At 32.9% G+C, this 64,175-nt stretch overlaps 4 protein-coding genes across 6 annotated transcripts; 2 read left to right on the top strand and 2 right to left on the bottom strand.

The window, feature by feature from the left end:
• Positions 1-2,748: 2,748 nt before the first annotated feature.
• Positions 2,749-12,571, top strand: LOC105780473 (agamous-like MADS-box protein MADS1). 2 transcript variants are annotated; one of them, XM_012604833.2, is made up of 9 exons: positions 2,760-2,998; positions 3,075-3,310; positions 10,745-10,826; positions 10,987-11,048; positions 11,151-11,250; positions 11,371-11,412; positions 11,688-11,729; positions 11,821-12,000; positions 12,346-12,571. In XM_012604833.2, the coding sequence occupies exons 2-8, from the start codon at positions 3,084-3,086 to the stop codon at positions 11,968-11,970; spliced, it is 705 nt and encodes a 234-aa protein (XP_012460287.1). In that variant the 5' UTR covers positions 2,760-2,998; positions 3,075-3,083; the 3' UTR covers positions 11,971-12,000; positions 12,346-12,571. The 2 variants fall into 2 exon arrangements, with proteins under 2 accessions (XP_012460288.1, XP_012460287.1); XM_012604834.2 differs by lacking the exon at positions 11,688-11,729 and having other exon boundaries at positions 2,749-2,998.
• A 2,896-nt stretch (positions 12,572-15,467) lies between these two features.
• On the bottom strand, positions 15,468-23,358 carry LOC105778879 (probable galacturonosyltransferase 15). 2 transcript variants are annotated; one of them, XM_052629715.1, is made up of 6 exons: positions 23,157-23,358; positions 22,774-22,817; positions 20,758-20,911; positions 16,527-17,108; positions 16,134-16,436; positions 15,468-16,031 (listed from the first exon to the last, which is right to left on the bottom strand). In XM_052629715.1, exons 3-6 carry the CDS (start codon positions 20,809-20,811, stop codon positions 15,747-15,749), a joined length of 1,224 nt encoding a protein of 407 aa, XP_052485675.1. In that variant the 5' UTR covers positions 20,812-20,911; positions 22,774-22,817; positions 23,157-23,358; the 3' UTR covers positions 15,468-15,746. The 2 variants fall into 2 exon arrangements, with proteins under 2 accessions (XP_052485675.1, XP_052485674.1); XM_052629714.1 differs by lacking the exons at positions 20,758-20,911; positions 22,774-22,817; positions 23,157-23,358 and adding an exon at positions 17,703-19,097.
• Positions 23,359-47,553: 24,195 nt separating this feature from the next.
• LOC105779695 (trifunctional UDP-glucose 4,6-dehydratase/UDP-4-keto-6-deoxy-D-glucose 3,5-epimerase/UDP-4-keto-L-rhamnose-reductase RHM1) lies at positions 47,554-50,099 on the bottom strand. Its single transcript, XM_012603574.2, has 3 exons — positions 50,006-50,099; positions 48,249-49,829; positions 47,554-48,173 (listed from the first exon to the last, which is right to left on the bottom strand). Exons 2-3 carry the CDS (start codon positions 49,827-49,829, stop codon positions 47,709-47,711), a joined length of 2,046 nt encoding a protein of 681 aa, XP_012459028.1. The 5' UTR covers positions 50,006-50,099; the 3' UTR covers positions 47,554-47,708.
• Positions 50,100-58,813: 8,714 nt separating this feature from the next.
• Positions 58,814-59,248, top strand: LOC128040505 (uncharacterized mitochondrial protein AtMg00860-like). The gene has a single exon (XM_052629277.1). It carries the CDS (start codon positions 58,814-58,816, stop codon positions 59,246-59,248), a length of 435 nt encoding a protein of 144 aa, XP_052485237.1.
• Positions 59,249-64,175: the final 4,927 nt, after the last annotated feature.

The following is a 64,175-nucleotide window of genomic DNA, read 5'->3' on the forward strand; positions in this document are numbered from 1 at the left end:
GTTTGATCAATAAAATCTCAGCATTGATATATTAGCTCTTCCGTAGCTTTCAACTAATTTTGTACTACCAAATATTTCAATAATATTGGTCGTCTTAGTAGCAAATAAGATAAATACTGAGTTCTAATTTTGATCAATAATGTTAGCAATTAATGCAGGAGAATATGAGTTCGAGTGCGTTGAAGTGTGTTTATCCTGTTATAGGCATTGTATAAAAAAAATCATATTTTTAATATTTTATAACTGCGTTGATGTTGGATTAATTCGTAAAATCATATATTCCAACATGAAACCAATGTCATTTTCTAATTTAAAAATGTTTAGAGTTTTAATGGGGTTAACTGCATTAATGTCCCCCAAACTATGACTTAGATTTTAAATTGATTATCAAATTTCAAAATATTTTAGTTGAATTCTCAAAGTATCAATACTGTATATATGTATCAATCATGTCATTCTCTTAGTCTAATTATCAGTTTAGGCATTAAATGCTACTTCAAGGACAGCAACCCAACCCTTGACGTGTATGAATATTTCTAGTTTAAAATTTGATGTAGTGCTTTAAACATGCTTCTTGTTAGATCCAAGCTCGTATTTAATGTCCAAGGTGATAGTAGGTTGATGATGAAATTTAATTGATATGATATTAATAATATTTAAATAGAATGAAATTAATTTAAGGTATATACGAAGATGTTAGATAGAATTGAATTGAAAACTAGGGTTGGATTCAGTTTATATTTCATGGTTTTTGTTGGGAGGTGTGATTCTCTGCAATGATATATAATAATATATTGAATTTTTAACTATTAACCCCAAGAATTGAATTTTAACTCAAATGAATTGGGTCCGGAAGTTTGAATTCGGATAATTCATAAATTATTAGGAGTTAAATTGTATTTCTTTCTCTATTTAAAAATATACAAATTAATTCCAACACGCTAGTTCAAAGAGCATATTGGTCATTTCTGTTAAAATTTTTATTAATTTGTACTGTTAAAAACTAGCGTAACTAATGAAATAACTAGACAGTGATATGTGGCATATCACATGTATACATGTTGATGTATAGAGACCAATTTTTAATAGTGGAAACGGATTGAATTTTAACAGAATGACTAATTTGCTCTTTGATTTAACATACAAGGATTAATTTATCTATTTTTTAAATAAATAGGATAAAGACTTTCATGATACTTTTACCGCTAAATAACTCATTAGGAGATATAATTAAGGTTGGTTGGGGTGTGTGTTTTTTGCCCCAAAAGTTAAGGTTGTAATGGAGTTTGTTTGAGACAGTTTTTTTCTTTTAACACTAAAAAAAATTAAAATAGATATAAGTTGTAAATGTAATTGCTTGGAATGGTGGCAACATACCACATTAAATTGGGATTTGCAGCATGCACTACATGCAGAAGAGCATAATCCAGTTTATAGCATAGAAAAGGAATGATTATTGGAGGGCATGCCTCCTTCAGGACCATCACTATGCTTCCTCTCTTTTCTTAGCCTTTTTAACCTAATGCTGGAGGCTCTCTCCACGTGCCCTAACCTCCTTGTGTTATGCTTTTGATTTTTTTCTTTTCTAATTTAGACCTGCAATTTTTTTTTCATAAACTAATAACACCACTATTATTTGATGTACTCTACTGTAGCAATAATTATTTTGTTCTAAAATGTCTTCAATCAAATCTAAAACACCAAATTAAAGTTGATGGAATTGGTGAAAATTTATGTAAGTAAACCCTTAACTGCAATCAATATAATACAACTAAAAAACACATGGGAAAGTGCAGTTTAAGCTATTGTTTAAGATAATTTTATCTGTGTCCATTGAAGGAAGAGGATCAAAGTATGCAGGCAAATTACAGTGCTACAAACATTTCCCACATGCACTAGATGGTTAGAATCTAGATTTTCTTTTTAACTAGAAGATTTGATTAACAGTGCATACAAAGAAAGAAAGAAAAACCAAGGGTAGTGGGTACTGGCAAGTTGGGGCCGTGAGAGTGGAGGAACCCACAGTGACAGTGAGTGGTACATATTTTCCCTTAAACCAAAGAGGAGGAAATAGAGTGCACCAAAATTATGAAATCACCTCTTCTTTTATTTACCATAAATGAATCACAAAGAATAGAAGGTGAGCAGGGTTCACATGGCAGTCACCTTCACTCACGTCACCACCTGCACATATTCTAATAATGTAAGAGAGAGAGAGATAGTGTCAAGCTTTTCCCATCAATAGGGTTTGAGGGTCACCAAAAACCAAACTATAATGAGAGGTCCCCAAAACCCCAGAATTTCACAAGGCTAATTATACCATGGGAGCCTATCTAGTTTTGTTTTTCTTATATATTTGGTGTAAGATGTTTTGGTATTCGATACTGGTATTGGGTGTGGACTAAATCTAAAGTTGAGGTGGATTGAATACTCAATCAGAGATTTAATTCAACTTATGTTAGTGTTATTGATGGAGTAGATTGAATGATATGCCAAAGTATGGGGGTGTGATTGAAGAGAATGGTGGTAGTGAGTTTCCAAAATACCCTTTACCATCATCATCCATCACCTATCTCTTTTTTCCTATACAAGAAGGAAATGGACGGTTAATGGAATCTCAAAGTGAACATCAACCATCCTTCTTTAGCATCATCCCTTTCTCTTTCTCTTTCTCTCTCTCTCTCTTTCTACTTTTCCAATACAAATTCACCTAAGAAAATTATGTACTTTCATAAATACGTATATAGCTTGCTTTAGAGAGAGAGAGAGAGAGGGATTTCTACTAAAGCAAAAGCAAATAAAAAAAATGAAAAAACCTTGTGTTGGGTGATTGTTAAAGGGTCAATTTTGTGTCTATAAATGTCTATCTGGTAAAGCAGAAAACTGCCTTTTTTTTGCAACACAAAACTGTAGCTCTACTTAACCTATATTCATCAAAAGAAGGAGAAGAGTTGGAATTCAAGAGCTTAGCCTTTCTCATAGTTCAATTCCTTGCCAGGTTAGAGCCCCTTGTGGTGTGTTTTTGTTTTGTTTTTGGTGTTGTTCGTCACTTCCTTTTTTGCTTGTTTTTTCAGCTTTGAACCATGGAGTTCCCTAATCTAGACCCAGAAAGCTCTTCCCAGAAAAAAATGGGAAGAGGCAAAATCGAGATTAAGCGGATCGAGAACACCACTAATCGACAAGTTACCTTCTGCAAGCGCCGCAATGGACTGCTCAAAAAGGCCTATGAATTATCTGTTCTTTGTGATGCTGAGGTGGCTCTCATAGTCTTCTCCAGCCGTGGCCGTCTCTATGAATATGCTAACAACAGGTTTCACTTTCTTCTTCTTCTATGTTCTGCAAATTTGTTTGATCTTTTTCATTCCATTAAAGATAACCTTTTTTATGAACTTTTTGTTCTGCAATAAAGCATAAAACATTGAAGACTTCCAACATTTACTTCTATAAGCCTTTGATTATGGGTTGTTCTTCCTTTTCTTGTATGTTCTCTCTAATTTGTTTGGTAGACATGCAGATGATTTCAAGTAATGGGTGTAAATATAGCCCTAGTTTAAACTTTAGGGTTGTAAAGATATATATATTTATATATATATAGCAGTGATTGGTGAAGCTGAAAGCAGACTCTCTTTCCTTAATTCCTACCCTTCTCTTTTCCTCTCTCTCTCTCTCTCACCACATGTCATCTATCATCTATCACACCTTGCAGAAAAGTCTGCTAAAACAAAACTGTGTCATGCTCTCATTAGCTCACTCTTTTAGATTATGGAATATAAAACAGATGTTCAAAACCCCAGTTTTGTTTTGTATGGATTAGTAATTTTTTGTCCCTTTTGTTTCACACTTTCAATCCGATGATGACAGAGTTTCAAGGTAATAGGTCTAATGGATGTGTGACAAAAACTCCAGTCAAAATCAGATATTAGATTAGGGTTTTTTCCCCTAAATGGGTTGTTTCACTCAACAAACCTAAAGTTGGCCTGTCATAGACTAATTGGATACCTGGAAATTTTGTCTCTTTCTCTAACCATTAATCTTCTTATCAGCTTTCTTTAGATTTGAAGAGATTAGGGTTTTCTAAAAAAAAACTCAGATGGGAATCTAAAACAAATTTCTTTGACACAAATTGAAAAGGAATCCTAGCATAAGTCAAGGGTTTCCTTTTCTTTATCTAAAGCTTAGCTGTGTTTCCCATAAGAATCTTTTTTGATTTTCTTTCCTTCTTATATCATTGTTTGCTGTTCCTTTTCTCTTTAATCTTTTAATCTCAAACTTTTCTAGTTAATTTCATTCCTTCCCTTCCATCCCTCACTTTTTCTGTTAAAAGAGAAGAGTTTCAATTGATTGATACATATCAAAATGATCATCTAAATTGCAACATTTAGACTACACAACCAACAAATCCTATAGAATACCAGCAAAAACTGAAGTATATTTGTTCTATTATATAATATGTAAGGTAAAATAGTAAAGAAAGGAGAAAATTCTAATAGCTAGCCTAGCAATACGTGAGAAAAGACGGATAGAAGCAAAGGGTACGAACCAATGGGATTCTCTGCATGCACTTTCTTGGAGCCTGTAGCATTGGCCATGGCCTGCACCTGCAACTGCAACTGCAACTGCAGCTGCTTAAATTTTCACTCAACATTTCATAGTTTTCATGCCTTATTTAATAGTAACCCCAGAGTTAATAATATTATTAATAAAGGGGGTTGTTTTCTTGCTGGGGTTAAAATTTCTGGGTATTTCAAGAGATAGAGGTCATTACATGTTGTGGAATGGGGTAAAAAGCAACTCACATTTTTCATAAATGATAAAAACGCATAAAAAGTAAAAGTAAAAGGATCACAACCAATCATATCCAGGGATCTTGTACCAGAGTGGCAGAGGTAACCAATGAAAGGCTCGACAAATTTAAGGAAACAGCTAGCTGCCTCCCTTCTCAATCACATACAACACTTCTGCTTTACTTTTTAGAGCGCAGTATTTTTACCTACTGCTGCTTCACCTTGCCTAATGCATTTTTTTAATTAAACAAATAGTTTTAGGGAATGTTATGATTCTTTATTTGCATTATTTAAAAGGAAAGGAAAGAAAGTTTTTAATTTATAAAATGTTTATTTCGTTGTTAATTATGAATGCTTATAAATGATTTCGTTATTATATCTTATTTTGCAAGCAACCAAATATCAAAAACAAATCCTTTCCTTTCCTGTTTATCTAATGTTGAAATGTATGTTTGAATCTGTTAATTGCAATATCAAGCATTCTTTTAAGTAGAAAAGTGAAGAGGAAATATAGTTCTTCTTTTTCTTTATTAGGTTTGGGGTTTTGGCTAATTTAGCATTGTTTTTAAAAGTTACAATAGGAAAAACTGCAATCAAAAAGCATGTCTTTGGTATTGCTCTCAAAATTACCCTTGAAAGTTAAAATGTCTATTTTAAACATAATACTGGAAAGCAAAACTAATCCATTTTATAATAATAAATATTAATTTCATCCATGAATACAATTTAAAATTTTTAAAAGAAATATAATTACTATTAAATTGATTAATTTAAATGATATTTAAGTAATTTAATTTAAGAATATAAATAATTACTACTAAATTCATGCATCTATGCAATTTATATTTTACCAAAATAGCACATCATAATGTATCAAAGTTAAAAGTGAACTCATTAAACTACAAGCAATAACATCCCTTGTAGCTTCCATTTCACAACCAGTGAAAATACGTTCATAATTGTCACAACATGTAAAAAAGAGATAATAAACATTCATCATTGTGCGAAAATAAATAAAGCAAGCAAACATACATAAACTGTCAAATGTCATCAAACATAGGTGACGTCCAATGCAAACTAATATTCAAACATAACAAGTGAAAATAAAAGAAACTTAGCGAAATTTGATAATGCATATCTTATGACCTAAGAAGGCTAGCAAATTTAGAACTCTCCCCCGTTTCACTCTTAAGCCACCAAACTCTAATATCATGAGATATGGATAAAAACACAATTGTTTATCCTTATTGACCAATAACTTCAGCAAAAAAAAGTACAGTGGATTTGGGCAAAACTTTTTTGGGGGGTTCGAAATTATATTGTATATTTTTATGATAGTAAAAATATAATTTTACCATTTTAATGGCCTATATCTTTATAATTTTTAAAGAATTAAATCAATTTTTTATCATTTTGAGGGGCCAAAGTACAATTTTACCATTATTATTTTAAATTTTATAAATTATAAAAGGGCCTAAATAAAAAAAAATTTATTTTAGGGGGCCGGGGCCGGGGCCCTTGCCAACCCCCCATTCGGCTTCCCCACTGAGTGGACTAGCTTTTGGAACTTCCTCCAACAAGCTATCAAACACTTTGATAACTTATGGTATGCCAATGGATCATTCATGGGAGTTAGGCTCGATGTAGCTTGACTCATATTGTTAGCAACATTGCATAGTATATTAATTTGGCTATATAACTTTACAACCCCTCTTGCATTTGAGGATTTTTTACAAGCCTTAATATGGGAAGATCCCACCTCGATGGATTTTTTTTTGACATATATCTAGAACATGTTGTTCAGCTCAAGTGGTCTATCATTAATTTTCTTCTTCATTTTTTTAGGTGCCTCATTGTATTCATTCTCAAATAAATCGCTAGGTGTCCATTATTTGTAATCGATTGCAATTATTCTCATGAAATGTGGTCTAAATTTCCTTCTAATCCAGGATCAGTGCTTGCAACTCTAAATTTTAGAGCTTTAAGGACAACTTATATATAAAATAATGGTTTAGTACAAATGAGAAAACCTTATAAATAAGAGAAATAATAATTATACAAAAAAAGTAATGTACCTTTAGCTTACTCTTTCACTAATCTTCTAAGCATCAACTGTTCTTTTTATAGGATTCCACTCTAAACTAATATATTTCTCTTTAAACTTTTTCCATTCTTTTTTCAATAAGTCCCACCTATTTTTTAATTGTTTTTGTGTACAAGTCTTACTCGTTTCATTCTCAAAATTGGCAATAATTCTTAGCTACCTTTCTCTTTTGAAATGAGTATTGAGTTTATTGCCATTACTTATCTCCTTAATACAAAGATCACAAAATATTATTGTCAACCTCGTATCCCATATTGCTTTTGCCTTTTCACCTTTTGATAATTTACTTGCTTCAACAAGCATAACACTTTTCATCTATCACAATAAAATGACTTCAAATTTCACTTCGTGATAAATATCAACAAGAATAGATAAGGTCCATAGAGACCCATCGTTGATGAATGGTATATACAAGAATAATGTTCTTTTTTCTAGAAATATACATTATTTTATCTACTCTCTTTCATTTGGCTTCTTAATTTATTTTCTTTCAGTTTGTCTATTTTATTATTAAAAAATTATTGAATAAATATATATATTTATAATTAAATTTTAATAAAAATGATTATAAATTCAAATTTATAAGAAGAAAAAACCTTGAAACTACAATTGAAGTGCACTTAATTAACCCTCATGTAAATACGGTTTATAGTTAACATCAAAATATATTATGCTTTAATTTTTCATTAATTCATTATATATATATAAGTAGCCTTCCAAGTTGAGCATGTTGCTCAATCTTGGGCTTCCGAGGCACCCCACATATATATATAAAACTAAAACACAATAGATTGCTAAAAAAACAAAAAGAAGTAAAAAAAAGCAATGATATTTGGCTAAGTACTGCATGCACAAAGCGAAGCCAAAAAATGTAGGTAGGTTAAGCCTGACATTGATTTTCCCATATTATTGTTTTTACAGTAATAGAGCTTCATTGATACCAAACTACACAGTCCATCTGCTAAACCCTTACATATTCAACAAACAAATAAAGAAAAAATTGAAGGATGAGCAAAGCATACCAAACAGCTCTGCAATCTTGGTTTAACAAACCAAGAAATAGCAACAAATTTAACTCATACTGACCTTGAACAACTGCTCTGCAATTTTGATATAGCAAAAGGGTCTGAAAGTTTCAAAATGGCAGCAGCAGCTGGAAGCATGATATAACCTTCCATTATTTCATTTGTACTTGGGTAGATAAAAATGATTTAATAAGGTGATATCACCCCAAAACCAAAACCCAAATGCACCCAGCACTTCTTGAAAGTGCTTTTGGTTGCAAAAGCAATTTGTTTGGGATTGCTTTTACAGTGCAGAAGTGCTGTTAGCACCTCAACTCAATCTCAAATGAGTTCCAACAAATATTAAATTATTTAAATATCATTTATCATCATATTTAAATTTTTGTAATATTTTATATCATTAATTTTACAAATAATTTATATTAATTACTTAAAAGTATTAAAATTTTATATATAATGTATTATTATATTAAATTGTTTAATTTTTTTTGGCTTTCCAATATTATATTTAAAATAGACATTTTAACTTTTTACCATAATTTTTTACAACAATGCAAAACATTTGAAATTAATAAATCACACTTTTCAATCGCATTTTTCAGTAAAACCCTTTTTTCAATTATGACAGGAATGAAGAATTAGCTCTAAATTAAGTTCATTTGGTAGGAAAGAAAACATAAAAAAATTATTTTCCATTCTAATACATAAAAATAAATTATTTCAAATTGAAATGATAAAGAAAAAGAAATGAGAGGTAAGTGTGCATGTTCAAAATTATGTATTTTATAAAGATTTTATTTTTTTCCTCTTACTTTTAACTCTACCAAACAATAAATAAATTCTTTTTCAAAATTTCCATCCTTCCTACTAAACTAATGAAAAGAAATTTTAATAATTCTTTTGACTTTTCTACTTTCAAAATTTTTACTCTATCAATGTATTTAATTCATTTTCATTTAATCCATTTATGTTTATAAAAATTATAAAGTTTTTGGCTTTCAACTTGCTACATTTTATAAAATAAATATCAACTATTTTTTGTTGTTATATTGATGGTGTATTTTAAGTAGTGTTCATACGTCAGGTCGGATCGAATCTAAGTATGATAATAATTTTATGTTTGTCCAAGTCCGGTTTGGCTTGAAATATGAACCTAAAATTTTGTCTAAGATCGCCTATATTTACAAAAAAATAACTCGAGCCCATTTTAAGCTCGCCCATATTAGTTTTAATTTTTTTAAATATTTATATTATTTCAATTAATATTTAATAATTATATATATTTTTATTTGTTAAATTTTTTATATAGTCATCTTAGCATTATTTTAATGTTTACATTAGAGTAGTATTATATATTTAGTATAGATTTATTTTTTGTGTTATAAATTACGTAATATTAAAAATAACATAATATAATTTATTATAAACTTAAAATGGGCCGGTTGGGCTTTGAATATTCAAGTCCGAGCCTGACCCATATTTCGGATCTAATATTTTTACTTAAATCCTTTCAAATTTCAGGTAGACCTTTGAACTTAGATGGATAACCTTACTCGTGAATAAATTTAATAGTATTTTTTTTGTTACTATATTAAATATTTGCCACCTAATTAATATGGCAGCCGGCGGAAAAGTGTGTTAATATTTCATTGTATAATTTTTTTTTCCGAAGATGGTTTCTCATTTTTTAAAAGAAAATTTTAGGGATAATGCCACATTTGGTACTTGTTTATTTATAAAATGTTTAATGTAGTAATTGTACTATGAAAATATCTAATGTGATATTTGAACTATCAATATATGTTTTATTAGGGCATTTACATTTTCGTAAAATGTCCAATGTGGTACATGTATTTTGAAAATGTCCAATCGACACCTAAATTATCAATATATATTTTATTATGATACATGGTATTAACACTATTATTGAATTGCTAAACTAGCCAATGAAAATTTAACACGTAGAATTTTTTTTCAAATCATCAAATCCACGTGGATAAATGTTATATGTAAAAACTAAATAAAACAAAATAAATTAAGTTAAAAATTACTAAACATATGGTTAATAAAAAATACACTTTCATGGATAATAATTTTTTATTAAAAGTATATTTTCAAATGGAAAACTCTTTATTTAGTTTTTTATCAATTATTTATTTATTTTTGTTTTATTTAGTTTTTCAATAATGTTATATTATCCATGAAATAATTTAGAAAAGAAAATTCTACGTGTCAAAATTTTCATGGGCTGGTTTAGCAAGTCAATAACGGTTAACATTAAGTACCATAATAAAACACATATTGATAATTCATATATCACATTTGACATTTTATAAAAGAAGAGGTATTATAATAAAACACATTGACACTTCAAGTAAAGTATTACATTGGACATTTTCAAAGAAGAAGGATTATATTAGACATTTTATGCAAGTACACAGGTTTTAATTATTTTGATATTTTAAACCTATAAGATTTTTTATTTAAAAAAATTATATTGTGTGAATGATCTAATTATACAAACTATTATGATGTTTTGTGTAACATTGAAGCTTATAAAAAGCTCATTCTGAAGTGCTTTTCCATCTGACCTCTCCCAAATGATGTGTTATAACATTTAAGAAAACACCCTAATTTTAATATTGCATTGTTAACTTATGGCTTTGTCTTCACATTTTCCTAAGATAGGGTAGTTGAAGTTATGTAGACTGTTGTGTGCTGCTATTATGTAGTATAAGAAACCTCGGTTTAAAAGTAGTTTCCACTTGTAAAAATGGCATTTTCAATTGACTACTACTTGGCATTCAAACAACTGGAACTATTGCTTGCAGTGTGAGAGCAACAATTGAGAGATACAAGAAAGCATGCTCAGATGCAACAACTCCAGGGTCTGTGGCTGAAGCCAACATTCAGGCAAGTCCATATTACCTGATTTACTAAATCATTGGCTATCACTTGGTAGGGCATGAGAGGTTCCTATTCCACTTGGTTTTTGCGTCGTTTTCTCATTCTCTTAACTCACTCTTCTTTCTCTTTATATTATATGATACTAATGTTATAAAAATGACCTCAGTTCTACCAGCAAGAAGCCACCAAACTCCGACGACAAATTCGTGATGTTCAGAACATGAACAGGTCTCCTAGCAATTTCTCTTCTTCTTCCTACACTCTATATCTATATCTATATCTATATCTATATCTATATCTATATCTATATACGAGTGATGTTTGTTGCAGGCATATCCTTGGAGAGGCTCTGAGCTCATTGACCTTTAAGGAACTCAAGAACCTTGAAGGCAGGCTGGAGAAAGGCATTTGTAGAATCAGATCCAAAAAGGTTTTTGTTTTGGTGTATATTAAGATCTTTCATCCTTTCCTTCTATCTTAATCTCTTTGTTTGTTTATTATATGGAATAAAATATGGTTATTCACTCACCACATTCTCCAACTCTACCAGAACGAATTACTGTTTGCAGAAATTGGATTCATGCAAAAGAGGGTAAACTTTCATCCCTACTTGGTCTATTTATTTATAGGCTAGTTAACTCAAAACCCGGTATATAGCTGGTTTAGAAGCAATCTTGAGTATGTTGATTCATACATCATTAGCTTGAAAAAGAAAAAAGAGGATTGTATACATTGATATCCTCAAACCCCATTGTAGTTTCATCTTCAGAATCTTTAGTTTGTTAGACACTATACAAGATATGAGTGATAGCATAAAGGTCGTCGTCTTAATTATTAACAGCTGTAAAATGGGTATATAATTTCTAGGAAGTTGAACTGCAGAACGATAACATGTACCTGCGAGCAAAAGTAAGCCTCTCTGCCTAATGAATTTCAACTATAGATGGAGATGTTGGGTGTTGATCATGATTAAAATAGATGCATGGATGTATGGATGCAGATAGCTGAAAATGAAAGAGCGCAACAACAATCAAACCAGCTGATGCAAGCAGCCTCCTCCTACAATCGCAACTTTCTGCCAGTAAACCTGCTGGAACCCAGTAATAATGATTACTCCAACCAAGACCAAACTCCTCTTCAACTTGTATAAGCTTCTCTCTTCCACCTCCATCTATTCAAGGTTAGAACCCATTTTAATTATTTGCTTAAAATTAAGCACTTTGGAAGAGGATGGTATATGGAACAACTACTTGAAAAGCTCCCTATAAACATATAAAGTTATCTATTTACACAAAAGGTGTGAGTTTTGTTATTAGTATTAGCAAGTGCATGTATGTAGTTACAATGCTGAATATTTGCACCAAACAGTCCCTGCCAATTAATGCATATAAATTAAGTTGAAAAGGCTATAAATTTTGAAGAATTAAACAGTCGCTCATTTTCCATATTCATAATTAATATTCTCACATTATTGTGCATATATATTTCTTTCTCTGCTTATTATTTATTTTACTTTTTGGTGCAGCTGACATGCAAGCAGCAGCCTCTAATGTTCTACCAACTTTATCTCTGGTTAAGCATATATATATATATCTTATAAGCCTTGCAAGTATAGACATATATATATTTATATATGGTTTATAAACAGTTGAAAGCCTAGTTGTTGATTATGATGAATGTAAGGAACTTAGGTTTCGGCACTGGACTCCTTTTTAACTGTTTTATTGCAGGAAAGGTTTATTTTTGTATTATATATGTTTCTTAAAACTCTACATATAGTTTTCATCCCTTCTCTCATCTACTTTGGATATATTTGTTCAATTCAATAACTAGATAGATGGAATAGCTGCCTTTTGATTTGAGCTTTTATTTTTTAAACACTTATCAAATTTTTAAAATTATATATCACATCAGGGGCTGGCAGGGGCCTCGACCTCCTTAAAATGAAAAACTTGTTATTTAACCCTTTAAAATTTTTAAAATTTTAAATTAATAAAGATAAGATTATACTTTAGCCCCCTAAAAATAATAAAATTTTGATTTAACCCTTTAAAAATTATATTTTTACTATCATAAAAATTACAATTTAATTTTTGCCCCTTACAAAAATTTTCTGGCTTTACCCTTGATCATATCTGGGTAGCCTAATTAATAAGTCAAGTTCACAAATTTTATTGACAAAAAAAATTCACAAATTTTGACAAAATGCTAACAATGTTAATAATTAGACTGAGATTTTTAAATTAAAAAATTGGAAGGACTTAGGGTGGGTTTGGATGGGCGATTGGGTGCGGTGTAGTGCGTTTAGCTTACTTTTTGTCTCACGTTACAGTATCGCTACAATATCTAATCTTACCGCCACCGTTGTTTTTACACTAATCGCAAGTAAACGCATTGCCCCATCCAAACTCACCCTTAATTTTTAACTTTTTAATTACTTGAACTCAATCTTAAATAAATCATATCGAAATAACTATAACTAAAAGGATCAAATTAACACGAAGATTGGAATATATTTAGATACTTTTTCAAATATATATATCTTTGGATAAAGTTACACATGATAAAGTTTAAAGTCAAAAAATTTTTAAAGCAAAAGCCACTCCTGATATTTAAATATGATGGGACTCTAACTTAAAATTTAAGTAGTCAATTATGTTCCGATAGTAAACAGGAATGATGAACTTTAGGTTCTGTTCTAGTGCAAAATTTAGTCACTACCAGTCGTATTGGTGCTTACCGATTAATTTCACCCAAGCCAGTCGAAATATGATGTATTGATTAAATTTAAAATTTTTATTATTTATTTTGAATTTATTGAATTATGAATTGTTATATGTATGGTATAGAATAATCTTATTATTTAATTTATGCAATAATTTATGCAATATTTTTTCTTATTTATTTTTAATTTGTTTAATAATGGATTATATTTGTGAAGTTTATTAAAGAATATTTTATATAATTGATGAGTATTTTATATTGAAGACTTATTTAATCTTTTTATTTGATACTTGTATAGGTTTTTTATATAGATATATCAAATATTTTTAAAAATAGCGATAAATTAAACGATAGATCGAAACAAACCAATACTAATACATACTAGTACTAATAGAAAAAAAAATACGTCCATCGATATGATACTGATTATTTTACTTAGATATCAAAGTTTTCGATTTACTTACGATATCAAAGTTTTCGATTTACTTACGATATCAAAGTTTTCGATTTCAAGCAAGGCTTTATTATTATCAAATTTGCTAAGAAGCTATTACTATAGCTCAAGTAGATGTAGTTAGATATTGTAATTTAAAGTTTTTAGATTATGGTTGCTTATTTAGTTAAATGTGTTGGTATATTATTGGTTAGAGTGATTTTATCCAATTTTATAGATATATATATAAATATTAGATGTTATTGAGTGGTATGACCTATTCAATTTTATTGGTGCGGATAAAATCACTATTACATGTATTGATGTAGTGGAGTTGTGAGCTAATATTATAACGCCTTTCTATCCTACTACAATAATTCTTGCTAAGAAGAATGTCCGTGTTATTCTAACTAATTATAGTTATTATAATTATCATGCAAATTAAAATGATAGTGAAAATCATCATTTTTCGATCCATTATTCATATAACTAGAAATACGATAATTATAATAAAAAAACTTTCTAATTTACTAAAAAAACATCATTGTTATTGATTAATTGTTATGATTCTATCCAATTTTATAGGTTAAAGTGATGGCTTGAACTAGAATCCAACTAAGTTTTAAAGTGATAAAGTTGTAGCTAAAGCCAAGCAAAATAAGGGAAAAATATTCGTGAATCAACCAAAATTTTCCCTAAAGATTATTTCTCTAAAACCAAACATAATAAAAATAGAGGTATATTATAGCAATCGTCCTTAAACTTTGATTAAAATTATATTTCGATCTCTCAACTTTCAAAAGTTACATAATTATCAAATTGTTACATGTTTATCACTTATTCATTAACTTTCGTTAAGAGGATGACATAACACGTTAATTTAAAGGGTTAATAAAAATTTAGCCCTCGAACCATAATTAAAATATCAATGTGATACTTTTAATTTTTTCTTAATAATAATTCAGATATTTTCGAATTTTGTTGTCTAATATTTTTTAAAAAATAAAATCTTTTTGCTTGGTTTCTCTTCGTATAAAGACGGGATTATTTTAGGTATTTTAGTTTTAATTTTATTTATTTATTTAATGTACTTCCTTTTCTAAAAGACTTTTCTGGGATATGTTTTGAATTTATTTATTTTAATATTCTTTTAAAATTTTAGGATTATTATTAAGAAAAATTGAAAACATTAAATTAACATTTTAATTATAATTCAAGGGCTAAATTTATCATTAACCCTTTAAATTAAGGTACAACATAATTCTCTCTTTAACGGAACCAAAATGTAACAATTTATTAATAACTTCAGATAATTTTAATCAAAGCTTAGGCGCATTAGGTTTAGTTTACCCTAAAAATAGGGGCTGATACACAAATTGGCTCTTCAATTATAAATTTTTAATGATCTGATTGAAATTAAAAAAAAAATTTCACAATCATGGCTGAACTACAATTTGTGAAGCAATAGGTAAATAATGGGGAAAAAGACATGATAAAAGTAATTTGGATTAAATGAATGTTGTTGAACAGCAACATTGATTATGTAATCATATATGTTGAAGATCCTTGCCATATCTTACTTAAATCATTTAGTACCTTCATCTATTTTCTATTATGGACATGAAAGTTACCGATTTCCATACTATGCAGAGACTGAAGCCAATACCTTCTTCCCTCTGCTTTGGTTCCGAACCGTGTTACTGCTGGTTTTCATGGTTCCGAATCTGAAATGAGTACATCATAGTGCCAGAGAACTTTGTCCTCCGGCCCTAATGCAAAACCCTACATTTCTGGATAAAGCTGTTCGTGAAATTTACATGTCTACTCCATAGGCTTCGTACTTCTGGAGAACCAATCTCAAGCCATGGCTTGGCAGGGCCATTGAAATGCAAAACAGCAGCAGCCTCTAATATCTGTCCTCCAGCAGATGAGGAACGATACCCTAAACCAGCCACTTGCCATAAAGGATCAATAGGATGCACGTGTCCTTGGAAAGCAAGTAAGCTTGGCGGAAGCACTCCTGGTTGCCATAGCGTGAACCCCGAGTTGAGACTCTGTAAAGACAGATGTATATAGTACGATTCCAGCAGTTACATGGACAGTAAAGCAACATTAATCACCAAATAACTGACACAGCAGCAGACAAATTTACTTACGAGTTTCAACCATTTATGATAAGAAGTTGTGATGTTGCTCCTCCTCCACGCTTCAAGATCGAAGATGTTCATACCAGAAAGCCATGCACAACGATCTTGGTCGAGGTGAGATGGAATTACGGGGTGTGAAAAATTCAAGTAGTCCTTGTATTTCCTTCCTGGACAGCAGTTTTCTCCACACCATGAATCAACGACGGCACCAACGATTTTCCCATTGAGATCCAATGTCCACAGAGATGATATGTCATGTTGTACTACAACATCATCGTCCAAGAATACTATCTTGTTGAGTTCCGGAAACAGCTGTGGCACCCATGAAAGTTAGAACATTTCAATGCCAACTGAATTTCAAAGTTCAGAACAAATCAAATGCAGAATTTTAAAAGTAATTACTTCAGGGATATAAATGCGAAGATGATTCATAAGGGACAGGCAGCTAGGGCTTAAAGCCTCCAAAAAATTTTGATGCTCTCCTCCATACTCAAGGTCGTTTTCTTTCAGATTATTGTAGTAATGACTACAAATCAAGTGATGTATTTCCAACATCTGCTTAACTCCAACATTCACCTCCTGAGACCAATCATATTGATGTAATCCCTTAACTTCCACTACTGCTGATTTCAGCCTATTTGTTGCAAACCAGGCATGCATTGGGGAGTACGTTTTCTTGTCTGTTACTATGTGAAACACCAGTTTTTCAGGATTGGCTGCATTTTCAACTGTAGAGGATATCACAACAGAGGCGGCCAGGACATTGTCAGTCAGAAGCACAATATGGTTGAAGGATGTGTCAGCAAGGCGAGAAACATGTTCTGGAGGAGGTAAACAAGAGCGGGCCATTGCATTCACAGCGTACTCTTCTGCCAATTTCAGGCAGAGGCAATGTAGGCTCTTTGGAACACCCCTTGAAGCTAAATACCAATACATTAACTCACGCTTCTTTGCTGACTGGACCTTCTGCTCCATACCTAAAAGCTGGAAATGGATGTACTTTGACTTGTTAGAGGAATGTTTGAGTGTTTACATATATTGCAATTTACATACTAAACAAATTACGAAATATAAAATTTATTCACATAATTTCGTTAGGCCACTCATAGTAATAATAAGCATTCAGGCCATATGTATGCATAAAGCACATACAAGCAAATACAGACTACAGACATGGCTTAGCGAGTAAAATCAAACCAGAAGGCAATATATGTGAGATAACATAAATATTTACTGCAAGCAACAAAAATTAGCAAAACACTTGGGCGTCTTCAATTGGATTCAGAAGTATGGGGGAGAAATTCTGTCAAAACTATTTGCCAAATTGACATTTCAAAAGAACAAGAAATTTTCAAAATTAGTAGTTACATAATTTTAAGGATATAGAAAGAGAAGTGTCAAATCACATTACGAAATTGTTCCTTTGAGATTATATTTATCTAGCAAGTCCTATAAAGTTTGTGCAGCGAAACTTGTGAATCACTGCTAGGAAGTAAAATCAAACTTTGAGCTAATAGGAGAGGAGATAAGACCGCAGTTCATATACAAGTTGGAAATCACTTAAAAGCCTACTGATACCATTGGCTGATTCAGGTTGTCTTATTTGGAACTCTTAGTAAATATAGTGGATAATACAGAGAGGATTTCAGACTCAGTGCGGTGGATACTGTGGAAGAGGGGTTACACAACGGAGAAGGATGACGGTCTTCATGTGCTCAGAGATCAAAACATGAGAGGAGACGGGAGAAATACTGAAGGTCAGACAAAAGGGTTGTCCCAAAAGATTGAAAAAGCAAAATAAAAGACATTATATATAAAGATGTCTCCATCAGTTGACAACTTAAAATTTTGGGTAAGCTTGTGCCCTACCATACATCTAGACATGCATACATAGACATACAATCATGCATGTATATGATACACGAGTGTGTTAAGCATCCAACCTAAAACCAATTGGTAATAGGTTAAGGGGCCTAACTTTAATATAAGACCACAAGAAACCTAATAGTTAAAAGATGTGGTCATGTGGGGTAACACAACTTAAAGTATCCGACCTAAAATAAATTGGTGATAGTGGCAGGCCCCAACTTTAATACAAGACCACAGGATACCTAATACTTAACAAATGTGGGATAACACCACTTGGCAAAGCACTTTAGAAGGATGCACTTTCCATCCTGCCAATAACTTGACACAGAAAGGTAGGTATAACAGATGCCATTAAATTTGACTCAAGATTACCTGGGGATAAAACAGTTAAGACAGAAGCAGTGAAAGCATAAAACAAAAATATATCAAAAAAATATATCTAGTTGCATGATATTATATGATAAAATTCCCTCCTTACAGAATTCAAATGCAGGTGTTCCGTCCAAGTTCTCAAGAATGTTATTCCACTACTAGACGCTGGTAATTTATACAATTTTAGATGTTTTTGTTGGTTATAGGAATCTCACCAATGCCAAGAATAAAAAGTGGCTTTTTTTTCTTCCTAAATATTTGCCAGACATCAATAATCAAATTTCCCAGGTGATTAATGTGTAAACACATAATTAATGGATGTATAAGAAACAGGAAAAAGATGGACATACTAGTGATCATTATATGCAATTATATCTGATTGATTGCCAGCAACAAATAGGATCAGGTAAGTTTAAAGTTATTTCAGAAAACAACTACACCAGCACATGAACCTAGTAACTAACTGCTGTTTCAGTAAGGTCATGAATTTTAAGGTCAAACACCTTAGAACATGTGGTCTCAAACTAACAAAAATCAACAGAGGCATATAAGAACTAGTTAGAGCAAACCATTCTGACGCCAGACAACAAATTGACTAAAACCCAAAAGAAAAGCCTCATCATCAGTGCCCTATAAAAGCATTTTACATCGAAAAGTAACTCAACCATTTGGCAAAATGGGATAATCCAAGTTGCTGGTTATCTCTAACTTTGAAATATACTTACATTTCTATAAAAGAAACACTAGTAAGATGCGCATGAACTTTACCAACACCAGAAAACCTCAGTACAAACAAAGTGATGATTAGGTCCATCAAAAGCAATTAGTGGTTAAAAATAGAAAAGAAAAAGTTAGAAACAAATACATAAACATAATCCCCCAAAGAAATTTTGGAATTATTAACTACAAAATAAAATGCAATAGTCAAGCTAAAGAGAAATGCAAGCACCCTTAGCTCAGAGAAACCTATGAAGAATACTTCAAGAGGAAAAATACTCATTAGTTAATTTTATACGTATCTTAAATTAAGTATAGTAATTTGCTGGTTTAAGTTACACGAGGAAAGCTAGTAGTAGTATCAAAAGGATACTTTCATCCTGTTGACAGATGCATCAACTGCATCACATGATTTACCAAGAAGCTAAAGAAGAGTTGTACAGAGAAATTACAGATCCAGTTCATTTAGAATACTGTCAAAATGCAGATTTTAAAGAGGAGAAGAATGCTGTAGTAGTACCAGTTGTACTGGGGATAGGAGGTAATAATAATCTATATCCAAATAATTAAGTATTGCTTACAAACTATATCCAATAAAGACATAGGTCAAGATAAAATGGTCTAGAACATCCAAATTTCAAAACAAGCGCAATGCATAAACTTTGTCCACATTAAATACATATCATATGCAATTTTCAGACTTTAAAGACTAAATTTAATTTGTCAGGACTCTGGAGTTATGAACCTAAAGTTCCACACTGAATCCGGTTGAAAGTAAAAGACAGTTTTTTTTTTTCTTTCCTTTTCTTTTTTTATGAAAAATAAAACTATAGTGCCTTGGTAATTAAAAACTGATACTGATTTCTGATGATACAAAATTTAGATGATCAAACAAGATTTCAGGTTTTAGAAAATTTCTGAAGTTACTCTAAAACAGTCTTTCAAACAAGTCACCTAATTATGCTTTATCCCTTACCTTCTTGCCCTATTTTCATTATGTCTAATAGCCCGGTCCAAATCTCAAGTTTCATTCATTTTAAGTCACAAGAGGCCTGTTCATATAAATACCTACTAACAAAATAATATATGGTCCCATTTATATTCATAGTTTCTTTCATACTTTTCTAAATGAGTAGAACTCATAACTATCTCACTGCCTAAGTTTTCCATTTTCACTTCCCCACTTTGTCTCCAGGAAAGATAACCCTTCAATCTTTTGAACATTCTTTTCTTTTTCTTCCATCCTCTATTTCAATTTAAACTGTGATATTTACTACTGTAGTCACATAAGACAACTGTGCAGTGAGTGATTACAGTATAGGCTCTGTAATTTAAGAAACTTAAAAATTCCTCATATATTTGTTATTACGGGGGTAGAGAGTGAATTCTTAAGCATAGCTTTGATTCACATAAATTAAATCAGAAATAAAAAAGCATAATAACAATATAAGTACTACTACTTAGGATGTTTGAGTCAATATATACTGTTATAGCCTTACACACTAGCACATTATTATGTAAAAACATTTAGGTGGCAGTATTGAGCTACGGTCTCTATAGAAAAGAGACAATTATCCAATTATCGATGAAGTAGACAAATTGATACTAATAACTGAAAAGGAAGAAATGGCTGTGCAGGTGTAAAGACAAGAATAAAATTGTAAGAGTAAATTACCATGGCCTTTGTCTTGAAAGCAAAGGCCTTGATATCTTGTTGTTTTGACGTCATCTCCTTCACAAGTTCACTGAATGTCTCAAGTGAACCCTCTGTTCCCCCATCAACAATGTTGTCATCTTTCACTTCGATTAGTGCCCTTGTCAGTTCTTCTCTGAGTTTCTTTGTGGCACATGCATAAACATGACAATCACAAACTAAATCGTATATGATTTATAACAAGCTAGGAAGTATAAACAGGAAAACGTAATACAGGACAAAATGACATACAGACAAAACGTTTCAGAAAACTTAAGACACAGGTATGCTAAGGCATAATAATAAAAAATAGTTTATATATAAATATAGAATTAATTTCAAAACGATATTTTCCAATCAAATGGGAACATGCAAATAGCCTTTTAATTTTTTTTCAAAACCAATTTTAAATTTAGAAACTTTAGCCTTAAAAAAACTCATTAAGGTGCAACTCTAAATATCTCAAAAGCCCAAAACCTAGATCATCACAACCCAAATATTCAACAAGGAATTGTTATACTTGCCTCATTTTGTACCTTCCTCTATTGTTTTTATAGCTGTAACATATTACATTTATACTTCGCTTTATACTTGCACTGTTTCCAACATTTAACTCCATATTTTTGTTATTTCTTTCAATTTTCTTTTACTTAATGGATTTCAAGCATCTTATTTCTTTAGAATTTTTATTCTGCACATTACTGAGCCCAAATTTGGGAAAATACAAAAGAAAAACATTCATGACCGTGTTCGGATAGATTCCAACATGTGTTAATCATGCTTTAACATTAACTGTTTTATTATTTCTGACATGTAACTGCATGACCAATACAAAATCCGTCATGTTAGAAGTAGACATATTTATCCTAGCATGAGTGGCCATGCTTCATAGACTACAAGCCTTTAAATATTTTATTTTTCGACAGTTACATGTTTAATACATATTTCGCAATATCAAAATTATCTGAGTCAAACATGTATTATGCACCCGGCATGAAGTGTTCATTCTATAAAGACTGCAAGCCTTTCAAATCTTTGATTTCACCAAACCGTGTTGACGTTCATGACGACTAAAGATGACCAAAACTTAGTTACATCAATATGAGCTGCTGCCAGGATTACTTTTTGACTTCTTCAAAACCCAACAAAAGTTCTACCACTTTGCTGGTTTTCGTTGAGAACATAGAGAAAAAGCACAAAGAGTTTTGACAACAGCAAAAACTCGTCCAAGTGGACAAGTATTATAATATGATGATGATGTTAGGACAACTGATCTAGTGTCCAAAAAAGAAACTAATGGAAGTGTATTACCGACAGTTCCTCCTAGATATACTTCTCGATTATCTATTTTATTATTTAAGTATAATATTTGTACATTGACAAATTAATAATTTATATTAAATAAATTTTGATATGGTCATATATTTGTGTTATATTAATGTTATTTTTTTCACATCTTATTTTATATTATATTTTAATTACTTTTTCAGATTATTTTATTTATTATATAAAAATATTTTTATATTATCAACTAAATCACAAATGAAATAATAAATAATTTGGGTTCAAGTCTAGAGTTAAAAATTAGTTTCAGATTCAATTTCTCAAAAACCCCTACCACTGGTCCGCTGTATCCCTTATTAAAAAAGGGCAAAAAAAAAGAACTTTTTCCGTATCATTATTACCCTATCCTTATCCTAGACAATGACAACGTAAGTGTTGGCAAATGCTAGAAAACAAAAGGTCCGCCAAATTCCAAAACTACCCCCAACATCATGACACAGATGGCAATCTAGTAGTACAAGTTGTTTCGTATAGCCTAGCATGACTCATTCGGATTATGTACTCTTCCCTTTGCTTGTTTCTATTATTATTTCATACAGAACATATAAAATAAATTCAATCCAAACAAAATAGATAAAAATAGATAGAAATCCACTTGATAAATTAAGATGGCTCATTTTTTTTTATATAAATTTGTATCTTAATTATACTAACCTGAGATATGTAACCCCCGCTAAAAAGCCTCCATCCTCTACATTCTGCAAATCCCATTAAAATAAAAATAATTAATTATTTCTTAATAAAATTGAAGTAACACTAATAAAAGCAATTAATTTTAATTTTAAAATTTCAGTTGTCTGTAAAATAGAAATAAAAGCCATAGCCTAAAAGGCTAGCAGGAGGGCATCATGTGTAAGCAACAATTATTGCATGTATTGTATTTCAAACAGTACAGTACAATTGAAAGACGCAAAGCAAAGGTACAACACCATCAAAGCAGGAATTCCTCAAAAAAGCATTTTCCGGAAATGAAAAAAGATAGTAAGATTCAGTTAAAAAACGAATTGGATTGAGAAAACAATAGGAAATTAAATTACCGATAGGGGAAGAACAAGAAGAGGAAGAAGCAGATTCAAGAACCAAGAAGGCAATTCTAACGAAAAGGAAAGGCAAAACGATCCCCAATACCAACGCAACCGGCAACAGCGTTCGGCTCGATAGCCGTCCACGCGCAGCCGCAGCACTAGTTGCTGCCACCGTCGCTCCTTTGCTCCCTCCTCCTTCACTCGTGTTCGATATCGTTACTCTCTTTATCCCTGTTGCTGATGTGTAGAACTTGTTTATTTCCCGTCGATTTCCTCAACTTGCTCCTCACTTCCATTTAATCCAAACAAAGATCCACTCGATCATTGCTCAACACTAGCATCGAAATCTCAAGAAGAAATTATATTTTTAATTAAATTTTTACGAAAAGAAACAAAAAAATAAGAAAAAATTTTGAGAGCATTATAAATAGTATTAAGCAGTAGTACAGAATAGCGAGAGTGTGAAATGGCAATGTGATTATCTTGGTGGGAGTTTTTCAGATAGGGGCTTGGTTTTATGGTGGAATTATGGATTCACCCTTCATATTTTAATTATTCTCACCGACAGACAGAGAATCAGGTAGTGGGTGAAGCTTGCTGTTCCCCTTTTGCAATTGTTATTATGAGGGCGATCCTAGATATCTTTTGGTGCACCTGCATTATTATATAGTATTTTTTCTATAAAAAAACATCTCGGATATTAAGATAAAAATAAATTTATGTTTTCTTATATATATATATTTTTAAATTTTTATTTTTATTTTCCTAAACTTCTAATTAATTACTCGTTACGCGCTAAAATATAAATTTATTACTTGTTATTAAATATAGAAATTCTATTATAAAGAGGTATGTTTAAAAATAAGATATAATAAATAACAAAATGTTTGGTTTGAAATTAATTAATAATAATACTAGAGGCGATTTTAGGGGGCTGGCATGGGCCTCGGCCCCCCTAAAATAAAAAATTATTAATTAGGCCCTCTAATTTTTTAAATTTTAAATTAGTATAGGTAAAATTATACTTTAGCCCCCTAAAATTATAAAAATTCGATTTAATCTTTTAAAAATTATAAAGATATAGACTATAAAAAATTAAAATTTCATTCGCTCCCTAAAAAATTGTTCGGCTTTTCTCTGAATAACACATGAAATATTTACAATATTAAAATGAAAAGAATTAGATTAACTTGTAATACTAACTCAATCGATACTTGATATTAATAAGAAATCCTAATGCATGCGTATGCGTGTAGAAATCATGATTTAGAACAGATTTGTGTTTAAAAATAATATATAATAAATAATGAAACGTATGGTTTGAAACTAATTAATTATAATAAAACATGAAATATGTATGATATTAAAATAAAAATAGATTAAATTGTGAGTAAAGCGAAATTTAAACACATAAATACATCATATTAACAATACTAAATGCACTACAATTATTTATCATGATGTTGTTATCGAACCAGGGGCGAAGCCAGAAATTTATTTTGGGGGGCGAAATTAAATTGTAATTTTTATAATAGTAAAAATGCAATTTTACTATTTTAATAATGTATATCTTTATAATTTTTAAAGGATTAAATCAATTTTTTATCATTTTTAGGGGGGGCAAAGTATAATTTTACCTTTACTAATTTAAAATTTTCATTTTAGGGGGTCGAGCCCTGCCAGCCCCTTGGTTTCGCCTTTGTATCGAACGTGAGTTAGTGTCAGGTTTACTTGTGACACCAACTCAATTAACAACATTATTAATACATATAATTGATGTAGATAATAAACTGTGCATATTAAAACATAAGTTTTAAGGTGTAAGGCAAGATGTATAGTCAACTCTCTCTATAACAGTCGCCCGCTATAGCAACATTCACTATCATAACCAAATTTTTAGTAGAACCGATTTTTATATTTTATTTTAAACCTTTATAACAATTTTTCACTTATAACAACAACATCTATAGTTTTGAAATACATTTTTTATTAAATTAGTTCTTAATAACAACATATTGTTTAAAATTTTAAGTAAAACTATATCTATTTCATATAAGCAAGCCCATTAACTATAATTTATTAAATAAAATGATCTTAATTAAACTATTATTTCAATAAAATGTTTAATTTTCACATAAAAACTATTAATCATGTTTTATTAAATGAAAATAATCTTCAACGAGTGAAATAAAAATATTAATTCAATAAACTATTAAGTTTCTACTTAAATATTCTACTATGAATTTGAGCATCATAAACTTATAAATTGATTATTTGAATTTAATAACTCATGATAAATTGATTTATTTATTTTGATAACTCATAAAAATTAATTGAGCTTGTTAGATTTATGATCAATCACGTGTAAGAATATATTTTACTATGAATTTGGAACGTCATAAACTTGTAAATTGATTACTTGAGTTTAATAACACATTATTAATTAATTAATTTAATTTGATAACCCATATTGATTAATTAAACTTGCTAGATTAATAATCCTCATAAAAATCAAGTGAAATAATGTAAAACAAAATATGCATAAAAGTAATAATGCATGCACTGCTATACGTCTTTTGATTTTGTTGATTCCATTTCCGCCTTCTTTTTTAGTATAATTCTCACTTTCTTTATTTGTTAGATTTTCAAAATATGAATTCAATTGTAGGTGTACAACGATTATCTCTCTATAATAGAATGTTATAGGTGTATAACAGATCACCTATTTATAATAAGCAAAATCTTGATAAACAAATAGGGCTATTATAAAAGGGTTGACTATATAAGTACTTCTCCTTATGTATTAGTACATTTACCTAATACTATAGCAATTTAGCTACTAACTTGTTTTGTCTTGATACAACCAAGTCATGTACCGATAAATTGGTCCCTAAAAGTTAAATTTAGCTAAAAAACCTTAAAATCATTCTCAAACATCATTATATGATACAATCAAGTTTTGAATCAATTTAAGACATTATTAAACTCAAAATTCAATACATAAACAAATTTGAATCAATTCAATGATCAAAAGCGAAGGACACCAAAAAAGGTTTTTGTTTCACATGTATTTATAAATGTGGTACAAAGCGCGTTAACAAACAAATATAAATATGAATATTTATATTAAATACAATATTTGAACAAATAATATAAAAAAGATTTATATTTATGTAAAAACATCATATCTAAACAAAGCAAATTAAATAAATATTTATATTTATTTAAAGCATCAGATCTGAAAACAATTAAATAAACAAGATCTTGAAAAATCAAAAATTGAATAAGGGAATCGAGTTTTACTAGATGTTGAGGCCTGTTTACACAATTTCTTTAGGATAGATTCGGTCGCTCCTATGGTACTTAGAGAAATGTTGGTTGTCTGTCTCCCAGGATATAATAACAAAATGATCGCGACAATAGTAGCTCTGTAGTGATCAACGAACAAACCTTGCCTTCTTCAATCACCGAAACGTTTGAAAATTTGGAGAGAAAAAGAAAATAATTTTTGAGAGTGAAATAAATTCGTTGTTTGTCTCTAAAGAATTCTACAACATTCTTTAGGCTTTTATAAGTATTCAATATGGAGAAATTTTGGAAATTTCCATGAATAAATATACAAATTTGCATTAAAGGAGCTTTTAAATCAAAAATCAAATCAAAATGAAAATCAATTTGATTGGAATAAAATCAAAACGAGATATTTGTCCTTTTAAAGTAGATTCTGTATAATATCTATTAAGAAAAAATATATATTGGCTAAAATATCTACAAGCCTAAAAGGGCTTGATCAGACTAAACATTTTATGTTGTCCACTGCGCCCCCAACCCCAATGGATTTGCACCCCTCTGTATGTGAGGAAAAAATTTAGTTTAGTCATTCAATAATTACCAAGTTGGTTTATATATATATACAAGTTTCACCCTTGATTCCCAACCAATGTGAGACTAATTCTTTTTATTTTCCTCAACATAATTCACAAGTAGCTTACTTTGAGTATCAATTTCTCATTCATCACTCAACCATTTTGAGCATATGCACTACACCAAAACAGGCTTTTAGCGGCATCTTTTGTGGCGTTTGGATGACAAACGCCGCTAAAAATCGAGCATTAGTGGCGCAAAGGAAAAACCGCCGCTAAGGATCTAGCATTAGCGGCGCTCATTGAACAACGCCGCCAAAAGTCAGACATACAGTGGCGTTTTCTGAATAAACCCCGTAAAAGAACATCATTAGTGGCATTTTTAAACAAAAACGCCGTAAAAATGCTGACAAAACGCATCGTTTAATCTTCAGGAATAGCGGCATTAGCAGCACAGTATAAAAACACCATTATATAGGACAATTAGTGGCGTTTACCTTCAAGCGCCGCAAAATCCCTAAACCAAAACGAAGTGTTTTAGTGTTGATGTATACTAGAATTAGTGGCGATTATGGGAAAACTCCGCTAAAGCAAGTATTAGCGGCGATCCGTGAAAAGCGCTACAAAAAATCTTAAAGAAAATGCATTGTTTTGGTCTTGATGTATATTAGAATTACTGGCGCTTAAGAAAACACACCGCTAAAGAAAGTATTAACGGCGCTTCTTGAAAAACGCTGCAAAATATCTTAACCAAAACGCAAAGTTTGGTCTTGAGTTATATTATAATTAGTGGCGGTTATGGAAAAACGCCGCCAAAGCAAAGTATTAGTGGCGTTTTGTGGCAAGCGCCGCAAAATATCTTAAAACAAAACGCAGCGTTTTGGTCTTAATGTATACTAGAATTAGTGACGCTTACGGAAAACGCCGCCATGGTTTGGTTTTGAGGTATATTAGAATTAGTGGCGCTCAATGGAAAACGCCGCTAGCTCATAGTATTAGCGACGCTTTGTGAAAAGCGCCGCAAAATATCTTAACCAAAACGCAGCGTCTTGGTCTTGATGTATACTAGAATTAGTGGCGCTTACGGGAAAATGCCGTTAAAGAATAGTAATCACGGCGCTTTGAGACAAGCGCTGCAAAATATCTTAACCAAAACGTAGAGTTTTGTTTTGAGGTATATTAAAATTAGTGGCGCTTAAAGGAAAACACCCCAAAATATCTTAACCAAAACGCAATGTTTTGGTCTTGATGTATACTAGAGTTAGTGGCGCTTGCGGGAAAGCGCCGCAAAATATCTTAACCAAAACGCAGCGTTTTGGTCTTAACCATGCATTATATAATGTAGGTTATTATATATTTAGTTTATCATATTTGGTTTAGGTTTAGGGTATTAGGGTTCATTATATAATGTTTATTATTTTTGGATTACAGTTTAGGGTTTAGAGTTTACAATATAGGTTTAGTGTTTTCAGTTTAGGGTTTGAGAGTTTGGTGATTAATTAAGGTTCAGTGATTATTATAAGTTAAAAAGTTTATCGTATATAGTTTAGGGTTTTAGGGTTAATCATTATATAATGTTTATTATTTTGTGAATATTAGAGTTTTGAGTTTAGGGTACGATATCTCATTGTAAAGGTCTTATGGGGTAGAACATAAAATCATAATTTTAAGATTCAAAACTCCTCATTTACCAATCGAAAATATGCCTCAAAGATTTCAAAAAATCATATTTTTCCAACAATAAATACTCACACAAACTCAAGTCTTTTATGTACATGACAATAAACTAATGCAAACCATTACCAAAATTCAAATTCTCTACTCACTTTGGATCTTGAACAATGATGTGATGCTCCTAAGACCTAATCTCAAGCTTTACGGAAAGATCTACAATTATGCGATTAAACAATCAATGCATTAAGCTTAAAGAGCTTAGTAAGTACACTCAAATTTCCTACTTTACTTTAGTCGTATTAGTGTTGAGTTTTTACAAATATAAATTCTAATTTCAATCAAATCTCTTACTTATCAATTCCACATTAAGGCTTAAGCACTCAAACATGATTCATTTAACAATTCATGACACATATTAATGTAATTTCCATTTTAGAACTTATTCACTTTATTTTCATTTTAGATTTTTTACAATTTCAACAGTAATTTCATATTTATTAGCATTTATCAAGACTTACCATACCAAAATTTAATCACTTTTTATTATTTTGCTACCTTTATTGATATACTTTTCATTATCGTATTTATTAGTCTATGATCTACTTAAACCATTATTAATCTTTTTACCAAACATAACTCTTTAATAGATTAGTTCAAATCTCAATTTACTTATCAGGTTGCGGTTGAAATTTTTGTCAATTAAGTTCTTTACTTATTACTTACTTTTCAAATAAATTTATTATCAAATTTAACCTCTCAACCTTTTGTAGCTTTAATAAGAATAGACTCGAATACGCAAAATCTCATTCAAACACATAAAAAATAATGCAATTGAGGTGCCCCAGCCAATGACACCAAGATATAGAAAAATTGCACTATAAGTGCATACCCTCCAAAACACACCAATAACACAAATGTACTATGCTATACGACATCATCTCTCTCACATGCATATTTATACAAGTGCACGTCTAATTTCTATAACATGTCAATTATATCTTAACTAATCTACTAAACGAACATCACATTATTAATCCAATAACCATTTCATGGTTCACATACTTGCATATCATAAAATATCACACAAATCACATTTTAGTTCTTGTTGGCACCCAATTATCATCTATGCACATTCACATGATCACATTATCACCCAAGTGGCCCGTATCACCACATAATGTTTTAAATGTTTGCATATGCATTTAACAAATCAGATCATTCCACATATGACATAAGTTCTCTTTTCTTAATTCACATAATTACTTACTCCTTAGGTGACTATGGGTGAGTTTGGATGGGCGGTGCGTTTACCTGTGGTTAGTGTAAAAACAGCGGTGGCGGTGAGATTAGATACTGTAGCGTGAAACAAAAAGTAAGCTAAACGCACCGCACCGCACCCAATTGCCCATTCAAACCCACCCTATGTCACCATATCACACACTTATAGATAATTTATCACATAATATTCCAAATACTGAGGAGTTAATTCACACATAAATGCTTATTAAGCTATTTATCATCTTATCATATTTCGTACCACATGATTGCTCATTTCCTAATTCCTTTTTTATAAAATTAAGCCATTTTTTGAATTTCACTTTTTACTTGGTTAAAATAATTTAATTATTTAATTAATATTTTTGAAATAGAAAAAAATAATTGGTTAAAAGTTCAAATAATACATATAATTGTACTCAATACATGAGACAAGTTCGAGAGCCTATCCCAATACATGAGGTGTGGCAAACCCTAGTCCCAATAAGGGTTGTCGCCACCCCTTAGGGTTTCCTAACATAGAAATTATGTTTTTCTGTTAAAATATTATTATTTAATTACCCATTTTTCAAGTAGAACTCGTGTAATTTTTTCCTATAAATAGGAACTATAGGATGACCTAATTGACATACCAATTGGGCGTCGTTACTCTGTCAGAAAATAGTGACAATTTATTTACAAAATAAATTTTATTTTCAACAAAGCTCAAAAGTTTTCGATTTCCTATAAAGAGAAATTAATATTCTCATTGAAAATTAATTGAAAGTTTTCATTATTTGCATTCAATTCGAGTGGTTTGAGTCCAAACTCAAAGTAAGCTAGGGTTTAAGCACTACACCAGAACAGGCTTTTAGCGGCATACTTTGTGGCGTCTGGATAACGAATGCCGCTAAAAATCGAGCATTAGCGGCGCAAAGAATAAAACGCCGCTAAAGATCTAGCATTAGCGGTGCTTCTTATAAAACGCCGCTAAAGAACATCATTCGCGGCGTTTACCACAGAGCACCGCAAAATCTCAAGACCAACACGCAGCGTTCTGGTCTTGATGTATATTGGAATTAGTGGCGCTTACGAACAAACGCCGGTAATGCATAGTATTAGCGGCGCTTAGCAGAAGCGCCGCAAAAGATGTTAACCAAAACGCAGAGTTTGGTCTTGATGTATATTACAATTAGTGGCGCTTATAAAGAAAACGCCGCTAATGTATAGTATTAGTGGCGCTGAGCGTTAAACGCCGCAAAACATCTTAACCAAAACGCAGCGTGTTGGTCTTGATGTATACTATAATTAGTGGCGTTTAAGGAAAACGCCACTAAAGGATAGTAATAGCAGCGTTTGTGGAAAGCGCCGCAAAGTATCTTAACCAAAACGCAGAGTTTGGTCTTGAGGTATATTAGAATTAGTGGCGCTTATTAAAAAACGCCGCTAATGGTTACTATTTGCGGCGCTTTTTGGTAAGCGCCGCAAAAAGATATTAACGAAAACACAACGTTTAGTTCTTGATGTATACTGGAATTAGTGGCGCACATGGGAAAACGCCGCTGAAGCATAGTATTAGCGTCGCTTTTCCCAAAACGCCACAAAAAACCTAAGCCAGACGTCATCGTTTTCGGAACTTTTTAGTGCTTTAGCGGCGTTTTTCCTTAAAGCGCCACAAAATCATTTTATATGTTTTTAATATTTAATTTGTTTATTTATATTAATTAAAATTCAATTTATTTTTAATTGAATATTTGTTAAAAATGGAAAAATTGAAATAGTATTATTTAAAATAATTTTAAAAAATTTTAGGTACATGACTGATTGATTTGTAATTTATATATTAAATAATTTCATATATAATTGTAAAAGATACGATAGTATTAATTTTAAAATATTTAATTATTTATCATTATAGTTTAGGGTTTAATATATATGCGGTTTAGGGTATACGGTTAATTTAGGATTTAAGGTCGGTTTAAGAGTTACAATATTAACGTTTATATAGATTATGGAATTAGGGATTCTGGTTAATTTAAGGGTTGTAATTTAGGGGTTATAGATTAAGAGCTAGGGATTTAAGGTTTATGGATTCGGTGTCTGGTTAGGCTTTAGGGTTTAGATTAATTAGTGTGTTTTAATTTTTATAAAACATGGTTTAAGGGTTAGGGGTTAGGGATTCGGGTTAGGATTTAGGGTTTTGATTAATTAATATTTTTTAATTTATGTATTAAATAAGGTTTAGGGTTAGTAATTAGGCTGGGTTTAGGGGTTTAAGGGTTAGAAGATAAGAGTTAGTAATTTAGGGTTTAAAGATTCGGGGTCAGGTTAGGGTTATTGGGAACTTTAGTGGCACTGCAAAATTTTTATTTTATTTAAGGGTTTATGTTATAGAATATATGATTTAATGTCCATGGTTTAGAGTTTTAGGGATTACAGTTTAATGTTTATTATTTTGGGTTAATAGTTTATGTGTTAGAGTTTGTGTTTAGGGTTTAAGGATACTGTTTAAAAATTGAAGAACATTTAGATTTTACTAAAGATTCATGCAATTTAATATATGAATATAAAATATATGTTTTGTACTACAGTCACATTGGCCACGCAATTACCCTAAAATGTGGTTTAGGAATATTACGGTTTGGGACTTTTGGTTTTGACTTCTAGTGTTTGGGGTTTGGGGTTTGGGGTTTAAGGTTTAGAAATTATAATTTAAGCAGGTATATTTGTATTCTATTCTTAGCGTATATATAATTCAAAATAAATTATAAATATTTTTAAATTTTGTAGAAATTTTAATTTTTTTTTTGCAATGAAAGGCGTTAGAGGCGTTTATCTCAAAACGCCGGAAATAGTATTTTAACGTTAAGTAAAACTACTTCGTTTCCTGTCACTGGGAAGGGGAACGGCGCCGTTTTGTTCTTCTCTATTAGCGACGCTTTAAAAAATGCCGCCAAGTTGTATTAGGAGTTAATGAAACTGCGCCGTTTTACGTTGCTATTAGTGGCGCTTTTTGTGAAACGCCGCAAAATTGTAATTATGTTTATTGAAATGTTGTCGTTTTTGTCTACGGTATTAGTGGCGTTTTTTGGAAACGCCACAACATTGGGTAAACTGTTGGGGAAACGGCTTCGTTTTGACTTATAGTTAGTGGCGCTTTACTTAAAACGCCGCAAAATTGTTCTAACATTTGTTGAAACGTTGCCGTTTTGTAAATGTTATTAGTGGCGTTTTTGAGAAAACGCCACGGGTTTGAGGTAAGTGTTGATGAAGCGACTGCGTTTTGACTTATATTTAGTGGCGCTTAGTTTAAAACGCCGCAAATTTTGACTTATAGTTTGTGGCGCTTTGCTTAAAACGCCGCAAAAATGTTTTTTCAATGTTTGATACGATGCCGTTTATCTATATTATTAGTGGCGTTTATTGGGAAATGCCACATGTTTCAGCTGTTTGTTTATGAAACGACCGCGTTTAAATTAAAATTAGTGGCGCATTGATGTAAACGCCGCAAATGGATATTTTTTAGATGAGAACGGCGTCGTATTTTTTCCATCCGTCTGACCAAATACATTTACCCGATTCTCCATCACTTATGCCCCAAATACTCATTCTCCCCCAAATCCCTAATATTTCCCCTAATCCCTAACAGCCCCCCAAACCTGACCACCTGTTACTCTGCCGTCTCCTGTACTGCATCACTCCGTCCGTCTGTTTCCGGCGCCGCAACCATCGGTAAGTTTGAGTACTTCGTTCTTTTTCTTCATGCGTTAATGTATCTCTGTTGCTTCTTCATTACTGTTCTTTTGACTCCTTCCTTTCAGCTACCAACGCTTTCAATCTTCCAACTTTCCCAGAAACTCCAAGGCTGAAACCGAGGAGAAGACGCTTTCAATCTTCAGTTTTGGGCAATACCCTTTCCAAGGTATAAAGCTCTCGGTATTAAATTCATCATTTAAAATTCGTGGCTTTGGGTCCTTAGTTCTGATATGGGTTACTTTTATTGGACTCGTTGATGCTCAAAAATTGGTCCTTTATGACTAAATTAGTCGATGCTTTTGATTAGTTTGATAGTGGGTTTAGGGTACCACGTGTTTCTTTTATGTGAAACACTGCTTTCTCATAACATATTTGGAACTGGTACTAATTTTGTTTGCCTTTAGTCTGCTATATATATCTAATGAATTTGTTATTGGCATTTGTTATATCTAATGAATTTGTTTTAAAAACTTTTCAATGGGAAACTTTTTTGTTAAAGAAAGCCATTCTCGTGTTTGATTATAATGAATATATATAGGCTTCCTTTTATCATTTCTGATTTGGTTTGATTTTGTTGTAACTTGTTATAACCAAACTGAAATTCGAATTCAATTGCTATAGGTGCCTAACTGTTATTTTGCAGTAATGGATTTAGAGTTAAAGTGTTTTATTTTTTTCTTGTTTATTTGGTACTAATTTACATATGTTTTCCTCTTATTTTTTTTGCAGTATTTATTCCTATTTTAAATTTATTTTGCATGCATTCCAATTTTAGATGAAGTGGTTGTATGTTTGAAATCAAAGTCAATATTTACTTTCATATTTCTTTCATGCACTAGGCATGAATTCAAAAGTGTTCAGGTATCCTGCAAATGGCATTGTTGATAAGGATGCAAAATTTGTTTTCTTCAATATATAGCCTTGATTTTTCTCATGTATAGTTGTTAGTTGTTTCGGGTAAATTTTATATAATTTTATATAATTGTATTTAATTTTATAATTATTCGAATATATATTCGTAATTATACTGTATTTATAATTATCAATTTTCAATTTTATCGATTTACAATTTTAATTCAATAAATAAATGTTTAATAATCTATGATTATTCAATAAATTAATCGATTAATTGATTGAATGTCAATGAATTATCAATTTTGGTTAGGTAATTGATTGAATGTTTAATAAATTGATTATATAATGAATTCTCAAAATTTGTTACTTGATTTCATGTTTAATATAAATAACTTATTAATATATATATATATTTTAAAGTTAATATATAATTTCAATATTTATTATATTTTTAAATATATTTTACAATTTAATTTAACTTATTAATAAAATATATATTGTTAAGTAATAATTTTTAAAATTGATATCTTACATTACTTAAATATATATTTTAAGTATATTCTACATGACTTACATATAACTTACTAAAACATATTTTTACTAAAATTTACTTTAATATATTACTTGAATATATTACTTAAATAATTTACTTAAATACATTACTTACTAAAATTTGTTTAAATATTAAATACATTACTTAAATATACATTACTTACTAAAATTTAAGTATATATTACATTACTTACATAACTTGTTAAAATATATTATATTTTCAATATTTATTATATTTTAAATATATTTTACAATTTAATTTAACTTATTAAACATATATATATTGTTAAGTAATAATTTTTAAAATTGATATCTTACATTACTTAAATATATATATTTTAAGTATATTCTACATGACTTACATATTACTTGCTAAAACATATTTTTACTAAAATATACTTTAATATATTACTTGAATATATTACTTAAATAATTTACTTAAATACATTACTTACTAAAATTTGTTTAAATTTTAAATACATTACTTAATTATATATTACTTACTAAAATTTAAGTATATATTACATTACTTACATAACTTGTTAAAATATATTATAATTTCAAAAATAATTATAAATAAGATACATAAAAGTGATATACTATTAATATTTACTTACATAATCAAATTTTGTATTTACAAGAACTTACATAACTTATTAATATTCAATAAGCTTATATAACTATCACACTTACACTTATTAAACTTACATAATACATAACTTACATGTTAACTTACATAATACATGACTTATATAAACTTTTATATAAACTTACATAATACATTACTTACATATTAACTTATATAAACTTACATAATACATTACTTACATAGCATACATAACTTACACAACTTAAATAATACAAAGCTTACATAACTTACATAACCTACATAATACATTATAACTTACAACTTACATAACATACATTACTTTCATAACTTACATAACTTACACAACTTAAATAGCTTACTTAATACATAACTTACATAACTTATACACGCATCTAACTTACATAATTTACTTAATACATAAATATATATCATATGATATACTTACATAACTCATTTGTAGTTACCACTGAACAACTTACCCTTGTAATTTCTGGTGAAAATCAGACATCAAGAAATAAGAAATGGACCGGTCTTGGATGAATTTGTCAAGGGTAAGCAACGGTTATCGAAATGGAGTACAGACTTTTCTAAATTTTGCATTTCAATGTGCAAGCCAGGAGAACATGATTCTTTGCCCGTGTAAGAAGTGTGTCAACACAAACTTCCATTATCGTGAAGTTGTATACGAGCATCTAATTGTTGATGGGTTTGTTCGGGGTTATAAACAATGGCTTTTTCATAGAGAATGCCCGCCTAGTACTTCCTCTTCAAGGATGGATGTATCTTATGACTGTACTACTTACCATCAGTCTGTTAGAGGGGATGACATGGAAGGGATGTTGCGGGAAGCATTTAATATTTACAATCATGGTTTACAGTCATTCCCAGCCGACTTTGTGGCATCTGATGATTGTAATATCGGTGGAAATACTTTTACCAAACCCGGAAGAAGTGTACATCATGAAGAGCCGAATGGAGAAGCGGTGAAGTTCTACGCGCTACTTAATGACATGAATGAAGAACTGTTTGAGGGATCAAAATTCTCAAAATTGTCTTTTTGTATTCGTCTTTTCCAATTAAAGTGTTTGGGAGGGTGGACCGGGAACTCTTTAACAATGCTGTTAGAGTTTTTGGGAGAGATTTTTCCGTTTGCAAAAATCCCTCAATCATGCAAAGATATGAAGAAAATGATAAAAGACTTAGGTCTTGGGTGCACCAAAATCCACAGTTGCCCGAAGACTGCATGTTGTATTGGGGCGATCGAAGAAACCAAAGAGATCTTTGTCACATATCTGACCAATCACATTAGATAAATAGAAACACAGAAGATGGGAACGACGATGAAAATGATGCACAACCAAGAAAGAAGCCGGTCAAGATTTTGCGGTATTTTCCGCTCATACCAAGGCTTCAAAGGCTTTTCATGTCGTCGAAGACAGCGGAGTCTATGCCGTGGCACCATGATGGACGAACCGATGATGGGAAGATGAGGCATCCGACAGATTCTTTAGCTTGGAAATCATTTGACAATAAATTTCCAAGCTTTGCAAGTGATCCTAGAAGTGTAAGGCTTGGCTTAGCATCTGATGGATTTAATCCGTACAAGATCATGAGTACTGCGTACAGTACTTGGCTAGTAGTGCTTGTTCCTTACAATCTGCCTCCGTGGATTTGTATGAAGCAATCTTCCCTTATCTTATCTATGATTATCCTTGGAGAGAAAGGGCCCTGGAATGATATCGACATTTATTTACAGCCACTTATTAAAGAGTTAAAACAATTGTGGGCTGGTGTCGAGACGTACGATGTGCTGAGAAAGGAGAACTTTAATTTACGTACAGCTTTGATGTGGACCATTAATGACTTTCCTGCTTATGCCAATTTATCCGGTTAGAGTACCAAGGGTCGTTATGCATGTCCTTGTTGTGCTGCACAAACATGTTCGCAATGGTTGTACAATGGGAAAAAGTTTTCTTACATGGGGCATCGTCGGTGGTTACCGAAAAATCATAGATTTAGATTTGAGTTCGATTTAACTGCATCAAGAGTTCGGAGAAGCTCCTTCACGCACTGTGGCTCAAATCTTGTTCATGTTGGAAGATATGAATTTCATTTATGGGAAGATGAACCAACCACCAAACACGCAAAGAAATAGAAGATCCAATGATGAAGCTGATGATGACTCTGATGAAGAGGACGATCCTAGTGAGGCGGACTTGTGGAAAAAAAGAAGTATTTTTTTGAGTTACCTTATTGGGAGCATCACCTTCTACGACACAATCTTGATGTTATGCACATTGAGAAAATGTCTGCGAGAACATTGTGGGTACAATTTTGAATGTCGACGGTAAATCAAAAGACAATCTTCAGAGTCGACTTGATTTAGTCCAAATGGGAATCCGACCTGATCTTCATCCCAATCCACTTCTGAATGGGAAATATCGGTTGCCGCCTTCTATTTTTTCAATGTCGAAGACGGAAAAAGAAGTGTTCTACACGATATTGAAGGATATAAAGGTTCCAGATGCGTATGCATCAAATATATCTCGATGTGTTAGTGTTAAAGATCGCAGATTATATTCGCTAAAATCACATGACTATCACATTTTGATGCAAGATTTACTGCCAGTGGCACTACGATGTTGTATGTCCAAGAAGGTGACGTCTTGTATAATTGAACTATCCAACATAATGAAAGCCATTTGTGGCAAAGTTTTGGACGTGCAAGAACTTCAGAAGGTATAGGATCGAGCCGCTTTGACTTTATGCAATATAGAGAAAATCTTCCCACCTTCCTTCTTCACCATTATGGTTCACTTGATAATTCATCTCCCACACGAAGCAATTCTTGGCGGACCCGTTTTCTATCGATGGATGTATCCCATAAAAAGGTGTTAATTAAAAATTTTAAAGTTTTCCTTCATTCACCTCTATGCCTTTACTTTCAATAATTAAGAAATGTTGTATATTGTGTTTAGGTTTCTATCCAAATTAAAGTCTTACTACCGCAACAAGCGATATCCAGAAGGATCGATTGCTGAAGGCTACTTGGCAGAAGAATGTATGACTTTCTGCTCAAGATATTTGGAAGATGTTGAAACAAGGTTAAACAGACCAAATAGGAATGCTGGACTCACGAACCATAACTTAGCCAATACTTATTTGTTCCAAAGTTTTGGAGAACCAATCGGAAAAGTTGAAATTGCAGAATTAGATCATTTATCGTGGGTACAAGCACATCGATATGTTCTGTTTCACCACGAATCATTGGAACCTTTACGGAAGTAAGTTCTACAAATTTGATAAATATTTATCAAACTAATAACTGTTTATCTTCTAACAAAGATCACATTTTTTTAACATAGTGAGTACAAACAAATATTGAGATCTCGTTCGTGCTCCCGAAGAACACAACATCGAGATATCAATAAGTTGTTTACAGAATCTTTTTATGAATGGTTAAGCCAAACGGTATGCGATTCGAGCTTCCGCCACAAATAATAATGTTTTCTCATAACATTTTAATTACTCGGTTTACTTTCCATTCAATAGGTTTGGAGTGGGAAGAACGTGGCGGCGATGTTAAATGGCTCTCCCAAGGTCCAAATCGAGTGGTTAAAAGATATAGTGCGTTCCTCATCAACGGATTCAGATTTCATACAAAATATCGCGAGAGGTTGAGGAGAACGCAAAATTGTGGAATAGTTGTCAATTCTGCAATCACAAGTTATGCTAGTGCTAGGGACAATAATCCTGTCAAGGGAAATGTGGAATATTTCGGACATCTTACCGACATAATTGAGTTGGATTACTACGGCAAATGGAAAGTTGTCTTATTTCGTGGTGATTGGGCCGATGTTAATACAACTCATGGAATTAAGCAAGATCAATTTGGTTTTACAATGGTGAACTTTGACCGATTGATTCACACAGGACAACAACTGATAGATGAGCCGTATGTATTCTCATCTCAAGTCAAACAAGCTTTTTACTCAAAAGATCCAACTGATAAGGGTTGGTACGTTGTACTCCGTAACATCCCTAGAGACTTGTTTGACATGGGCAGTGGATGTAGAGATAACATCAACGACAGATCAGTAACTTTGCCCTTTCCAAAATAAAACTTAAACGATAATATCCTTAGTACTAGTGCACAATTTCACTGGGTTCGCCAGGATACCGATGAAGATATTTACGAATAATGATGTAGTAAGATTTTACGATTGTTTAATTATATGTAATATCATAATTTAAATCTTGGTCTTATTATATATTTCAACTGTTTTATATGTGCTGTTATTGTTGTAATTAGTTATTAAGTTGTCAATTATTTTATGTGTATTGCAGATAAAATGCCTAGAAGAAAACTTCTAAGGGGAAGCATTGTTCAAAATGATCCAAACTCGACAGAAACAAATAGTACTGAACAATAGATGCAGCTTGGATCTTGAATGTTCGATTACGGTGAGGATCCTCTGAAGTTCAAAGTAATTTTACATTTAATTTACATGCGTGTTTCATTATAGTTGATTTATTTTTCAAATTCTTATATTATAATGTACCATTTGTAGCTGAAAATGGTGGGACGCGCAGAGGTCGAGGACGTACGCTACTTAGAGAGTTATACGAGTTAGATCCAGTTAAGCGTGTCAAAGTTGGACGAAACAGTTTTGGTCAGCCTGTTGGATCAGAAGCTCGACTTTTAGCAGGATATATGGGCATTTTAGCACGAAATCCGAATATGTTGCCTATCAACTACGAGTCATGGCATCAAATGCCGGATAGCAACAAAAACCAAGCCCTCGATAATATTAAGGTAACAAAATGTTAATGTCATCTGTAATGCTTGGGAAATAGTTTCATTTATATTTACTTTACTAACTTGTGTTTTTGGTTTTTTGTAGGCGAGGTTTGCTTTAGAGGTCTCGGATGCTTATGTAAAGAAGGCATTGGGAAAAAGATGGAGAGACAATAAAAGTACTTTGAAGAAAAAATATTATAAGACAAAAACAACCCTCGATGAGAAATTGCAAAATGTCCCGCCGGGTATGCTGAGGTACCAATGGGAAGATGCAGTTAGATTTTGGCATTCGAAGAAAGGCGAGGTATGACGTACTTCCAAACTATTGTAATTATTTTGGTTTATAGTATTTTCTATTTACGTACTAAAATTTTCATAACGTAGGATCGTGAACAAGTTGGAAAAAGCAGCAGGCAGAAACAAAAATTCACCCACACAGCCGGGTCGAGAAGTTTTGCATGTGTAGCTGAGGCGGAGGTATTTTTAATTTTTTTAATATTGTCGAATATGTATAACTTTCTATTAAATAATATTTATATTACTATATTGTAGGAACTGTCGTTCGGTCAAAAAGTTGGACGCATTCAATTTTTTGAAATTACACATAGGAAGAAAGATGGATCTCCCATGACTCCTGAAGCTGGTGAAATAATGGTACGTTTACTTAATACGATTTGACTTATTTTAGTTATTTATAGTGTTTATTTTCTAATGGTTTAATTCATTGCTTGTAATGCGACTATTGTTATGTTACATATGTATTTCAATATATAATATTGCGTTCCTAACTATGCGATTTATTTATTAGGAAAAACTAAAGGATAAAAAGGTGAAGTACGAAGCGATTGCTTCTAGTGATAGTTCTGTTCATCTTGAAGACATTGATAACCGGATTATTACTGAAATTTTGGGTCCTGAAAGGTACGGTCGGGTTCGATTTCAAGGATCTTTTGTTAGCCCAACCCAATATTTTGGATCCAGCTCCCACCAATACATGGCTTCGGGGAGTCAGGCTCAAGCTAAAGTTCAGAGGTTAAAAGACCAGATGGCTCAGATGCAAGCGACCACAGTTGAGGTTCAAAGGAAATATGAAGAACTCCAGCTACAACTTAAAGCAGAGAGGCGGCAAGGAGGAAGGCTACAAGAAGGGAAGCGGAGGCGCAATGAGAGAAGCAGAGAGCGAGCAAAAAGTACGACAAACTCCAAAGAAGACTTGAGATTATGATGAAGATGTTTGATCATAACTTCCGCCTTCATAGTGTATGACATAAATATTTTTATCATTTTAACATTTAACATTTTTTGCAAAAATAATATGAATTCACTTTTATTTATTGATATTAATATTATTTTATTTGTTTAATTTGAAATATCATATAAATTTATTACTTTTGGCTGGTTTAGATCTAGTTGCTTTTGATTTTTGCTCTGTAGAATTGAAAAATGAAAATTTAATATAAAAAAATCCCAAAAATAGTGGTGTTTTTGTATAAAAACGCCGCTAAAGACCATGTTCTTTAGCAGTACTTAAGAATAAACGCCGCTAAAGAACATGTTCTTTAGAGGCGCTTATAAATAAACGCCGCTAAAGAACATGATCTTTCGCGGCGTTTTTTTCTAAGTGCCGCTAAACAACATGGTCTTTAGCGGCGTTTTTTTTAAAGTGCCGCTAAAGAACACGGTCTTTAGGGGCTTTTTTTTAAAGCGCTGCTAAAGAACATGGTCTTTATCAGTGTTTTTGTTTGTAAACGCTGCAAACTTTTGCGACGTTTTCGTTAGCGGCCTTTTTTACGGCGCTTGTAGAAGCGCCGCAAATACCTTTAGTGGCGTTAATAAGCGCCGGTAAAGGCCTAAAAAAATGCTGCTAAAAACCTGTTTTGGTGTAGTGAATGATAACAAAGAAGATCCTTTGGTAGAAAGTTAGGAAACAATCTAAACCGCCTTGATCAAGGATAATAATTTGGTCTACGGTTTATTACTATAAATACTACAAGGCTCGGTTTTAAGAAAAATTTTAAATTTTCGTTGTGCTATAAACATTGTTTTCTAAATTGATTTTTCTTACACTTTACTCCACAGGTGCAAAGGGGAGAGTGGCGGGTGGTCAACTAGGAGCATTATTGGAGTTGATATAAAGTGATTAAATTAAATATTGAAAGGGGATGGATTAACGGATGCTGATAGGAGCTCTTCCCTATATATTCTTCTGGGATTGCATGGCCCACCTTATGTAACATGGTGAGACGATGTTGAGATTAAGGGTCCGTTTGTTTGGTGTAAAATGTTTTCCAGAAAACATTTTTCGAAATTTCCGGTGTTTGTTTTGTGTAAAATGAATTCCCACAGGAAAACATTTTACAAACACGGGTAAAATCAAAAGTAAATTTTAGAAATTGTCTTACCGATTTCTAATCCGTAAGACATTTTCCCTCTTCTCTTCTAAGTAGTGGTTCTCCCTCTTCCTTCGACTCCTCATCTCTGTTCGTTGGCCTCACCGCACCATCTTTGCATCGTCGTCTATGTCGGTCGACCGTCGGCCTTGCCTCTCAGATTCGAAGAAACCCTAAAACATTAGGGTCCACAATGAGAAAAATTCATCTCGATCTCCTCGAGGTATCTCGCATATTTCTAATGTCTCATCTCGATCGATTACTCTTATGTTTTCCTTCCTTTTTCTCTAATTTTTGTTTCATGTAATCTGAAATTTTTTAAATAATAAAAAGAAAAATCAAGCCTTCGCTTTTTCAACTTTATCTTACCCGATCAATTTGAGCTACGCTTTGTGTTATGATGTGGATATTGAGTGTTGGGTTTAAATGATTGCTTGATCTTAGCTTGGACTTACACTAACTTTAGACTCAACTGTTAGTATTTTCGGTTTCTTGGTTTGGGTAAAGCATGGTTGTCTAGTAAACAAGAATTATGATGCTTATAGGTATATTTAACTTGTGCATCGATGATCGTAACTTCTCTGATTTCTTGTCTTCACCTTGACTGAGTAGCTACAATGGAATCTAAAAATCAGTATAGGTATTGTGCTCCCAGGATTCTGGTTTGCTAGTAGTCCTTTTTTATCCATTAACTCCAAAATTCTAGTGATATGTTCTTGATTTTCCACAAAGTTAGCATATTTTTGGTTGTTAGATTCCTTAAGTGTGTCCAGTTGAATCTAGAATGGGTATTGAGTCTAGTTCCTTCTGCCATTTCTTTGTATTTCTTGTGCTTTTCCAGCTTCTATGGTGAATCTTGACTAGCTCTAAAACCAAATTTTACTTAATCAAGAATTGAGAAGAGAGGCGAGAAGAAAAGGAATTTGAGTCTGTTCACCATAATCTCTTAATACGTAAACTATACATATATAATATCTAACAATAATTCCTTGCTAATAGTTGCCTCGATTTCGATTTTGCTTGATGAGCTTGCTCGCACAATTTTGCCACGGTATTTGACTTTGTTGAGTTGGCATTTGTTGCAAGGTTAATAGTGTGCTTCGTAAATTGTCCTTCAATGCTATGTTTATACATTAGGGATCTGCTAGTTTTTCTATGTACGTCCTCCGTCCTAGCAATAGAATTGCTCTTCCTTCTTAGAGAGTTAAGAGGGTGACTTACATGTGATGAAGGACAAGATCATGCTAGTTCTATTGGAAGTGTCAATAAAAGTTTGGATATCTGTTCTTTGGCATTTTGTACAAGGATATGTTGGTCATTTCTTTTACTTCAATACTTTAACATTTGATCCTGCATTTTCTAATATTAAGGGGATAATGATGTGGAATTTATCATGCTTATTGAAGGATTATATTTTGGAAATGTTTCATTAGTTTCATATTATGTTTTATTGGGTTCAATTGTAAATTTCAGTATCGAGGAAACTTTTTGTCATTTTTGATTGAGTGAAATTTGAGTTTCAACTGTTGTTTCAGTAGAAAATTTTCAAATTTTTTTATGCCCTTTTGTTTTCCTTGGATAACTAAGAAATCACCCAAATAAATGTTCTAAATAAGATGTTTTGTAATGTCATGGAACTACTACTAGGATTATGTTGAACTTGAACATGTAGCAAAACTGGAAACTTCTTACATAGGTCGGCTTCTAGCAGTACTTTGTGATAAACCATTTGCAGAGTCTCATTGTATTTTATTACATACATCTGAATAAGATGTTTTGTAATGTCATGGAACTACTACAAAAATGTCTTGGTTCTTCTTGAGCAAGTATAAAATTTTAATTGTTATTTTATGCTTGTAATCAGGTACTTGAATTTGCAATTACTTTTGTGATAAAATCATCAATGTTCCATCGTGTAAAATGAATTTGCAATTCTATCCATTTGGTTTTTTAATTTGTGATACTAGGAGTGATTTTTTTAAATTTGTAGAGAGTTAAGGCATTGCATATTCGGGACATGGATGTTGTAGTTGAGCCCGGAATTGGATGGATGGAACTTAATGAATACTTGGAGCCTTATGGTTTATTTTTCCCTCTTGATCCATGTCAGTTTGTTAGAGTTATCCTTGCAACATATCATTTTCTTAATGAAAAATAACTTATTGCAACATTCAGCTACACTCCTTGATGAAAGGACCATATATATATATTATATTATATTATATTATATTATATTATATTATATATTATTTATTGGCTTGAGTGTAACATTATCATCTTAAACCATGTTGACCTGCAGGGCCTGGTGCAACAATAGGAGGCATGTGCGCAACACGCTTCTCGGATCTTTAGCCATGATGTAGTTGCTACTCTACTACTGTCTTTCTTTGCATTCCTAGTTGCCCCTTAGTGCATTGAAAAATTACATCCAAATCTCTCTTCATCAAGTTTGTAGAATTTTCATTTCAGTAATTTTGTACCAAACAAGTGTATTCAGATATGAAATGATGGATGTTTTTCTCCTGGAAAATGTATATCTCTGTTTAAACTTCGAAAGAATGCATAGGTGTTGATTCCTCACTGAAAACATTTTATGCGATTAGGGCACTTATATCTTCAATGCCTATATAGTCCATGTTTTAGTTCACCATGGGTTAAACAATGGTCTACGGGCTTTTGTGTCCCTTTGATAAATAATAAACATTAAAAACATTTAAATGCCTCACATCTTGAGGAGTCACTTATGCCATTAGTGACCTTTTTCAACAGAGCAGTAGTTATTTTCGGAAAATATATGTAAAACAACTTTTCCTAAAATATTTTCGGAAATCATCAAACAATGAAAATATTTTACACTGATTCATCCAAACACTAGAAAATATTTTCTGTAAATCATTTTACAGAAAAGTAAAACATTTTCTAGAAATCATTTTACGGAAAATATTTTACTGGCAAACAAACGGACCCTAAACTTCTGCCAAGGTTGCAAGGTCCAACTTCGCCAAATTCTATTTAAACATGTGCATTAGACAACTTAATAAAGAGTGATATGATACATTTACATGCCTTTATCTTATATTTATATACTACAAAATATATTCTCTTATTTCTAGAAGGTTAAGATATAAGCTATCTAGATGTTTTTGGTGTAAATAAAAACGGGTGATTATAATGAATGTACAAAAAGTTAAGATAGAAGGGAATGCAAGAAAATAAAAGCTTGAGAGGGGCGAAACAATAATCTTACATTCTTCCTTGATGTTCCATGCTTTTATTATTATTATTCTTTGAATTGATGTTTCATGCTTTTTGCCTCAAAATTAAAATTACATTTCTTTTACGATAATAAAATGTAAAATTATTATTTTAATAAATTTTAAAGAATTAAATTAAATTTTATTATTTTTGAAGAGTTAATATAAAATTTTATCATTACTAATTTAAATTTTATAAATTATAAAAACCTTAAATTAAAAATTTAGATAAATATTGGTGTACAAAAAGATCCTATAACCTCCAACATGGGTTTTGAGAGTTTGGGGACCTACCCTATCCTACCCTGCAAAACTCCTTTTAGGGACTCAATCATCTAACCTTGTTCCCACTTAAGAGTGATGTTGATGTATTTTAAAGAAAATTGATATAATACACTCATTCTAAACATTTGCATACCTGAATATTAATTTAAAATTATTTTAAATAATTAATCAAAATATACTTATTAAATTTTACAAATTAAATTTGATTGTTTAAGCTACTGCAAAATAAAATCAAACATAAGAATCAGACTAATTCGAACTAAAATTTGCTTACCAGATTAAAATTTACAACTAACAATTACGATTTAAATCTTGATACACAAAAACATAAAGTTTCAGCTTTTGTTATAATTAATTTGGACTGATTTATTTTTAGAAGGGTAAATATCAAAATTATACATAAACTTTGGTCCAATATGCAATGCCATACATGAACATTGATTTTGTGCAATTTTATATAAGGAATTTTAATTGATTCAATTTTCATAAATCACTAACAATAACATCATTTTATATTGATATATTGTATACACAAACAATTATATTAACCCAATATAAAAATAAATATATTATTCGTTTCTTTAAATGTGTATAATTGAAGCAAAATCGAAGCTTCATATGTACATATAAACCACAATTCAAATTTCATATATATAATTACACTAAATTAAAATCAATGATGCACCAAAATAGTATACAATGAAATCTTGATTATTTTTTTTCTAAATAATTGTATAAATTAAGTAAATTAAAATATCCAATTCAAGAGGTATTGACTTCATGGTAGTTGGGATTATTAATTAGCCATCGTACCCCAGCCTTTATTAATTCACATCACAATCACAGTAGTACTGCATTGCTTTTTCTTTTTTAACCTCTTGTTTCCTTGTGCTTTTCTCTTGTTTCCACTGAAATTTGGTGTCGGATTGGAGTCTTCGGAATTGAGCCAAATCAGATTTCGAGAAAAATTCTTTCATACAAAATCGAAACTCTTAAGAAAAAATTCTGCATAACATAACAAATATGAATTCTCAGATGTAATAGCAACAAACCAGAAAAACTCATTGGTTTTCTTATGACTATGAACATGTGGAAGCACAGTGAACTGAATGGTATGGAGTACAATAATAAAGTAACTTTATTCAGTGGTCGACAACAACATAAAACCCCAAGTACATGGGGGGGGTGTAACAAGCCACCTTAGACAATGGCCAAATTATAATAATAACAAACAACACCACCTGGATGAGGAGGCTTATGGTTATGGTTCTTAGTTTGAGAGTTCCCAAGCAAAGGTTTTCCTGTTGGGTTCAAAGACATATTTGATGAGTGAATCCTTGATAGACAGTAACTCAGGGAACTCATTCTTTAGCTTAGATGCATCGAGTTCATTGTTGCTCCTGGGTGCAACAATGACCTTGGCCTGTTCTTGCAAGCTGAAATTAACCCAGTTGAAATTTGGGTCAATGTAGTCCTTGTACATTTGCAGTATCTCATTGTGGCTCACAACACCAGGGTTTGTGAAGTTCCATATGCCCCTCAAGTTCCTTTTGGCCATCTCTATTGAAACTGGTAGAAGCTCATCTAATATGGTCATGCTGTTGGAAATGTCAACCACCTTGTTGTATCGAGTGATCTTTGTGATAAAGTTCCGTGGGTTGCTCAGATCTGAGGATATAGGCATCCGAACTCTGAGTGTGCATACATTGTCAAATTCCCTCAAAAGCTCTTCAACCTGGCATCACAATAGGAAAAAAGTTTGAAACAAAGACATATCAATGGGCGTTACTGTTAGATTAAGATACCATACCACGGCTTTGGTTTTTGAATAGAAGGAACCAGTGAAATTGGGCTTATCTTCCTCCTTGAAACTGACTCCGGTTCCTAAAGGATGAGTGGCATCATATTCAAAGATACAACCAGTAGCATAATTGATCATGAGGAGGTCATGTTCCCTACAGATGTCAGCCAAGGTTAATGTACCAACAACATTGGTTCTTATGGTTTCGGGCTTATGAGTTTCACACCAATCCACATTTGGTCTACCCGTCACACCAGCTGCATTGAACACATGGGTTGGCTTAACAGTTTGGATATCATCCAAAAGCTGTGAACGTTGCTCCAACCTCCCTTTCCCGTACTCGAAAGGTATGCCTTGTTTCTCACAGAGCTTCCCAAGAAGTCCCCCTATCCAACCTGTTCTGCCGTAAATCAAAAACTTGAGAGATGGCTTTTGAGATGGTATATTGTGCTTTGGAGATGGAACCAACATCCTGCTTTGATTGAACTTGTTTGTCACAGGGGCCGAACCTAAACCTGAATTGCTCGAATCAGGGGCATTGAATTGCCTTTCAATTCCAGGCAGCATGAGCATTCTAGGATGGGGTAGCAGCGCACCAGAGACATCACCCCACCAATCAGGGTTGCTAACATACCATTCCATAGTTTTCTTGAGACCTTCCTCCCATGTGGTTCTTTCATACCATCCCAAGCTTTTCAGCTTTTGATCATCCAAGAAATATCTTTGGTCATTGAAAGGACGATTCTCCACAAACTTGATCTGGCTTTCAGGATCCAAGTTAAACAGCCTGCAAATATCCCTGGCCACATCAAACACTCTTCTTTCTTTCTTTGTGCCTATATTGTACACATGGCCAACTTCACCTCTGTGTAGAATGACTTCAAAGGCCTCTGCAACATCCTCACAATACAGATAACTCCTCACATTTGATCCATCCCCATGAATTGGAAGAATCTTTCCATTCATTGCCAGTAGGATGAACTTGGGAATCAGTTTTTCAGGGAACTGATTGGTCCCATAAACATTATTCCCTCGTGTAGTTATCACAGGCAGACCATATGAGCGTCCATAAGCCATCACCAGCATCTCTGCTCCGGCTTTAGTGGCGGAATATGGGTTGGTCGGGAGGAGCTGAGAAGCCTCATGGTTTCCCACCACAGCATCTTCATCCGTCTCGCCGTAAACCTCATCCGTGCTTACATGGATGAACCTCTTGATTTGGCCAGTGACTTTGCAAGCTTCCAGGAGAACATGAGTTCCATAAATGTTGTTTTTGGTGAACTCAAAACTGTTACCGAAGGAGTTGTCAACATGAGTCTGGGCTGCAAAGTGCATGATGGTATCAATGAATTCAGTCTGTAGGATAAAATGAACCAGATCAGCACTTGCAATATCTCCCTTGATGAACTTGAAGTTGGGAGATGAGCGTGAACGGTCCAGGTTCTTCAAGCTTGAGCAGTAATCAAGCTTGTCAAGGACCACAATTTTGTAGTCTGGGTAGTTGCGGATGAGACGGTTGCAGACATGGGAGGCAATGAAGCCAGCAGCTCCGGTTATGAGGATGTTCTTCGGCGTGTATTTATTAGCCATCTAAAATACATTTTCACCAATACAACATAAACATTAAACATATTAAAAACATCAATATTAACATTAAACATGCATTTAACAAGATACATTACACACATATACATGTACAACTACAACAATCCTTACTAAAACAAGAAGAATTGAGAAGAAGAACGGAGAGGAGTAAGAAAACTTACGCAAAAGTGAGTGATTTTCCTTTTTTGGTGAAGGCGTTGAGTGAGAGAGGAAAGGAGGTAGGTAGAGAAAAGAAAGAAGAGAATGTGTGAGGGACCCTTCGTAGAGGTGAGCGATTTATAGATGAATTTAGCATTTAATGTTATATGCTAACCGGTTATTTTAAAAAATAAATATTCCATCACAATCCACACAAATTACTCGGTAAAAGTATCGTAGAGTTTCCTACCCAGTCAAATTGCATTTTGTCTCATTTACTTAAAAAATAAACAAATTGGTCACTGTACGTTAGATTAAAGAATAAACTGGTCATTTCTATTAATAACTTAATCTTTTTCTACTATTAAAAATTGGTGTATCTAACAGAATAACCAAACAAGTTGTTTTCTTACTATAGTGGCCACTACGGATTGGCATTACTAAAAACTGTGCAAACAAAAACAAAGAACACCAAAGATTTGTTTATGTAATTCAGTTTCCCTACGTTTGGGGAGCCTAACTTAGTGAATTATTTCACTATCTTTATTCACACATACAAGTGATTCACACTCTATCACTCCCCAAGAATAGAGACCTCACCTTTGCACCTAAAAACTAGAACACTCATCTCCAAATTATTCCCTTGAGAACTTGGACAGTAAACACTCATTGTTTACAAAGTAGTTTGCACTTAATAACAAAAATAGTTCCCCAATGAACATATTCAAGTGCTCTCAATAAGCTCTCATCCATAACCTAGACAAGCATCAAGGCATGGATAAATTTCGGCTTGATAACATACAATCTAAGTGAATATAAAGTAACTCCTTAAAAATATCTATTACAACGTTAACATTCAAAGAACAATCAATCGAAAATATGTTCTCCAAAATCAGCAATACAATCTCGATCGAATCTCCATATTTTAAGGGTTGAATTGATTCACTTGAATCCAATCCAATATAAGAAAGTCAAGGATTGGTTTCCATAAATGGACCTTAGAATCTTTAGAATAACAACACATTAACAGGTTAAAAGATTTACTTCGTTAAATTGTAATGTGTTACATGTACCTTATGCTCACGCATGAGACCAAATTTTAATAGTAGAATGGATGTAATTTTAATAGAATAACCAGTTTACTCTTTAATCTATCATATAGGGACTAATTTGCTCATTTTTTTAATAGACAGGAGGAAAATGCAATCTAACTCTTAAAAAGACCCAAATTTTTATAATTGAACCAACTTTATGGCAACATTATCTCCAAATCGTTAGCAAAGCTTTTTTAGAATTCACGTGAGGTTATTAGATAGAGATAGCTTTTAAGATGTATGCTATATTTATATTTATTATAATATCCTATAATAACTTTTTAAAATGATATTTTTAATATATAAAAGTTATATTTTAAAAATTGGAAATATTCTTTTCATTTCGTTTGTGCAATTAATAGAAATATAAAAGAAGTTTGTGAAATATTAGAATTATTAATATTTTGCATTTTTATTGGTAATGATTAAAAATAAATAAATTATGAGGGGGACACCCATATTTAGGTACATCAAAACAAGTCAACATGTTACTCGTTTCTTAGCATTTCTATTTTACAAATGTCCCACTTTCCATATTTTGAGAGCCAATTTTTTTCCCTTGCATAGCTTTCTGTTTCGTTAGATTAAGGCTAGACACCTAGCTATAAGGGTAAATTACATCATTAGTCACTAATTTATAGAAAAGTTTTCGTTTTGGTCACTTAACTAAATAATGTTACAATTTGATCACTGACCTATTCAAAAGTTTTCATTTAAGTCACCAACCTATTCAAAACGCTTTATTTAAGTCACTAAACTGTTAAGTTTTTTCCACCTGCGACCTTCGAGTAATGATTCGATGATCGGTACAGTAGATCAATACCCATCTACAAGTAAATGAACATACTTTAAATCCAAGTTAATCTGACAGTTAGTGCCAAATATCGAAGAAAAGAGTTTTTTGAATTTTAGTTTGGAAAGAAGGGCAAAGAGAGCTTTCGATTGGTGTAGGCAGTGCGAATAGAGAAAGCCATATAGCATCGGTTTTAATAGCTCAGTAACTTAAATGAAAACTTTTGAATAGTTTAGTGTCCAAATTGTAACTTTTTTAGTTAAGTGACCGAAACAAAAACTTACTCATAGTTTAGTGACTAATGGTATAGTTTACTTATTATTAACTAGTTTTCTTCAATGTTGTTTGAGCTAGATTGGTTGGTCAGACCGATTGAATCGAAAACTGACCAAGAGACCGGTCTGAAAAGTGGCTTTGAACCGGTCAGACCAGGAATCAATACGAACTTGTTAAACCAACTAAAAAAATCAGTTGAATCAATTTTTTAAATTTTTTAATCAAACCGGTATTTGGCATACTCAGAGTTTACTTTTTTATTTATTCCACAAGCAACCTTAGAAAATTGCCACGTGTCTTCCTTTTTTCTTTTAAATATTTACTTTTTAATATTAAACTATACCCCTATATCACTTGTCAATCCATTGATCTTGCTTGTGGAGTCTAAATTGGTACATTGTCAGTGGAGTTTTTAGACTCCATAAGCATGATCAAAGGGTTAACAAGTGTCTTATAGGAGTATAGTAAAATACTAAAATAAATACTTAAAAAAAAAAGAGACAACAATTTTCTAAGGCTTTTTGTGGAATAAAAAAAAGAGAGTAAATGGTAAGTGTACCAAAGACTTGTTGGGAAATACAAGTTTAGAAAACACAACGAAAAATAGGTTCAAAGAAAAATCAGAGTTTTTAAATTTTTTTTCCAAAACTAGAACTTGGTTGTGTTATCTAAATTAACAAACACTTAATCAGAATTGTATCTTTTTGATTCGTCTAGGATGAATGCTCCAACCGAATAGTCTTCTCTGTTATCCTTAGGTGCACGTCCATCGAGTGTGGGCTCCCTTTGAATCAGAAAATTTTTCACAAAATTACAAGTGGGGTAATTTCATAATTTCTCTAAACTTTTAGGCTAAATTGTAAATAAAAAAATATCTCAGAGAATTTTCTGAAACAATTTTCTCAAAAAAATTTCTCTCTACAATTTTCTCTTGAATTCAAGTGTGTGAAAAATAATGACTCATAACTCTTTTTATATAGGGAAGTTTAGAGAGTTCAACTATTATCAAACTTAATCATTTTAATATTAAATTAATATAATACTTATCAAGATAAATATTAGATTAAATTTAATATTAAATTAATTAAATTTAATATTAAGATAATCACTTTAATATTAAATTAATTTAATATTAAATCTATTAAAATAATAATATTTTTTTGAAATAGCTAATCTGAAATCAAATTATCCAGTAAAATCCCAGTAGGAATGTGATTCCTCCACTGCTCAACCGCCTAAAGACCACTCGTTGGCCACTAGAATACCGTCGTTGTTGCCGCCGGCACTGTCAAGTCCGATGGTGCCATCGCAGGTGCGACACTTTCACGGGACCCCAAGCCGGTTCAGTCTAGGTCGGTGTTGGCTCTACCGGTCTGGTCCTGCCATTGGTTGGACCACCATCTCGGTTTCACATACCAGGCCCGGTTTGACCACCTTTTGGGTCTCAGTCTCGGTTTTAGGTTTTCAGACCCAATTTTCAAGTTCAGTTATCGATTCAGCCAATTGTCTTACTTGAAAATTAATTTTAAAAAATATCATATTTATTTTAATTAATTTAATTTCACTTTATCAAAATTAATTTTCCCAAAAGTCATTTAGAATTTCCAAATTAATTTTTCAAGAAAATTCTTTAATCAAATTCTCTAGTTGAACAATTCTCATGACCGCCTAATTTAATTCCACATCAAAAAAATTGAATCAATTAAATTATTTTCAAACTCGTAGAATTTCCTTATGATTCAAATGCAGTATAATCGAGCTTTTGTTGAGCTAGCATGTAATGCCCCAAAATTTTAAGAATTTAATTGTGAGAACCTGCAGTTAAATTCTGGTATCTCTGGTTCGATGCTCTGTTTTTGTGTTTAAGGTTTGGAGTTCGAGTTGCGTCATTAAAAGTTTTGTTATTATAAAAGTAACCCTTAATCATGCGTTACATATTTAAATTTCAATTCAATGTGAATTTGTGTTAAGAATGAGCTTGCTGGTTCACTGGTTTAGTGTATATATTCTGTAAGGTCCTGTGCTCGAGTTTCGGAGAGGAAAAAAAGGAATATTTTTTGTCAAATGCTAGAAACCTGCTTGGAAGTTAGAAATTTAATTAATGTTAGTTCCTTTCTTCTTTAGTTTTTATTCCCTTTTCTTCTTCTTCACTTCTGTTCTTCTTCTTCGTTCTTTTTCGTTTCTTTTATTTTTGCTAATCGTAGTGGTAAGGGATATGAGATTAACAGAAATTTTGTTGTTAATTGTTGGTCAGAAGGCTATCGTATAAGTAACTGTCAATGTGAGAGTTTCAGCGATTTTCTTTCGTTTCCGTAACTTGCTTTGAATTGGGTATTTTGTGAGTTGCGAGAATCTCTAATAAACGATCGTTTGTTTCCCTAATAGGCGGGAATCTTGGTAGTTAGGAATAGCAACATGAAAGTTTCTGTGATTGTCGCTGAAGTTTTGGTAAGTTTGGGTCCGTTGAAGGTTTCGTGTCGAAACTTTCGACATAGGCATTATGTGCGTAATTGGGAAATTCTATTGATTAAATGGCTGAATTGTGTAACAGAATAATTGTTTTAGGCTTTAAGGGTCTTTTATGTTGTTGTTACTTCGAAATCTCTTCAGGTAAATACCAAAAACCTTAATTTTTGCAAGTTTCGGTCACCAAAAATGGTGGCTATCGACGCCACACGGCCATGTGACAGGCTGTGTGGGTTGCTTGGTAACTCACGGTTCATCAATTTAGAGCCACACGGGCATGTGTCTAAGCCATGTGTGACAATATTAGTGCAGGGTTCACACAGGCAAGGGATACGGGTGTGTGTCTAGGCCGTGTAACTCACTGCTTGTGACTTAGGACAACAAGAGCGAGCACATGAGCGTATGCCCAGGCCGTGTGAGTCACATGGGAAAGGACACGACTGTGTGTCCAAGCCGTGTAACTCTCTGATTTATACTTTAATCCACACGAGCAAGGACATGGACGTGTGCCCAGGCCGTGTGAACCACACAAGTAAGGACACGAGCATGTCTCTAGGCTGTGTGGCATATATAAAAAGGCCCAAAAATCAATTTTGAGGCTGTAAATGTTACTTAAGACTGATATTGATGTCCCCATGGTATGAATGGTCTGAATTGACTGAATGAGAATTTTTTGATACCCTGTGACATATGCATGAATTCCATACTTGTATATGCACTGTAATACTTAGTCTGATACTGAACTGTGCTATCTACTTGTGGAACGATTTAGAATAACTGAATACATATTGTTGATATCGGTTCTTTGTACATGCATGGGTTGGGATATTATGAAGAAGGAAGTGATATGTTCTAAATTAGTAGCTAAGCCACCATATGTATAATTTTGATCCCAGCGCTTCATCGCATTACGATTTAGCAGGTAAACTGTGTTTCTGTAAACGTGTCAGACCAACACTCTATGGTATGTAGGGTTGGTTGGGCATTGAACACTCTTAACAGTATGTTGGGATGGCCGAAGATGGTATGTAGCGGATGGGGGTTAAGAATATCTGCATCTGACTTTAATCTGTTTTGTATATGAAACTAAAATTGTTTCTGCATCTGAAATTAATCTGTCTTGGATCTGAACTAGAAATGTTTATGTTAGCAGATCAAATCTTTGAATACGAACAATGTTTGGTAAATGTATTTATGTGAACAAACTTATTTATGCACTGAGTTCACAACTTAATTTATTGTTGGTTGGATTTCAGGTGGTTCTCAGTCTTGAACAGGTCGGCATCGCAGAAGCTCGGTCAAGCTTTTATCTTTCATTTAAATACTACTTTAAGAATTTCAGTAAACTATGATAGTATGACTTTTAGATGATTATATACTTAACTAATCTTTGTGCTGAATATTATGTGACATACGATTTAGTATTATTGTGTTATATGTGTGGTATTTGAGTATCGATAATGTGCCTCTTTAAACTTGGACTAGACGTCTAGGCCTAGTTTAGTGTGTTACGTTTTGTGGTATCAAAGCTAGTTTTGTCAACACTCGAACTATGTTTGGACTCATAATGTATGAGAAAAGTAGTTTGGTGATAACTTAGTATCTGAGTTAATATGGAAAAACTAAAACTTAGTGAATGACCGAACTTCTGACGCTGACCTTGTAAGTATTTCTGTTTGGTTAAATGTTTTGATGTGAACTGGTGAAATCTTCTTGTTGGATATCTGAACTGATCTGTGCACTCTGACATTGAAGCTAGATTGTCATAATGAGTTCGCGCGGTAGTCGTGAATGTAGTGTTTTGGGGGGTCGAGGACCCCGAGGAAAAGCTCGAGCAGAGTCATCCCTTATGGGTAGTATGCCCAATCTGGAGACCAGTGAGACAGGTGGTATTCCCACTGCTGAGACGGAGTCCCAAACTCCAACGGTTGCAGACAACGCACTATCCCAGGCCATGATTCAAGCACTGAAAAGGGTTGTAGAGACCCATTCGGGATCGGGAGGCCGAGGGTTGGTTGTTGAATGACTTCGATTGAATGGGGCTGAATTGTTTAGGGGCGTCATATGAGTCACTCCTACTGTTTTTGAATATTGGCTCGAGACTACCGAGTGTATTATGATTGATCGATTGTACTCCCACTTGAAAATTGGGGGTGTTGTGTTTCTACTACAGGACGAAGCCTATCAGTGGTGGCTGATAGTTGTGCAAGGTACTCAGCCTGAACAGGTTAACTGAGATTATTTTAAGAACGCCTTCTAAAGTAAGTGCGTGGGGGGCGAGTTATGTTGAGGCTCGCCAATGCAAGTTTATGAGCTTAGTTCAAGGTGACTAGTTGATGGTAAAATATGAAGCCAAGTTTCTACGACTAAGTAGGTATGCCCGGACTTTGGTAGTGTCTGATTATGACAAGTGCATGAGGTTTGAGGAAGGATTGAGATATGATCTACGGGTTCTGATAGCTCCTCAGAGGAAGCGGGTTTTTGCAATTCTGGTTAACAAAGCAAAGATAGTGGAAGAAATAAAGTGCACTGGGCATGAACGGCGTGACCACAAGAGGGATCAGAGTAAGATTAAGAGAGATTCGGGTCTCTCTGGTTCTGGTCAGCATCCTAAGAAGCGAATGAGGTTTGGCTAACCCTCGAGGGCTGAGGCACCACCTGTAGTGACTGAGATTCAGCTGTGCAGTGATTGTGGGAAACGCTATCTAGGTAAGTGATAGAAGAAGTTAGGAGCGTGTCTCCGTTGTGGGTCAATGGAGCATCGAGTTAGGGGTTGCCCTCGTTGACTAATCAGGTGCCCATTACGGCAGAAGCTTCAACTCTGGGTTCTGTTCAGCCGCCGTGAGTGGTTCAGCAACTACCTAGAGGTCGCAGTACTATTAGAGGCGGTAATAGTTTGGGGAGAGGACAGAAGGCACCGAGTAGCGGTGCAGGTCAAATTGAGACTCGTCAGTTAGTACTAGTTTATACAACGAGATGCCACGAGGACAGCGGTGATGCTGATTTCATTACAGGTACCTTCTTTATTTATTTTGTTCCGTACTATGCTCTCATTGATATTGGCTCTACTCACTCGTACATAGTTGGTGTTGTTTCTACAAATCTGGGTTTAACTACTGAAAATACTGCTGGAAAGTTTTCCGTGATTAGTCAATTCGAGTTGATAGAGTTTACAGGCGGGTACCTCTAGAGCTCCAGGGTATGATATTTCCAGCTGACCTGATGGAATTACCTTCTAATGAGTTTGATTTGATTCTGGGAATGGACTTGCTTGTAGAACATCGGGTCAGTTTAGATTGTGTAACTAAAAGAGTTACTTTGAAAACAGATGAGAATGATGAGGTGATCATGGTTGGTGAACGTCGAAATTACCTCTCTAATGTAATCTCCGCTCTTGTAACAAATAAGTTAGTCCGAAAGGGGTGTAAGGAATACCTTGCCTACATATCTGATTTTGTCCCCGTAAAACTTTCTGTGGAAGATATCCACACTGTGAGGGAATTTCCAGATGTCTTTCTCGAGAAATTGCTCAGACTCCCTCCAGATAGAGAGTTGGAGTTTGGAATTAATCTGTTACCATGTACTGCTCTGGTGTCCATTGCGCCCTACCGCATGGCACCGGAAGAGCTGACGAGCTGAAACCGTAGCTTTAGGAGCTTCTTGATAGGGAATTCATTCGACTGAGTGTGTCTTTGTGGGGGGTACTAGTGTTATTTGTTAAGAAGAAAGACATGTTGATGAGAATGTGCATAGATTATCGATAGTTAAACAAGTTGACAATCAAGAATAAATACCCGTTATCGGGGATTGACAATTTGCTCGACTAGTTTCTAGGAGCGTTTGTCTTCTCTAAAATTGATATATGTTTCGGTTACCATCAGCTCAAAGTCAAGAAGACTGATGTGTATAAAACCACCTTTAGGACTCGTTACAGACATTGCGAGTTCTTGGTGATGCCTTTCGATTTGACGAATACTCTGGTGGCGTTTATGGATTTAATGAATTAGGTGTTCCAATCGTACTTGGATCAATTTGTAGTGGTTTTCATCGATGACATCCTAATTTACTCCAAAATTAAAATTGATCACGATAATCACCTTCGTACTGTACTTCAAGTACTCCAAGAAAAATAGTTGTATGCCAAGTACAGTAAGTACGAGTTTTGGTTACAGAAAGTCACTTTTCTGGGCTATGTGGTAACCATGGAAGGGATCCGAGTCGATCCCAAGAAAATAGAAGCTATAGTTGAGTGGAAGCAACTAAAAAATGTAGTCAAGCTTCGTAGTTTTCTGGGTTTAGCTGGTTATTACCAACGATTCGTTGAGGGATTTTCTCAGATTGTGTCACCCCTAACAAAGTTGCTACGTAAGAATGCTCTATTTGTGTGGTCTGTGGCACAGCAGGCTAGTTTCGATAAGCTCAAGTCCGTTCTGACACAGGCTCCTATTTTAGTTCAACTAGAATCGGGTTGGAAATTTATGGTGTATAGTGATGCGTCACAAGTCGGGTTAGGATGTGTGCTTATGCAAGATGGTAAGGTGGTCGCTTACGCGTCGCAACAACTTAAGACACATGAGGGTAACTACCCTATACACGATCTTGAGCTGGCTACAGTTGTGTTTGCTGTGAAGATCTAGAGACACTATTTGTATAGTGAAAGATGTATCATTTACACCGATCACAAGATTCTTAAATATTTGTTAACTAAAAAAGAATTAAATCTTTGATAGCGCAGATGGGTTGAATTACTTAAAGATTATGATTGCACGATAGAGTACCATCTAGGCAAGGCTAATGTGATAGTTAATACCCTTAACCATATAACGATGACTAATCTGAGAGCAATGTTAGCTCATCCGAGTTTGGTTGAAGATGGGGTATGTGAGCAGAATTACAAGTTAAACGAGTTTGGGTGGAGTAGATTTGAGCTAAATAATTAAGCGATGAGTACTTAGTTCAAAGATTCTAACATGAGCAGATTCGAATGAGACTTTTGATTTTAGCTTGAACAGTGATAATGTGTTGTGTTTCAAAGGTCAAATTTGTGCACCTAATGATAAAGAGTTAAAGCATTTGACCCTACAGGAGGCACATAGCAGTCCCTATGCTATGCATCTTAGTGGGAACAAAATGTATCAGGATCTCTGAGAACTCCATTGATGGCTTGGATCGAAATGGGAGGTAGTCACTTCTGTATCCCATTATCAGATGTGTCAAAAGGTTAAGGCTAAACATCAGTGGCCCTCCGGATTACTTCAGCGGGTTAAGATTCAGCAGTGGAAATGAAAGCGGGTAACGATAGATTTTGTTAGTGGGTTGTCTTTAACCCCCACTAAGAAAGATTCAGTTTGGGTCATCGTTGATCGGTTGACCAAATCAGCCCACTTCATTCCTATCCTAATAGATTACTCCCTATAGAAGTTAGCTAAATTGTATATTGCTGAAATTGTTAGACTACACGGGGTTCTAATTTTAATTACTTCTGATAGAGACCCGTGATTCATATCTCGGTTCTGGAAGAAACTTCACGAAACCTTAGGCACAGGACTTAATTTCAGTACTGCGTACCACCCACAGACCGACAGACAGTCTGAGTGAGTCATTCAGATTCTGGGGGATATACTTCAGAGTTGTGTGATAGACTTCTAGGGTAGTTGGGAGGAGTATCTATCGTTGGTTGAGTTTGCATACAATAACAGCTTTCAGTCTAGTATTCAGATGACACCCTACGAAGCCTTGTATGGCTGCAAGTGCCGTACTTCGTTATGTTGGACAGAATTAAGTGAACGCTAGATATTGGGTCCTGAGCTGGTTTCTAAAACTGAGAGTACTGTGAAAGTGATTCGTAATCGCCTAAAGCAGCCTCTGACCGATAGATGTCTTATGTGAATTTAAAAAGAAAGGATATTGATTTTTTTGTAAGTGATCAAGTGTTTCTAAAGGTATCACCGTGGAAAAGGGTTCTCCGATTTGGACGCAAGGGCAAGTGAGTCCGAGGTTCATTAGACCTTACCGTATTTTGAAATGTGTCAGACATGTTACATATCAGTTAGAATTACAGTCAGAATTAGAACGAATTCACGATGTGTTTCATGTCTCGATGTTGAGACGGTATCGATCTGATCCTTTGCATATTGTCCCTATTGACAAGATCGAGTTGCAACCGGATCTAACATTTAAGGAGGAACCGGTCCAGATCTTGGAGCATAATGTTAAAGTGTTGAAAAAGAAAACTGTACCTCTAGTAAAATTTTTGTGGCAGAAGCATGGTACTAAGGAGGCCATGTAGGAACATAAAGAATCAATTCGACGGCTGTATCTATATCTGTTTGAGTCAGGTAAATTTCGAGGCCGAGATTTCTTTTAAGGGGAGAGAGTTGTAATGCCCCAAAATTTTAAGAATTTAATTGTGACAATCTGTAGTAATTAAATTCTAGTATCTCTGGTTCTATGCTCTATTTTTTGTGTTTAAAGTTTGGAGTTCGAGTTGCGTCGTTAAAAGTTTTGTTATTTTAAAAGCAACCCTTAATCATGCATTACATAGTTAAGCTCAATTCAGTGTGAATTTGTGTTAAGAATGAGCCTGCTGGTTCACTGGTTTAGTGTCTGTATTGTGTAAAGTCCTGTGCTCGAGTTTCGGAGAGGACGAAAAGGAATATTTTTTGTCAAATGCTAGAAACTTGCTTGGAAGTTAGAAATTTAATTAACATTAGTTCTTTTGTTCTTTAGTTTTTACTCCCTTTTCTTGTTCGTCACTTCTGTTCTTCTTCTTCATTCTTTTTCGTTTCTTTTATTTTTGCTAATCATAGTCATGAGAGATATGGGATTAACTAAAATTTTTTTGTTAGTCATTGGTCAGAAGGCTATCGAGTAAGTAACTGTCAATGAGAGCGTTTTCGCGATTTTCTTTCGTTTCTGTAACTTACTTTGAATTGGGTATTTTGTGAGTTGCGAGAATCTCTAATAAACGATCATTTGTTTCCCTAATAGGCAGGAATATTGGGAGTAAGCAATAACAACACGATTGTTTCTGTGATTGTCGCTAAAGTTTCGGTAAGTTTTGGTCCGTTGAAGGTTTCTTGTCGAAATTTTCAACATAGGCATTATGTGCGTAATTGGGAAATTCCATTGATTAAATGGCTGAATTGTGTAACTGAATGATTGTTTTAGGCTTTGAAGATCTTTTGCGTTGTTTTTACTTCAAAATCTCTTCAGGTGCGTACTGAAAACCTTAATTTTTGCAAGTTTTAACCGCCAAAAAGGGTGGCTGTCAACACCATACGACCAAGAACACGGGCTTGTGTCTAGGCCATGTGGCTCACACGGCCGTGTAACTCACTGTTCATCAATTTGAAGCCACATGGGCAAGGCACACGGGCATGTGTCTAGGCCGTGTATCTCACTGTTTGTGACTTAGGACAACACGGGCGAGCACATGGGCGTGTGCCTAGCCCGTGTGAGTCACATGAGCAAGGACACGGCCGTGTGTCTAGGCTGTGTAACTCTCTAATTTATGCTTTAAAAACACACGAGTAAGAACATGGGTATGTGCCCAGGCCGTGTGAACTATATAGGCAAGGACACGGGCGTGTGTCTAGGCCGTGTGGCTTATATAAAAGGGCTCGAAAACCATTTTTGAGACCGTAAATGTTAAGTAAGACTGATATTGACGTCCCGATGGTATGAATGGTCTGAATTGACTAAATGAGAATTCTGTGATACCCTGTGACATATGCATGAATTCTATACCTATTTGTGCACTGTAATACTTAGTCTGATATTGAACTAGGCCATCTACTTGTAGAGCATTAGAATAACTGATCACATATTGTTGATATTGGTTCTCTACACATGTATGGGTTGGGATATTATGAAGAATGGAGTGATTTGTTCTAAATTAGTGGCCACCATATGTATAATTCTGATCTCGACGCTTCGTCGCATTACGATTTAGCAGCTAAGCTGCATTTCTGTAAACGTGTCAGATAGACACTCTATGGTGTGTAGGGTTGGTTGGGCATTGAACGCCCTCAACGGTGTGTTGGGATGGCCGAAGATGGTGTGCAGCGGATGGTGGTTAGGAATATATGCATCTGACTCTGATCTGTTATGTATATGAAACTGAAATTGTTTCTGCATTAGAAATTAATCTGTCTTGGATCTGAACTAGAAATGTTTTTGTTATCAGATCGAATCTTTGAATACGAACACTGTTTGGTAAATGTGTTTATGTGAACAAACTTCTTTATGCACTGAGTTCACAACTCATTTTATTGTTGGTTGGATTTCAAGTTGTCCTCAGTCTTGAACGGGTCGGCACCGCGGAAGCTCGGTCAAGCTTTTATCTTTCATTTAAATACTACTTTAGGAATTTTGATAAACTATGATGGTATGAATTTTGGATGATTATATACTAAACTAATATTTGTGATGAATATTATGCAACGTACGGCTTAGTATTAATGTTATATGTGTGGTATTTGAGTATCGATAATGTGACTCTTTAAACATGAACTGGACGTCTAGGCCAGGTTTAGGGTGTTACATAGCGAAGGGACTAATAAAACATATACTATTATGCTATAATAATTGTAATTATGTCCAGAAGCATTACTCTGATTATTCACAATTACTTAATCATGAATTCAGTCCACAAGAAGTACCATGATTGAAAACTCTTTATTATATACCCTTTACGAAAGCAATTCATCCAACTTCTTTGTCCAATGACATTGTCATGTGTGTGTTACCCTCATATGATATCATTGATTCCTTTGAGAATTTCTATGAGCAACAAAAAGAAAAATGGAATTTAAGAACTTAGAGAGTATGTTCATCAACTTACAAGCAAGAAACTAGTAGATGGAAGTGAAGAAAAATAGATAGAAAGTGAAGGGTAGTGATGAAGTTGAGAAAGAAATGGAAGAGTAGCAAAATAGAAGAAACTCTTGTCAAAAGAGGTAAGTTTTCAAATTAACCTTACTTGTATTTCAATGAGTTGAGTTAAATATATGGTGAATGAAAAGTATAATATGTGTATTTTAATTTATACATTAGAGATAGAAAGTATAGATGAAGTATGAGATGAAGAGGCACCAAATTTTCAAGTGAGCGAGTGAGTGAATATGATTTATAATTATGACAAGTATTAAGGTAAAGAAATGAATATGTTATCAACATATAAATATAAGTGATTAACTTGGACATTAACTAAAATTGTAATAAATATATGTGATCATATGAAAGCTAATGCAAAAGAACCACGAGAAAGAAAATGTTTCTACTAAAATAGTTTTTGAACAGCACAAGTAACTAAACTTAAGAATTTTACCAAAATTGTAGAAATCAAATTAGAGGTTAAATAAAATATAAAATTAAATCCTATTGAGTCTAGTTCTTTTTACGGAAGAAACGTGTAAGCAAAGGATTTGTAGATTGTGATATATAATAATTTTGTGAGACAATGTTAGAATGATTTTGGGTTGCCTGTTCTAACTTAGAAAATTTATTATAAATTGTACAAAAAATTTAGGATATGAAATTTATACTGAATAAAATTTTAAT

This window comes from Gossypium raimondii, chromosome 4 (assembly GCF_025698545.1).
Source record: "Gossypium raimondii isolate GPD5lz chromosome 4, ASM2569854v1, whole genome shotgun sequence".
Classification (NCBI taxonomy): Eukaryota; Viridiplantae; Streptophyta; class Magnoliopsida; order Malvales; family Malvaceae; genus Gossypium; species Gossypium raimondii.

Bases quoted from the DNA above. Each gene is read 5' to 3' on its own strand.
- LOC105780473 (XM_012604833.2), top strand. From the start codon at position 3,084: ATGGAGTTCCCTAATCTAGACCCAGAAAGCTCTTCCCAGAAAAAAATG. The intron at 10,827-10,986 runs GCAAGTCCATAT...AAATGACCTCAG, and splicing joins TGGCTGAAGCCAACATTCAG to TTCTACCAGCAAGAAGCCAC. The intron at 11,730-11,820 runs GTAAGCCTCTCT...GTATGGATGCAG, and splicing joins ACATGTACCTGCGAGCAAAA to ATAGCTGAAAATGAAAGAGC.
- LOC105778879 (XM_052629715.1), bottom strand. From the start codon at position 20,811: ATGACGTCAAAACAACAAGATATCAAGGCCTTTGCTTTCAAGACAAAG. The intron at 17,109-20,757 runs GTAATTTACTCT...ATCCATTTCCAG, and splicing joins CTTTCAAGACAAAGGCCATG to CTTTTAGGTATGGAGCAGAA. The intron at 16,437-16,526 runs GTAATTACTTTT...TGGGTGCCACAG, and splicing joins TTCGCATTTATATCCCTGAA to CTGTTTCCGGAACTCAACAA.
- LOC105779695 (XM_012603574.2), bottom strand. From the start codon at position 49,829: ATGGCTAATAAATACACGCCGAAGAACATCCTCATAACCGGAGCTGCT. The intron at 48,174-48,248 runs GTATGGTATCTT...TTGTGATGCCAG, and splicing joins ATTCAAAAACCAAAGCCGTG to GTTGAAGAGCTTTTGAGGGA.
- LOC128040505 (XM_052629277.1), top strand. From the start codon at position 58,814: ATGGAAGGGATCCGAGTCGATCCCAAGAAAATAGAAGCTATAGTTGAG.